Source organism: Cherax quadricarinatus, chromosome 36, assembly GCF_038502225.1.
Source record: "Cherax quadricarinatus isolate ZL_2023a chromosome 36, ASM3850222v1, whole genome shotgun sequence".
Taxonomy (NCBI): domain Eukaryota; kingdom Metazoa; phylum Arthropoda; class Malacostraca; order Decapoda; family Parastacidae; genus Cherax; species Cherax quadricarinatus.
Genome location: NC_091327.1, coordinates 21,885,178 through 21,957,266, shown reverse-complemented (window position 1 = coordinate 21,957,266; position 72,089 = coordinate 21,885,178). Strand labels below are relative to the sequence as shown.

Sequence of the window (72,089 nt, the reverse complement as noted above, 5' to 3'; positions counted from 1 at the left end):
TCCTTTCTTCTGTACTTTTTCCATTCTCTAGTGCACTTAGTTTTTGCCTCCCTACACTTTTGGGTGAACCAAGGACTCGTTTTGACCATCCCATTATTTCTGTTTCCCTTGGAAACAACCCTCTCCTCTGCCTCCTTGCATTTTGTTGTTACATAATCCATCATTTCTTTTACTGGTTTTCCTGCCAGTTCTCTCTTCCATTGAACGTCTTGTAGAAAGTTTCTCATGCCTGAGTAGTCCCCCCTTTTGTAGTTTTGCTTCTCCTGTCATATTCCTGCTACCCTCTCCATTTATAACTCAACTACGTAATTAAAGCACAGAACCACATGATCACTAGCTACAAGGGGCCTTTCATACATGATATCGTCGATGTCCGAACTACTGAAGGTGAACACAAGGTCCAGTCTTGCTGGATCATCTTTACCTTTCTCTCTGGTAGTGTCTAACATGTCTATGCATGTGGTTTTCCAGTACCACATCCATCATCTTGGCTCTCCACGTTTTGGGACCCCCATGGGGCTCCAGGTTTTCTCAGTCAATCCTTGTGATTGAAATCACCCAAAACTAGTAATTTTCCTCTACTGATGTGAGCTCTTCAGGCCACCTCGGCTAGTGTGTCTACCATTGCTCTGTTGCTCTCTTCATATTCTTCAATTGGCCTCCTGCAGTTCTGTGGCGGATTGTACATTACTGCAGTTACCACCTTATGGCCCTCGGACTGGATTTTTCCTACTATGTAGTCCCTGTCGCCCATTCCATCCATTCCTTACATTTCCTCAAATCCCCATCAGTTTTTAATGAGCAATGCAACTCCTCCGTCCCGTCTGCTCCCTCTATTTTTCCTCAGGATTTGATAACCGGGTGGAAATATTGCATCTGTTATCATCCTGGTGAGTTTCATTTCTGTGAGTGCTATTATGTCCGGGGATGTCTCCTTGATTCTTTCCTGCCACTCCTCACATTTATTTGTTATTCCTTCTGCACTTGTATTCCAAACCTTGAACTTTTTTCTAAAACTCTGGTCTAGGGGGGTATGTTGGGGTTGGTGTGTGTGTGTGTACTCACCTCACCTAATTGTGGTTGCAGGGGTCGAGACTCAGCTCCTGACCCTGCCTCTTCACTGAACACTACTAAATCCTCTCTCTCCGTTCCATGAGCTTTATCATACCTCGTCTTAAAGCTATGCATGGTTCCTGCCTCCACTCCCTCACTTGCTAGACTATTCCACTTCCTGACTACTCTGATTGAAGAAATACTTCCTAACATCCCGATGACGCATTTGAGTCTTCAACTTCCAAGTGTAACCCCTTGTTTCTGTGTCCCCTCTCTGGAATATCCTGTCTGTCCACCATGTCTATTCCACACAGTATTTTGTATGTCATTATCATGTCTCCCCTAACCCTCCAGTCCTCCAGTGTCGTCAGGCCGATTTCCATTAACCTTTCTTCGTAGGACATTCCCCTTAGCTCTGGAACTAACCTCGTCACAAACCTTTGCACTTTCTCTAATTTCTTGACATGCTTGATCAAGTGTGGGTTCCAAACAGGTGCTGCATACTCCAGTATGGGCCTGAGGTACACGGTGTACAGTGTCATGAACGATTACTTACTAAGGTATCGGAATGCTATTCTCAGGTTTGCCAGGCGCCCATATGCTGCAGCAGTTATCTGGTTGATGTGTGTTTCCAGGGACGTGCTCGGTATTATACTCACGCCAAGATCTTTCTCCTTGAGTGAGGTTTGCAGTCTTTGGCCACCTAGCCTATACTCCATCTGCGGTCTTCTTTGCCCTTCCCCGATCTTCATGACTTTTCATATGGCGGGGTTAAATTCGAGAAGCCAGTTGCTGGACCAGGTGTCCAGTCTGTCCAGGTCTCTTTTGAAGTCCTGCCTGATCTTCATCTGATTTAATTCTCCTCATTAGCTTCACATCATCTGCAAACAGGGACACTTCTGGGTATATCCCCTCCATGTCATTCACATATACCAAAACTAGCACTGGCCCTAGGACCGACCCCTGTGGGACCCCGCTAGCCACAGGTGCCCACTGTGTGATACCTCAATACATGCCATGACTCATTGTTACCTCCCTGTCAGGTATTCTCTGATCCATTGCAGTGCCCTTCCTGTTATAGGCGCCTGATCCTCTAGCTTCTGCACTAATCTCTCGTGACGAACTGTGTCGAAGGCCTTGCAGTCCAAGAAAATGCAGTCAACCCACCCCCCTCTCTCGTGTCTTACTTCTGTTACTTTATCATAAAACTCCAAAAGGTTTGTGACACAGGATTTGCGTTTATACTCTTGTTCCATTCCAGGTGCTCCATCGCTCTCCTCCTGATAATCTCCATGACTTTGCATACTATACACGTCAGTGACACTGGTCTATAATTTAGTTCTGTTTTCTGTCTACTTTTTTAAAAATGGGAACTACATTTGCTGTCTTCCATTCCTCAGGTAGTTACGCAGTTTCAAGGGATGTGTTGAAGATTGTGGTTAGTGGCACACACAGCGTTTCTGCTCCCTCTTTAAGGACCCATGGAGAGTTGTTGTCGGGTCCCATTGCCTTTGAGGTATCAAGGTCCCTTAGCAGCTTCTGTGTGTGTGTGTGTGTGTGTGTGTGTGTGTGTGTGTGTGTGTGTGTGTGTGTGTAAATATATACATATACACACCAGAGATTTGTACCTTTGTGTGTATACACCGCTGTCATCAACAATCGCCATATCCATCATCACCACCACCACCACCACTACAGCCGCCACCACCACTACAGCCGCCACCACCACTACAGCCGCCACCACCACTACAGCCGCCACCACCACTAGTAGACTCACCAGCCTTGGGTGAACAGGAATCCGCTTAAAACAACACAAAATTCTGTACAATCCTATCACGTTGGAATCTGTTGGCCAAGTTGATGCCTCCACCACCGCTGCTACCACCGCCACCACCGCTGCTACCACCGCCACCACCGCTGCTACCACCGCCACCACCACTGCTGCTACCACCGCCACCATCACCGCTACTGCCACCACCACCGCTGCTGCTACCACCACCCCTGCTACAACCATCACCACCACCGCTGCTACAACCACCACCACCGCTGCTACAACCACCACCACTGCTGCTACAACCATCACCGCCACCACCGCTGCTACAACCACCACCGCTGCTACAACCACCACCGCCGCCACCACCGCCACCACCGCTGCTACAACCACCACCACCACCACCGCTGCTAAAACCACCACCACCACCGCTGCTGCTACCACCACCTCTGCTACAACCATCACCACCACCTCTGCTACAACCATCACCACCACCTCTGCTACAACCATCACCACCACCTCTGCTACAACCATCACCACCACCGCTGCTACAACCATCACCACCACCGCTGCTACAACCACCACCACCACCACCACCACCGCTGCTACAACCACCACCACCACCACCACTGCTGCTACAACCACCACCACCACCACCACCGCTGCTACAACCACCACCACCACCACCACCGCTGCTACAACCACCACCACCACCACTGCTGCTACAACCACCACCACCACCACCGCTGCTACAACCACCACCACCACCACCGCTGCCGCCACCACCACCACCACCATCATCATCATTACTACAACTACATCCACGTCCACAACTTTCGTCAATTTCTTTCCCAATGATCGTCCTGAGACTCATTTTTTCTCAAATTTACCAAAGCGTTTTTCTGTAGTTCACAAACGCTTCATGACTCACTAGATGCAGGTTTGATCAAAGGAAAGGGAGGAGCAACTTCAAGTCCTTAAATCAAGAGTCCTTCAACAGAATCAAGCCTGAAGTCCTTTGTTTTGTTCTGTCAAAATCATCGATAAACTTGACTCGTCCTGTAGCTGACTTCATGACTCACGAAATGGCAATGGCACCATTGCAGACGATTGCATTCGTGTCATTACGATTGCGTGAGTCATGATGAGGGCCTTGAGGGGACCTGAGCTAGAGTTCGTCACAGCCACGATGGCGGGAGATTCATCTTTAAAAACTTGCATCTGTGGTCACAGTGGTGGCCTTTGCTGACCTTCCTATGGTGTATAAATACACTTAGTTGGATGACTTGTTGTAGCCAGCTGGCTCAGTAGCTAACGCGCCGGTCTGGAGTTTCATGACTCACTAGTCGCAAGTTCAACCCTCGCCCGTACCGGGGTCAGCTTACTTCATCAACAGCGCGACCAGCAGCAACCATCGTAAAGGCTTAGAATGAATGGGAGAAAATTTCCATGTATGTGCGACGTGTACGGGGTTGTCAATACTGCCTCACGTCCAATATGGCTGACAAATTGAGTCAGTAACGCGTGACGTTAAAAGTGCGTGTATCTATATACAGTGGTGTAAGTCTCGATGTGTATAATGCTAAGAGGTATTGATCTCGCTGTATATGAACTGAATAGTGTATATGTGTATGGTTGATCAGACCTTGATTCACCATGAAGCCTGGTCACAGACCGGGCCGGGGGAGTGTTGACCCCCGAAACCCTAAATCCCCGTCCGTACCGTGGTCTGAGAGGTGTATCTGGATAAATGGAAAGGTTCGTGTATCTAAATTCACCGAGAGATCCTTATGTATATACCCTGAGATTTTTACTTCAATTTCAGTTTTAGATAAAGTATTTTTGACGTAAGTGTAGAGGTATATCACGGTCTTATTGACCCAAGAAAAGTCAATAACTTTCAACACAAATGTTGCTTATCCAGCAAGACCATTACAGTGACCCTCTGAGCTTCCATGCAGAACACTCATCAATCTGTCCTAAGTGTCTCACCATTAGTCCACTTGTGTGTTGGGGTGGGAGGGAGGGCAAGGAGGTGGGAGGGAGGAGGAGGGAGGAGAGTGAGGAGGAGGAGGAGGGAGGTGAGAGGAGGAGGAGGAGGGAGGTGAGAGGAGGAGGAGGAGGAAGGTGAGAGGAGGAGGGAGATGAGGAGGGAGGGAGAGGAGGAGGAGGAGGGAGGTGAGAGGAGGAGGAGGAGGAGGAGGAGGAGGAGGAGGGGGGAGGGAAAGGAGGAGGAGGGAGGGAGAGAAGGAGGGAGAGGAGGAGGAGGAGGAGGGAAGGAGAGGAGGAGGGAAGGAGAGGAGGAGGGAGGGAGGGAGGGGGAGGGAGGGAGAGGAGGAGGAGGGAGGGAGGGGGAGGGAAGGAGAGGAGGGAGGGAAGGAGAGGAGGGAGGGAAGGAGAGGAGGGAGGGAAGGAGAGGAGGGAGGGAAGGAGAGGAGGGAGGGAAGGAGGGAGGGAGGGAGAGAGTAGGGTTGGCAACCATCAAAGTATCCGGGATGAAATACGATTAAATTAGAAGGGAAAAAAATGCATATTTTTCGCATTAAAAGAACGAAGACTATTTTAAAAACGCTCGGTCTCGTAAGAAAAAAGATAGGTTAAAAATGTAGATTAATCGAAGGTGTACTCGCCTAATTGTGACTGTAGAGGTCAAGTCTCGGCTCCTGGCCTCTCTATGAAGCGGTTTGCAGGAACTAACCGTACCATACTCACGCATACAAATACAAATTTCCAGTGCAGGTAAAACCTAACCCCCTTCATTCCCTATTTCCACACACTTCATACTTCCATTCCACACAACCTGACCCCTTTTACTCCCCCCTAATATAAACAGTAGCCTTTCACCACTGAGCTCTCCCACTCTCCCTCTACTCGACCCGACAAATATGCCCTGGTATGCTCCAGTGAGCGCGGGTATAACGAGAAACAAATATATGACTCTGCTTTTGATCCGGCCCCATGCTCGAGTGGCCGCTAAAGGCAGGATGTTTGGTCAAACATAGCGTGCACCTCTGCCGCTCTCAGCTGCTTCCCCTCGCTTCATCTGACCTTCCAGTTGACGGTCCTAGGGGGAAAGATGTGGGATTTGATTCCTGGTCTTTTAGTGGGTTCTGAGGGGAGGAGGAGGACAGGCAGAAGACAAGAGAAGCTTGTTAATGTACATGTTGACTTGTTTGCCATTGTCTGTGGGGAAACTGGGTTGAGCTACATCTCCTGGGCTCAGCCTCTCGATCTTCTATTAACTGTTGCTTTGATTATTACCTTACTGGGTTCTATTATGTGCACTACTGAATCCATTATCTGGAACCTCTCCCTCTCTGTACTTTGCTCTGCGTCCTCTCTGTTCTTACACTGAAGTTATTACAATTCCTCCTTGCCTCATTTATCACCATTTAATTTCCACCTGTATTTTGTTATCTTATGTTGAGTATTTATAAGTAACAGTTAACGTAATCCTATAGCAAAGGATTGAAGAGTAACTTTAATCCAAAGTGTCATCCTGTGTTTACATCATTCATACTTCCGTTTGTGGAATCTATCATGCTTATGGCGTCGCTTGGATTAACTGCACGTAGGTTTCCTCAGCCTTTGATTCCCCTTCAGCCACATTAGTTTGGTCCATCTTTTGTTGCCCTATAGCTGTGTGCTTCTATCAATACTCGGTAACATTTTGTATCTGATAAATATATTTCCGCAGGCTGTCTTTGGTGTCCTCATGGCTCTAGTCTGGACAATTGTGCAAATCAGATGGTCAGTTTGACTTTTTTCTTTTCTAACTCGGTGTAAGAGCGTTCACTTCACAGCTAAACGAACAGGGTTAAATTCTGAGCAGGAAAAAGCGTAGTGTGCCCTGACACCTATTGTTCCTGTTCGCGTAGCAATGTACTGATACCTAGAAGTTGGTAGGCTGTTTCGGGTCGTTATGGAGAATAAAGAATACAATTTCAATAGCTCAAAATGTCGATGAAATTCAAGCATATAGATATACAAAAATATATTTAAATATGGAAATTATGTGAATTAACGATATTACAATTTCTAACTTTTACAATGTATTTCTGCAAAAATTCACAGTGAAAGCACTATGGAAACCTTCCTGGAAAGCTACATAGATGTTGTGCATCCCATGGACTTCCTAATTGTATAGATTGTACAAGATTTGAAATATTTTAAATTGTGGGAGGGAGGAGGTGCAGTTACTGAGGTATATGATTTCTGAGCGGGGGTCCCCTCAGGGAAGGTTCCTTGATGTTGGTGAGGGGCTCTTGATTTAAGGGATTGGATCTGTGCTCCAGTTCCTCGAATTAAGCCTGAATGCCTTCCACATCCCCCCCAGGCGCTGTATAATCCTACGAGTTTAGCGCTTCCCCCTTGATTATAATAATAATCTGGGCGGGGGTGGGAGAGAGGGGCTCTCCCCGCACACCAGCAACACCCCGCACACCAGCAACACCCCGCACACCAGCAACACCCCGCACACCAGCAACACCCCGCACACCAGCAACACCCCGCACACCAGCAACACCCCGCACACCAGCAACACCCCCCACACCAGCAACGCCCCCCACACCAGCAGCTCCCCACACCAGCAGCTCCCCACACCAGCAACACAATGGTTTTCTGCCCAATTGGCTCACTGCTGGTATTAACACAAAAAGACGAACGTGTAGAGAGTACTAGGTTCAAATGCCCTGACGCGGGAAGGTTTAAATGCCCCAGGCGCAGCGGTGGTTTACATACCTCCGACGCGGCGAAGTTTAAATGTCTCACGCTGTTGGTTTAAGCATCATGGACGAAAAACTAGCACTGACACTACAGTGGGTGACCCGTGAAGGTCGGGAAACAGATGACACGATAGTGGACCACGGAAGCTGCGACCGCTTGTGCATACAACCGAGGTATCCTTGTATCACTTCAAGCGGTTCATAAACTATGGTGTGTGCAACTAAGGAAGGGGAGGGGGAGGGCACGTGTTTGCTTACTGGAGGTGGAAAAAATTCCGTAAGGGCAAAATTTGTATTTAAATGTACTTTTTTCTTTCATCGGATTTCAACAGCAACTTCCTTGATCTATCCGGATAATTCGGCATGCATGTTCTCTAGTTTGTAAGCTAGGAAGCCGTGTGTAAGACGGTTGTATTTGTAGCCGCTCCATGCAGCAGGATTCAGCGAGCTGAGGGAGACAAGTTAGTAGACTACCAGGTGACACTTATCTGAGGTCTTGATTACCCGCAAGATCAATTGCGGGTAATCAGGGGCGTTTCCAGAAGTTTCATTAGTGACAGTCTGGATAGAAGAGGGTAAGCAGACTTTTCTTGAAGCAACTTAATTATTTTTATTTATGGAGGCTTTAGGAGGGTGATGGATTTTTGGGAGGTTTCAGTTTCCCTCGCCCTCTTTCTCCTTTCGGCAGTCACTGTGGGTAATAATTGTAATATCTTGTAAAGGATCAATCAGGACTAATACAAGGGCAAGAGGTTCATCATGTATGAAGCATCCAATCTGCACGCACAGATTGCTACGAGGATTGACAAGGAGATCAGGTGAGGGTCATCTTATGAATCAGTATATTGACATTAAGAGGGACATTAAAAAGGGGATAAGAAAAGCTAAAAGAGACTATGAAATTAAAGTTGCTAGGGATTCTAAAACTAACCCAAAAAGTTTTTTCCAGGTCTTTAGAACAAAAGTTAGAGACAAGATAGGCCCCCTTAAAAATAACTATGGGCATCTTACTGACAAAGAAAATGAAATGTGCTCGATTTTTAATAATTATTTTCTCTCAGTTTTTACACAGGAAGACACTAACAATATTCCAGTAATTAATTTTTATAGTGGGCTAGAAGAAGATAAATTATGTAACATCACAGTCACTAGTGAAATGGTTGTGAAGCAGATAGACTGAAGCAAAATAAGTCGCCGGGTCCTGATGAGGTTTTTTCAAGGGTTCTTAAGAAATGCAAAATGGAACTCTGTGAGTGAACCATTAACTAATATTTTTAATTTATCTCTTCAAACAGGTGTAGTGTCTGATATGTGGAAGATGGCTAATGTAATTCCTATTTTTAAAACAGGGGACAAGTCGTTACCATCAAATTACCGCCCAATAAGCCTGACCTCAATTGTAGGCAAATTACTAGTCAATTATAGCTGAGATTATAAGAAGCCATCTCGATAAGCATAGCTTGATTAATGATACTCAGCATGGATTCACAAGAGGCCGGTCTTGTCTAACTAATTTATTAACTTTCTTTAGTAAAGCTTTTGAGGCTGTTGACCACGATAAAGAATTTGATATTATTTACTTAGATTTTAGTAAGGCTTTTGATAGAGTTCCGCACCATAGACTGTTAAAGAAAGTGGCATCTCATGGCATTGGGGGAAAAGTGCTCTCGTGGATAGAGTCATGGCTCACTGACAGGAAGCAGAGTGTCCATAAATGGGGTTAAATCTGAGTGGGGATCTGTAACAAGTGGCATTCCACAGGGATCAGTCTTGGGCCCGTTGTTTTTTATAATATATATCAATGATCTTGATGAGGGAATTACTAGTGATATGAGCAAATTCGCCGATGACACAAATAGGTAGGATAATTGATTCAAACGTAGATGTTATGGAACTTCAGGAGGATTTAAACAAACTCTATTCTTGGTCAGAAAAGTGGCAGATGCAGTTCAATGTAGATAAATGCAAGGTTCTGAAGCTTGGGAGTGCCCATAACCCTAGTACTTATAAGTTAAATGATATAGAACTTAGCCATACAGATTGCGAAAAGGACTTGGGGGTTATGGTGAGCAGCAACCTTAAACCAAGACAGCAATGCCTAAGCGTACGTAATAAGGCAAATAGATTACTGGGATTTATATCAAGAAGTGTAAGCAACAGAAGTCCAGAGGTCATGCTGCAGCTTTATACATCATTAGTAAGGCCTCACCTAGATTATGCAGCTCAGTTCTGGTCTCCATATTACAGAATGGACATAAATTCGTTAGAAAACATTCAGCGTAGGATGACTAAATTAATACATAGCATTAGAAATCTTCCTTATGAAGAAAGATTGAAGACTCTTAAGTTACATTCACTTGTTAGACGAAGAATGAGGGGAGACCTGATCGAAGTGTATAAGTGGAAGATAGGTATTAATAAAGGGGATATTAATAAGGTCTTGAGGATGTCTCTCCAAGAGAGAACCCGCAGTAATGGATTTAAATTAGATAAGTTTAGATTTAGAAAGGACATAGGAAAGTATTGGTTTGGAAATAGGGTAGTTGATGAGTGGAACAGTCTACCTATTTGGGTTATTGAGGTTATTGAGAGAGAGGGGGGAGAGAGAGAGGGGAGAGAGGGGGGGGGAGATACACAGTGTCAAGTTTGGGGATCCAGATGTGATGGAACACTGGTATTGAACAACATAGTGAGGTGAGAGAAGACTCACACTGTGACCCCCTCCACCGTAAATGACGAGAAATAGCAGCGCCTAATAAAAAAGAGCGGTGTAATTATGGATATAATTAGTTTCTATATCAGCTGAAGATAAAGGAAAGACGGAGGGAAGGAGGTACAAAAAGCAGACAAAGTACCACTCGTGCACAAAACACGAGCTGCAGTATACTGAAGTGAGGTATAAATGGTAACTCAAAAATGCTAAATATCATTGAGCAGAAGTGCACTTTCGCTGTCCCTGAGTGTTAACCGATTGTTGTGGGTTGCATCTTTGGGGACAAAAATTAACCTAATTTGCCCAAAAGGCTCTATCAGGGACTTTCTATATAATATGTCACTGATATCAGCCAGGTCAAAATTGTATCATGTACTTTCAGAAATAAAAATTTATTATTATTATTATTATTATTATTATTATTATTACAGCAGTATGGCTTAGCGCTTCTTTTTGATTATAATAATATTACAGCAGTACTGTATGACCCTTTTAATATTATTACAATATATAGTGGTAGTTGGTGACTGGGCTAGGGTAATGGGAGTGGTAGAGGCACTGCGCTAAGTGTATAATAGTTGAGTACAAGGGATTGTGAAGTATCAAGAGAAAGATATAAAGATGTTGATGATGGAAAATTATTATTGTAATCAAAATGAAGAGCTAAACTTACCAGGGTCATACAGCGCTGAAGAGTAGGAACTGATGCAGGATCTAAGGATAAATAAGGGTAGAGATAAAAGTAAAGTTAGGAGGGGCTGTGAGGAGTGCTAATGGAAGGATTATCAACGTTTGTGTAATAAATCAGTTGCTGTCAAAAAGTCGAAGAGGGAGTCTGTGTCAAAGGTGGGTCAGTGAGAGAGGAGGGAAAATAAAGTAAGGGCATTAGAGCGGTGACACTGTCAGAGGAAAACTCTGCGTGCTTGTTGATAGACAGGATAGTCCAATAGAATATGGAAACTTGAAAAAGGAACTAGACGATTCTCACAAAGTGGAACAGGACGCCTCTCCATGAGATACCCATGAGTTAGAAGTGTATCCGATGCGAAGACGAGTTTGTCTCCCAACCTCAGTATCAATACCAAGAAGGCCAGAAACCCAAACTTGGTTTGATAGAATGTAATTTGTTATGAGTCGTACCAGACCAACGTTGTTGCTAACGGTTGCGGTGGGTAGAGATTACAGCAAAATAGAGAATGGAATACCCCTATATCCTATATCCTACTCCACAACCTTGACCATTATGGTATAAGAAGCCATGCACTTGCATATTTCAAATCCTACCTTACTAATAGGTATCATTACGTCACCATTAAAGACACAACCTCATCAACACGACCACTTGATACTGGAGTGCCACAGGGAAGTGTCCTTGGTCCCCTGCTCTTCCTCTTATACATCAATTTTCTTCCCAACATATTGCAACACCTGAAACCAATTCTCTCTGCTGACGACAAGACTTGTGTCATCTCCCACCCAAGTCTTGCCACACTCAGCACCATTGTTAATGAGGAGCTACTAAAAATATCTGCTTGGACGACAGCCAATAAACTTACACTTAACACTGACAAAATCTTCTATATTATGTTCAGTAATAGAGTAGGTGCTGCACAACTTAACATTAAGATTGACAACACTCTTATTGCCAGACATAATGAGGGCAAATTCCTAGGCCTGAACCTCGACAGCAACCTGAATTTTAGCACCCATATTCAACACACAACAAAAAAAAGTATCCAAAACGGTTGGGATCCTCTCCAAGATACGTTACTATATGCCACAATCTGCCCTTCTCACACTATACTATTCACTCATCTATCCCTACCTCAACTATGCTATTTGTGCCTGGGGATCAACAGCAGCAACACACCTAAAGCCAATAATAACCCAACAAAAAGCCACAGTAAGAATAATCATGCACTCCAATCCCAGGCAACACCCCCCCCCCCTTCAAAGATCTAAATTTACTGTACAGAACATCCACACTTACTACTGTGCAACCTACATTTACAGAACCATAAATTCTATTATTAACCCTAAATTAAAACACTTTCTTCATAGTTGTGACAGGACCCACAGGCATAACACCAGGCACAAAAATTTCTGACATTCCCTGTGTCTGGCTAAACCTATACAAAAATTCAATGTACATAAAAGGACTTAAAATCTGGAACACCCTACCTGAAAACTCTAGAACTGCAGACACAACCACCACTTTCAAAACTATCGTTAGAAAACATCTTATCGCACTGACACACCCCACCATCAGCTAACTACATGAAAACCACCTATTCTCTTACTTGTATCATACACACACAAAAAACAAGCTAGACCTACTCTCGATATCTGTGATTCCCCCCAATTTACGCTCACACCCAAACGACTGTAAACATAAAATTACCTAATAAAGCTGAAGATTGAGACACTTATGCAGCATATGGGAATCTTTATTCAGGAAACGTTTCGCCACACAGTGGCTTCATCAGTCCAATACAAAGAGGAAGGCGTAAGGAGAGGAGGAGTATGAGGTAATCAGTCCCTCAGCCTGGAGTCGATGTCCATCAATCTACAAGATTGATGGACTGAACACATCGACTCCAGGCTGAGGGACTGATTACCTCATACTCCTCCTCTCCTTACGCCTTCCTCTTTGTATTGGACTGATGAAGCCACTGTGTGGCGAAACGTTTCCTGAATAAAGATTCCCATATGCTGCATAAGTGTCTCAATCTTCAACTTGTCGGTTTTTCAAACCATTCATCACACCTAATAAAGCTATTGCCTAATGAATCTTAAACCAGTCATAAGTTTGCCTGAGATACTGCAGTATAGGAGTTTTAATAGAAACTATGTATCATGCCAGGACAAAACCATTCTCATTGCTAAATTTACAAATATCAATATGCTCCATAACTTGTATCAATATACGTAGTTTGAATTAGTGGACCCTCGACCAACGATATTAATCCGTTCCTGAGAGTTCATCGTTAATCGAAATTATCGTTAGTCGAGTTAATTTTCTCCATAAGAAAAAATGGAAATCAAATTAATCCGTGCAAGACACCCAAAAGTATTGAAAAAAAAAAAATTACCATATGAAATATTAATTTTAATACATACAAACTGAAGAAGACATGTACAATTACCTTTATTGAAGATCTGGTGATGATTGAAGGGATTGGAGGAGGGGAGTGTGGATGGTGTTAGTGTTTAGAAGGGAAATCCTCTTCCATTAGGACTTGAGGTGTCAAGTCCTTTTCTGGGGTTACTTCCCTTCTTCTTTTAATGCCACTAGGACCAGCTTGAGAGTCAGGACCTCTGTCGCACAACATATCTGTCCATAGAGGCCTGTACCTCCCGTTCCTTTATGACATTCCTAAAGTGTTTCACAACATTGTCAGTGTCACAATTAAACACTTGTTCAGGTTTCAGTTTTTCACTGTCTATGTACTCCTTGAATTCCTGCACATACTTTTCAGCTGCTTTTTGGTACGAACTGGCAGCCTCACCATGCCTTATCACACTATGTATGCCATTACGATTCTTAAATCTCTCAAACCAACCTTTGCTGGCCTTGAATTCACTCACATCACCACTAGTTGCAGGCATTTTTCTAATTAAATCCTCATGCAACTTCCTAGCCTCTTCACATATGATCGCTTGAGAGATGCTATCTCCTGCTATCTGTTTTTTGTTTATCCACACCAATAACAGTCTCTCAACATCTTTTATCACTTGCGATCTCAGTTTCGAAAACATAGTTGCACCTTTGGCAAGAACAGCTTCCTTGATTGCCGTTTTCTTGGCCACAATAGTAGCGATGGTAGATTGGTGTTTTGTGTACAACCTGGCCAGCACGGAGACACACACTCCACTTTCATACTTAGCAATGATCTCTTTCTTGATTTTTTTATTATTTTATCACACTGGCCGATTCCCACCAAGGCAGGGTGGCCCGAAAAAGAAAAACTTTCACCATCATTCACTCCATCACTGTCTTGCCAGAAGGTGATGGAGTGAATGATGGTGAAAGTTTTTCTTTTTCGGGCCACCCTGCCTTGGTGGGAATCGGCCAGTGTGATAATAAAAAGCACTAAAAGCTTTCTTGGGGCCCATGGTGACTTATTTTGCAGGTGCAATCACTAAAAACACTGTGATAATATGAAATGTTCCGATTGTGTGTTTGGATGGGACCGCAGTGGCTGGCTGGCTGGCTTGTAAACACTGGCCACAAGTGGACATGTCTCGAACGGAACGAATCGTGTTGGTTGAGTTTTTTAGCGCTAGTCGAGGCAAAATTTTTGCGTTAAAATGTATCGCTAGTCGGATTTAACGTTAGACGATGCCATCGTTGGTCGAGGGTCCACTGTACGTATTCTTAATCTGCCCGAAATACCTAGTCATGATAGGCATGATAGTGGTCCTCTCTGTAATTAATATTTTATAATATGTAAACCACACATTGTAACCAATATTTTATAATATGTAAACTCCACATTGTAATCTTTATAGAGAATAAACTTTGATTGATTGATTGATATATGAAACTGGTAGGTCATGTACTGCAGATCGCACAGCAGAGTCTGCCTGTTCATTGCTCAGAACATCAACATGACCAGGGACCCAATAGAAAACAATTTCTTTATTTTTGCTAGTAATACGACATAACCAAAGTTGTACACACAGAACTTGGGGATGAGGTGAATCAGTTTTTTAATAGTTTGCAAAGCACTAAAAGAGTCTGAGATGACTACAAACTTTAAAGTAGGCATGGATGCAATGCAGATAATTGCAATGAGAATGGCTTGCAATTCAGCTGTAAAAAAGGCTAGCAGAGTCTAATAAATGACCTCGCACTACATTGTCAGGAAACACTACTACCAACCCAACACCATTAGAGGATTTAGAACCATCAGTGTACACTGCAACAGCATGAAAATGAGATTGGAAGTGATTAAGAAAAAGAGAGCGAGAAGCAACTGTAAGAATTTGGGCTTTCACGCACAGCAGTCAGGAAAAACACACTAACTGTCGGAACTTCCCAAGGGGGAAGTGAAAATTAGATGCTAAATGAACATATAATGGGGGCAACTGAAGAGAAGACGAGCGATTGAAAACGAAGAGAAAAGGGATGGAGTAAACTGGGGCGTAAACAAATGATGAACTTCTGCTAATGTTCATTACTAGTATCCTATATGTAGAAGGATCATGAAGGTCATGAGAGCGGACAAAATAGTGGAAGCGATGAGCATCACGACGATCATTCAAGGATGGGTCAGTTGCTTCTGCATAGAAGCTCTCGACAGATGAGGAGTAAAAAGGCCTCTACACATAAACGTAATCCCTGATGATGGATGGGATCTAGTTTAGAAGAGTTGCAGGAGAGGCCGCAGAATATATCGTCACCATAATCAAGCTTCAATAAAATTAGGGCTGAATACAGTCAAAGGGGGGTTTGACAATCTGCGCCCATGAAAGATAAGCAAGGGTTTTAAGGAGATTCAGCCAGCTATGGCAAATTGCTTTCAGGGAGGTAATGTGAGGTTTCCAAGACAACTGGCGATCAAACAGCAGACCGAGAATTATTATTATTATTATAATCAAAAAGAAGCGCTAAGCCACAAGGGCTATACAGCAGCAGACCGAGAAATCTGAACATATCGTATTTGAGGATTCGTGAGCCATACAGGTACAATGGAGTATTAGGGATGATTGAACATCTAGTGAAAGTAATTGTTTGCGTTTTAGCACTAGAAAATTTAAACCCATGAGTAGTGGCCCAGTGGGAAACACTGTTCACAGCATTCTGGAGTGAAACTGCTACTAAGCGACAGTCAGCAACTAGTAGCAGTAGATGGGCAGATCTGAGATTCGTCATACTGTAGAGGGAGAAGCCAGAAGCATGATCAAAGAAATGTGGAGGTCGGATGTACCAAAGGAGTCAGGTGAAACCTCAGCACCTGGAGCTGGTGACAAAACTGCACCAGCAGAAAGTACAAGGGCATTAGAAAGGTCCAAATAATGGTCAAATAATGAGATAGGGTTGGAACAGGGTGTGGTAGCAGAAAGGGGCCCGGGAGGAGCTTGGTCATGTACTTGCGACTCCATGGCCGTGTCACTTCTTTCTTTTTGTTTTTTTTAGAAAACAAAAGACAAAAGGAAAGAAAAAAAGCGAATGAAAAAAAGGGGAAACATGGAGGGATAGCTCCTAGGAGCAATGAAAGGGCTGTAAATCCCCTTCTGCACCTAAGAGGACCCGAGTACCATGAGTAATGCAGATGCGGCATGGAACCCGTGCCATACCCTACTCTTCATGCCGGTAAACCAGCAAGCTGGGATAGCAACCTCACATCTACTGAGCCACCTCGGTGGACAAAAGAGAGGGTGGCCGGATGCCTGCCACAAAGCATACCTCCTTCGACCACCACCACCTGGAATCCGACAGGCAGCTTCCACAAATACACCCGTCGCCCAAAAGACACCCAAAGCTCCCCCCCCCCCCCCCCCCCCGAGAACTGGAGTGGAAATGGGACATCTTCAGTTGATCCAGATTCCACGGCAAACTACACCACTACCAAGGACATCAACAGAATGAGTTGGACCACAGTACCCTTCCCCCTACCTAGGAACTAGAGTGCCTGAGGGAAGAACCCCAAAGGTTGAAAATAGGAAGAGGATAGAGATGGATAGGGAGGGGAGGGATGTGGAGAATAGGGAATTTGAGGGGGATTAGGTTCAGTCTGAGGAAAGACCAAAAGGTCCAATTCCTCAAACCAATAGCCTCTACCACGATGAAGAGATCCCTTAAGAGGTGATGATGGAAGAGTATTGAAAATCAGTTTAGCAGTATGTTTGTGAATTTTGAACTTGGCTTTTTGATGAGTATCACTATGGCTTTTAGTGTTTCTACAGACAGTGAATAGAGATGACAGAGAAAGATAAAGGCAAAGAGAGAGTAGAGATATTGGCAATAAATGGTATAAAATACCGACACTATGGAAACATAAACACATATGCAGTTTAATGTGATCCTTTATTGACAACGTTTCGTCCACACAGTGGGCTTTTTCAAGTCACAAACAGATCTACCTGGGGTGGAAGGTATGGGAGTATTTATAGTCAGGTTCAGAATGTTGAGGTCAGGTGGAGAATGCTGCATCTGATGATCCACTGGGTGGGGTTGTAGAGTCTTGGGTAGCTTGGCACGGGTATTGGACAAGTTGTGAGTAGACCTTCTGCAGTGTTCTATGTTCTTATGTGGGATAGCGATGAAGAAGTTTCTTGGCAAGTGGTTCAACTATGTTATAGAAGCCATTGTTCTGGTTGAAATTGTTGGTTATAGAGATAAGCGATGATTCCAGGATTCTTCGATATTGAGTGTTGTCTTCTGTGGCGATAAGTCTTGAGTGTCTGTAGTTAATTAAATGGTTGTGTGAATTGCGATATTGTACACAGGCATTCCTTGTATCGTCAGTCCTGCTTGCGTATTGGTGTTCTGAAATACGTGTTTGGAGGTCTCTTGATGTTTCGCCCACTGCCGAGAAGAGATGCATGGTCCTCCCCACCAACTCCATTGCCAAACATGTTTCCAACATATTTTCCAATACATCATTCCAAGTATCTACCTCCACAACCACGGCCATCAAGGACATCACCAGTAGTAGACAGGACAAGCTTCCATCCTCTGCAGGGGTATACATAATCCCTTGTAATGACTGCAACAAATTATAGGTGGACGAAACATCAAGAGACCTCCAAACACGTATTTCAGAACACCAATACGCAAGCAGGACTGACGATACAAGGAATGCCTGTGTACAACATCGCAATTCACACAACCATTTAATTACAGAAACTCGAGACTTATCGCCACAGAAGACAACACTCAATATCGAAGAATCCTGGAATCATCGCTTATCTCTATAACCAACAATTTCAACCAGAACAATGGCTTCTATAACATAGTTGAACCACTTGCCAAGAAACTTCTTCATCGCTATCCCACATAAGAGCATAGAACACTGCGGAAGGTCTACTCACAACTTATCCAATACCCCTGCCAAGCTACCCAAGACTATATAACCCCACCCAGTGGATCATCAGATGCAGCATTCTCCACCTGACCTCAACATTCTGAACCTGACTATAAATACTCCCGTACCTTCCACCCCAGGTAGATCTGTTTGTGACTTGAAAAAGCCCACTGTGTGGGCAAAATGTTGTCAATAAAGGATCACATTAAACTGCATATGTGTTTGTTTCCAGAGATATTGGCAGCTGCCAAGAAGTGATTGAGAAAGATCAGTTTTCTCTTCAAGGGATTTAGTATTTGTATTATAATAAAAAAGAAGTGCTATACCCACTACTTCCATACAGCTCTGCAGGGCAAAGGGTTATGCTGAATCATAGGATAGCAAGGGTAGAGAGGATAACAGAGGTAGTTAGAAAGGGCTGGAGTTCTATTAAATCAAAGCTTAACTTCTTGTATCCAAAACTAGTAGGGGATGGACATGGGATTGCATTTATTTGTCTAGTTGAGAAGTCATAATTGGAGAAAATGAGGTCTTGAGGTTGTATTTTTAAGTTTTGAAGTTGTTGCACAGTTGCAGCTGGAGGAGACTGCTTAGGTGGTGTGTTCCTGTGAGCGCACGCAGGGAATGTGAAAGTTGAAGTTTAATATTAGCATCACCTGTTTGTTGAGGTCTTTGGGCAGGTGGCAGAAAGCATCATGGGAAGGCCAGGTTTATGATAAAGTTGGAGGAGTCAGAGTTACTAGAAAATTTTATTGATGAAAGGTTTTTCCTAGGCTGCAGGCTTTAGTTGGATACAGAGATAAATCACACTCTTGGAGACACCAACATTAGTAAAAGATGAGGTAGAGAGGTGGTCTGATGTAATCATGCCATCACTCCAGGTGCAAGATCAGTCTCTTAGTGATGGACTGATCATCTTGCACTTAGGGTGATGAACTGATTATTTATCACTCTCCACTTCAACTACCTGCTTTATCTTCCACCAATGTTGATGTCTCCAGGATTCTAATCATCTTCAGTATTGTATATCATGCTTAATATGATATAGAGATGAGATTATTTTGCTATGATTGCAACATAAATTGTCAATCCTTTAACCAACACACTGTATTGTTCACTGATTCTGAATCAACTGGGCAGTTTAGTGCTTCTTTTTGATTATAATAATAATAATAATCTGAATCGACTAACCCAGCACATTTTGTTCTGTATTTCTCAAGTCCATTAAATCAAGTACCATTAAATAGAGGGCTTTCTGGCAGTTTCACTACCAGCTTCCAATAACTGATTTAGATAAATAAGAGGTTTATAAAACAGTGATGATATCAAGCTTTATTATAGAGCTACAACATGCAGAGCACTGCTTATGTCTGCTGCATGAGATTCTGTGATTGAGTGTGCCATGCTGGTGCTACTAACACCCAGCACAACTTGCAAGGACAGCATCAACATGAGATTATTTTGCTCATGAATACAAAAAAAAACATATTTTATATGCAAAAATTACTGATTTTCACACACTAGAAACCCGTACAGTTTAGTAAAATATATCTGTAATACTCGTTCAGTAATTAATATAATTAGAGACTGATCACATTTTGATACAAGTTTTAAAATGTTAACCAATATCACAAATGGAGTGAGTTACCTCCTGATAGTTTAACATAACTTCATTGAGGTAATAGTGAATAATATTGTTCCCCAGGCTCAATATTTTTATAGCTGCCATATCAACTATAAAAATAATTAGAAACCTTATACGTATTAATGATCTACTCAGAACCCTTAATGAACTGTAAAAAAAAAAGTTACAATAATTTACAAACTTCAAGGCCGTTACTCTTATCAAAACCTTTACAAGCAAACAATGGTTACAAAAATAAAATTATGAATGACTCTTGAGAGCCTCACACTTTTGGATTTTCAGTGATATCTAATACTTATTAAAATACATTTATTAAAATTCTGTAAAAGAATTCACAGGAAAAAAAAAAGGAATTGGTAAATAACATCTCATAACCTGCTGGAACAATAAACAGCACACTATGAAGGGAGGCTAAGTGTGTGTGTGTGTGTGTGTGTGTGTGTGTGTGTGTGTGTGTGAACTTATACAAAATACTAAACTTTTCTTTTTTATCAATACGTACATAAAAAACTTTTCTTCGACTCATTTCTATATAAAGAAATCACTTTCCTAAACTATGAAAACATTATTAGACCTCATATTGTATACAGACAAAATTGTTAGATCTGTTTTACTGTATATTACATAAATTTCAAATGTAATGAGATACATAAATCGCAAAACCATGATCAACCTTGCAGATTGTGTGAAATATGGTGCATATCTCTTGCATGAAAAATTTCCTGTCACACATGCAGATCAAACACATTCTAATATGTACTGCATTGTCTTTGCATTATTGTCTATCATTAGTGATATTTGCAGTTAGCTTTGAACTTAAAGGTCAATACTGTGTGTGTATTTCATAAATCTCTCAGTGCCTGTCTCATAATGACTACTGAACCAGTCAGGTACATAAATGATGATCCTCCCTATCAGAGGCAACATCATGGGAGATTACTTACTGTAGCCACAAGTAAAGGACAAAGGCAGGCTATGAAAAAGGTAAATACGAACCTATGCTTTTAATTATAATTCTAAACAAAAATAAGACATTATGAAGTCCTTGATTAATTTGACCATTAACCAAATTATAATTATTTATTTATCAATTAGTATCAGCATAGGACTTTCCTTCATAAATACACAATGGCCCACACGCATTTCCACCAAATAAAAAAGATTTAAAATGTTTTACTGAATTGAACATAGTTAAAAAAATTACTGAATTAAACATAACAATAATTGTTTTATTTTTAATTAACTTTTTTGTAATTATTAAATACTGTGAATACTGACTCTAGCAATCAATAACAAATATATGACTCTATACTACTATACACTCGATAAAAGTTACATACCAAATTATTGAAATTCTATTTATGTAAAATTACAGTAATTTAAGTATGTAGAAGCATGTATCGTTGCTCACTTCTCAACTCTAATAAAATGTCTAATTTAGTGCAATTCAAAATTCAATGGCAAAGAAATTTTTTTTTTTTTTTTTTTTTTTTTTTTTTTTTTTTGCAGGCACCAATTGTAATTTTACTACTGTATACTGAATATACTGTGTTTAATAATAAGTCCACTGTTATTTTAAATATATAAAAGATACAATGTATTAAAACATTACTTAACATATGACACTATGCAGAAAATATTTTTATTACAGGATATAAAGAAAAAAAAATAGGCAAACTTCCTAACAGTAATACAGAAAAGACCTATGTGCAGTGAAAGCTTTTATCGTATAGTTTTATTACATGTAGACCTTCCTTTGTCATATTTTACTGTGTAGAGCTTCATTAAGCCACCGACTTGGTAAAGCTCTACACAGAGCAAAACATTGTCAGGAAAGCTTGCACCACACCTGTCTTCAATTTTAATACAGTATAACGAACAGTTAAAATTCACCTTATTTTTGACAATATGGCAACATATGTAAAAATATTACCTGGTCATTGATGATCAAATTCTATTGCAAAACATGTGCTCACTAATTCATAATTTTGTCAAAACAAAGTGCAAGAAATTCTTCACACTGAATTATAATCTCCTAAAATTAAAAAAAAAAAAATCTCAATCATTAAAAATTATTTACATTTAGAGAGTTAACCCAAAATAAATTTGGGCAATGAACTCGCAAACTGTAGAGCTACCCAAGAAAGAAGGAATCCTTTACTGAACATAATTCTTGCCAGTGGCATGTATATTATATCCTTATACTCAGGGCCTGCCATGACAGATCTGCCACAAGAAGTATTTTATTGCAAACAATAGCTTTTTTTGGTCATTATCCTGGTGGGAAAAGGCTTATGTAGTAAAAGCAAAAAAATATTAAGATTTCAAGATAAAACATAATTATACAAATTAAGTACACAAGATAATATGTAATGTACTTTTACACAGTGCACTGTAATTTGTTATGGCACCAATATATAAAATATATTATGCTGTATAATGCAGAAAATTCAGTGTGTGGAAATTAGGAGAAGGTGTGGAGTTAATAAAAGTATTAGTCAGAGGGCTGAAGAGTGGTTGTTGAGGTGGTTTGGTCATTTAGAGATAATGGATCAAAGTAGAATGACAGAGCATATAAATCTGTAGGGAAAGGAAGGCGGGGTAGGGGTCATCCTCGAAAAGGTTAGAGGGAGGGGGTGAAGGAGGTTTTGTGGGCGAGGGGCTTGGACTTCCAGCAAGCATGTGTGAGCGTGTTAGACAGGACTGAATGGAGATGAATGGTATTTGGGACCTGATGAGCTGTTGGAGTGTGAGCAGGGTAATATTTAGTGAAGGGATTCGAGGAAACTGGTTATTTTTATATAGCCATACTTGAGTCCTGGAAATGGGAAGTACAATGCCTGCACTTTAAAGGAGGGGTTTGGGATATTGGCAGTTTGGAGGGATATGTTGTGTATCTTTATACATATATGCTTCTAAATTGTTGCATTCTGAGCACCTCTGCAAAAACAGTGATTATGTGTGAGTGAGGTGAAAGTGTTGAATGATGATGAAAGTATTTTCTTTTTGGGGATTTTTTTTTTTTGGGTCACCCTGCCTCGGTGGGAGACGGCCGACTTGTTAAAAAAAAAAAAGTATATAATGTACCATACCATAGCATTTTCAACAGGTATTGCACAATTAACACTATGCACATAGGATGATTATTTTGTGTGTAGTAGTAGTGTAACAAATTTAGACAAGACTTGACAATCTGTAACCATACAATCTAACTCACGACTGGGTTCTAACATGAATTTCGTCAATTTACGCAGTTCATTTACATTCCCATAGTTGATTTTCTTCTCTATTATAAAATGGGCTTTCACCCAGTGACTTCCAGAATGTTAAAATGAAAAAGAGCTTTATTAGACACTGAACATTTTTTGCTGGATATCAGTTTTGTAAAGCCAGAAAGCATGATTGCAGAGGAACATAGAAGATTTAGGAAGAATAGGGAATATTTAGACAGTGTTCACACTAAAACATGCAAGACAACTATACATAAATAAGGGTAAGGAAGTGCTGTTGCATTTATGGATTTAGAAGACACAAGACAGGGTGGATAGAAATGTATTAAGTAGTATATTGCTAAAAGCAGTAAATAATTTTAATGTGGATAGTCAGTTTAAGAGTATGCAGACAAGACAGTTATTTTCCAACAAAAGTAGGCATTAAGCAGCGATGTGTGGTATCACCATAGTTTAATGTATTTATAGATGAGGGTTGCAAAAAAGGTGAAGGTTAGGGTGTAAGAGAGGTGTGGGATCTGATACAAAATGAGAATTGTTAGTTGTTATTTACTAATGCACTTTTTTGGGGAGAGATAATGAAGAGAAGTTGCAAAAGTTGGTGGATGAGTTTCAAAATAAGTGTAAAGAAGGAAATTTAAAGTGAACACAGAAAAAAAAAACAAAGCGAAGAAAGTTAAGTCTAGGCAATTAAAGATTGGCAGGTAGAATGTATTTAAATATCTGATAGTGGACATGTCAGCAGAGGAGTTTGGGAGATGGTGAACCACAGAACAGAAGAGGGAGGGAAGAGGGGGGAAGGTAGATATAGTGTAAAAAAAATAACAAAAATGCCTATGGAGGCAAAATGAGAACAGTGGTGCCAAAACCTTTATATTTGCTTCAGGCATAGGTTTTAAGCTTTTCAGTGAGGATTCAACAGCATTGTTATGTTTGAGACTAATGAGTTGTGTAAATATAATGCAGTAGGGGTTGTCAAGGGAGGCTTGGCCATTTAAAGAGGAAGTAAAATAAGATGACCAAGAGGGGTGTATAAATCTGGGGTGGAAGGATGATTAGGAGTCAAGAAAGGTATGGGAGGGGTGTTAAAGGCCTAACACTAAAAGCTTGAGCATCCAACAGGCTTGTCTAAATGTTAGATTGGAGTTTATCTGGAGTTATCTGGAGAGAGTTCCGGGGGTCAACGCCCCCGCGGCCCGGTCTGTGACCAGGCCTTTTTAGGTCAGTGTCCCAGGATGCGACCCACACCAGTCGACTAACACCCAGGTACCCATTTTACTGATGGGGAACATAGACAACAGGTGGAAAGAAACACGTCCAATGTTTCTACTCTGGCTGGGAATCGAACCCAGGCCCTCGCCGTGTGAAGCGAGAGCGTTAACCACCAGGCCATGCAAATGAAATGTGAGCAATGTAATGTTCATGAAGGATTTAGGGAAAACCAGTCAGCCAGACTAGTCCTGAAGGTGAGAAGTGCAGTGCCTACACTTTGAAGGTGGGGTGGGTTTATAGCAGTTCAGAGGGTTATTTGGAATGTGATGTCTGTGCACTTCTGGCAAAACAGTTATTGAATGATGGTGAATGGTTCTTCTATAGGGTTACCTACCTTGGTGGGAGATAACCAGTGGTGAAAAAAATTGAACTGGTTCCTGTGAGCTCATAATTTGCAAGAGCTAAGATGCTCATGTGACACAAAATACACCACATAGCACTTCATATGAACCCCTATATGAATTATTTGTACACAGGTTATCTCCAGTTATCTGCAAAGCATACATAAGGCCCAGTAAGGGTCTTACCCTATAAAAAAAGTTCTCAATTGACTTATTTTAATGTAAAACACAAATCGCCCAGAGTAACCTGGTATTATAGTATTTAAGTGAATTATAGCTTGAAAAAGTTGCTAACTGGATACACCATAAAAGGTGTGCCCTGGTTCCTCAATTTACACAGGCTATGATCTCATGTAAAATGAAAACTATTAATTTAAACTGCATTCAGCAGCGCTGTATAGCCCTTGTGGCTTAGCGCTTCTTTTTGATTATAATAATAATAAACTGCATTCAAGTGCCTACCAAGTACAAATAAATATGACTGACATAAATTAAATATCATTTGTAAAAGCATTCATGGGCTTCAGTTTTCACATTATAATATTCAGTGACCATAATCTTATTGATGTGCAAATGCCAGATTGTGTCAAGGAGCTATCCCAATTCTAGATCCTACCCATCATCTACTCCATCCCCAATATGACTCAGTGGCTATTGTGAAGGCAGTGTTACTATACAGTCTCTAGACTTAAGTAATGCTAACAGCTCAAGGTATGGCTGCATTTCTAGAGCACAGCTTTTCTACTTTAAAATGTATAAAAACTTCATCTTTAAAAATCCTCAAGACTAAGAAAAACCGTGCAGCTTAATGTCTCTAGCAACTGAGAAAGACTTTAAAAGGGGCCTTCAGAGCAAGTCAGATATAAGTCATTGATTATTTAACTCTAAACCCAAATAGTCTTGAACTTGCAAAAAACATTAACCTGCTCTTTGCATTTGTTACACTTAATGAATCCATAAAAATTAAGTACAGTTTTAGCTCCATTACAGGGCTAAACCCTTCTATATGCTTACCCTTTAATTGTCTTCATGACATGCAGCTGGTTATACATATACATGTGGAAGCCTGCCTTCTCTCTTCCATTTGTTGGATATGGTAAAGAAAGAGCCAGCTACTGTATATGTATGTAGTCATACATGTATGTGTATATAAATGTGTAGTCCTAGATAGTAAGCTGGTAGACAGCAACCGCCCTGGGAGGTACTACCGTCCTGCCAAGTGAGTGTAAAACGAAAGCCTGTAATTGTTTTAAGTGATGGTAGGATTGCTGGTATCTTTTTTTCTGTCTCGTAAACATGCAAGATTTCAGGTACATCTTGCTACTTCTACTTACACTTAGGTCACACTACACATACATGTACAAGCATATATATACACACCCCTCTGGGTTTTCTTCTATTTTCTTTCTAGTTCTTGTTCTTGTTTATTTCCTCTTATCTCCATGGGGAAGTGGAACAGAATTCTTCCTCCATAAGTCATGCATGTTGTAAGAGGCGAGTAAAATGCCGGGAGCAAGGGGCTAGTAACCCCTTCTCCCGTATAAATTACTAAATTTAAAAAGAGAAACTTTCGTTTTTTCTTTTTGGGCCACCCTGCCTTGGTGGGATACAGCCAGTTTGTTGAAAAACAAAAAAAAAAAAATGTGTAGTCCATCTTTTAACCTTTGCAACAAAAAGTATGCTCTAAGGTAGTGAAATACACCCCATGCTGTCAGATGTGAGCCACCCATTTTTAGTATTTTGTTAATGCTGGTTATACATAAACATATACTGTAGTAAAAAAAATGCTGCCAAAGCTAACCAAGAATAATAAATGTAAAATGTATTAAATTTCACAGAAATAAACAGCATTTCAGCAAAAAGTTGCACAATCTAATTGGAGAATAGATTGATGCATGACTAGTGAGCATGTGGGTGGACTGGAACATGGCATTGCCAAATCTCCACACTATGCTTTATAAACCACTTGCCATCTTATCTCATAGATACATGGGTGAAATGCTTGGTCCACTATACTCTTATTTGCCATCAGGAAACCATGCTTATAATTTCATAATTGTGGAATGGTGAGAAGAGATTAAGTGACATCATGACTCCATAAACGTATTACTAGCAGCAGTACACAGGTTTAAAGAATTTACACTGTTACAACATGGAAAGCCTCAGTGAGTAGGATTTTGAGATAAGTACAGATAAAAGTTTGTTGCTAAGATATACAAATGCAACTGTGAGAAATTTTGTATGATAAGCTAGAAAGTTTTAAAATAGTCTTTAGATACATGGATGGGAATATACTAAAAAAGTCATTACATACATGTTGCCAAAATTGGAATAAGCAGTGATGTGGTGGTGTCTATATAAAATAAAAAAAAATGGGTAAAACAAAACAAAACAAAAAAAAAAATCCAAAAACTACCAAAGAGCTATAAAAATGAGTTAAGGATGACTACAAATACTGAACTTACCCTCATTGATTGATGAGAGAAAATAAGGAGACATGGTAAATATATATACAATCATAAAAGATAAAAAAAGGAAACATTATTTCTTAGCACTATCAACAGGGTACACAAGAGGCTATAACTGTACTACACAAAAAGTGCCAAATGAATACTACAATTTTTTCACAAATAGCATAAGAATGTTGGATTGGAATATACAGGTAAGTCACAGAACCTACAACCACTTGAAACTTAAAACAATCATAAAACAAATTAAACTGAAGATAGGACACACAAAGTAAAGCTCTATTCTTGTAGCTACAAATAGGTAATCATTCATAGTGATTAAAGAAATCATTCATTATTTCTCTCCTCAGCAATATAATCTGACACGTAAAGACATAAGTGCAAGAAATTCACTTGTTATAAGAGTACCCCAACACAATCTCAAAACATTTACTTTTAAAGGATAAAAATCATAATACTGTGGCTGGAACAGCTCAGAAGTAACTAAAATTTTGGAAAGGAAACCAAAGACAATGTTTTGGACCAAAATGTCTAAAGCTTCCTTCCAAAACTGTGTATTAATTGTAAATTTACTCGTTTTAAAATTGTTAACCATATGCAGATTTTTCGAGGAATGACTAAGCTGTTGTATCTGAGCACCTCTGCAAAGACAGTGATTATGTATGAGTGATGGTGAAAGTATTAACTGATGAAAGTTTTTTCTTTCCTTCTGGGTTTTTTTTTTTTTTCTGGGTCACCCTGCCTTGGTGGGAAACGACTGACGTTTAAAAAACAAAATGTAATTTTTTCAAATTTTCAATCAGGGCAGAAAGTGATGAGTGCGAATTTAATGTAATGATCTGTTCTGGTTTTAATTCACAGTAATCACACTGGAATACAGAATAATTATAATTTTCTCTGAGTTACTATTCACTACAATTATTCTATATCATTGTAAATGAAATAAAAGTACTTCCTCGATAATTCAGAATTCCTCGAGCCAAAAAGTTTACAGTTTGTGGAATTATCTGGATTATATGAACAATCGTGTATATTATTATCATCATCATCAATTTAAGTTTTAAACCCAAAAGGGTCACAATCATGTACAGTATCACAAATACAGCCTCTCCTCACTGAGCGATGTACTCATTTACCAACGATTCGGACTTACAACGGGCTCTCTGAGCTGTATGCAAACCTAAATAATGTACAGTGGACCCTCGGCATTCGATACTAATCCATTCCTGAGAGCTATCGAATGTCAAATATATCGAAAGTCGAATTAATTTTCCCCATAAGAAATAATGGAAATCAAAGTAATCCGTGCAAGACACACAAAAGTATGAAAAAAAAAAAATTACCACATGAAATATTAAGTTTAATGCGATAGAAAAATTACAATAACAACAATAACAATAGATTAATAACAATAGAATAATTGACACTAATAAAGATCTGGTGATGATTGATGGGATGGGAGGAGGGGAGTGTGTGGATGGTGTTAGTGTTTAGAAGGGAAATCCCCTTACATTAGGACTTGAACTGGCAGCCTCACCATGCCTTACCACACTGTGTATGCCACTACGATTCTTAAATCTTTCAAACCAACCTTTGCTGGCCTTAAATTCACTCACATCACCACTAGTTGCAGGCAATTTCTTTACCAAATCGTCATGCACTCCGACACATGCGCTCCACTTTCGTACTTTGCAATAATCTTTCTTCATTTCAATAGTCATTAGCACCTTTTTTCTCGAAGGGTTGCCACTAGAAGCTTTCTTGGGGCCCATGGCTACTTATTTTGCAGAAACAAGCACCAAAAACAGTGATAATATGGATAATATGGAATGTACCGAATGTATCCTTAGATGCGCGCACACTGGCTGGCTTGTAAACACTGGCACACACGGTGCAGTTCAGGCCACACGTGGACACGTCTCGTACGAATCGTATCGAATGTTGGGTTTTCCATCGAATGTTGAGGCGAAACTTTTGTGTTAAAATGCATCAAATGTCGGATTTATCGAATGTCAATACCATCGAATGTCGGGGGTCCACTGTATTTTAAAGCGATTTCCTCTATTCTGTTTATTGTTATATACAGTACACTACGTACTGTATAAACATTTAAAAATATACCACAAATGTTATAAATGGTGCAAAGGTGACATTAAAACAATATCAAAGATAGTTGACACAAACCCACTACCATTATAGTATGCTCCTCACTTAGCAACAAATTCGTTTACCGATGTGGTCTTAAGAATGGAACTCCGTCGTTAAGTGAGGAGAGGCTGTACTCGTGTACTATAGGTTGAAGTGTACATTAACAGGTTTGAGTTTAGCAGTTATAGAATGCAATGTGTACGTTCTCAATTGTGATGAGTGGTAGCAGTAATATTAGGGTATAATTCCTCCTCATATGAATTTTACAACTGTCACAAAAATTAAAAAATGAGTAATTTTTTTTATTTAGCACTTTCTCCAAACACCAAAAGAATTTTACTGTTTTAATGCAAAATCGTAAAGTATGGATGAAGCTTATTTTAAAGCATGCTTTAACTTCTCTAACACCAGCAAGTGACTTCTGAATGCTTTTTGAATGCCATTATAATGGTAAAAAAGGAAATTCTAGAGATGTGACCAATACTTGTCATAGGCTTTATTTATTAACAGATAGTCCCAGTAACATGCTCATTTTGGTATTAAATGCTAAGTTTCAAACTATGGAGAACTATGGTAATTTCTAGGAGGAATGTATAGAAATCCAAATTATCGAGGTCATACGATAATGTGCCAACTGCAATAACATTAACCTTCAAAAAGTCAATTCATCTTTTTTGTTTGATATAAACTGTAAGTGAACATTTTGGTATTTTAAAATCCTATATTTGTATAGATACTTTTAAAAGCAAAAAAGTACAGTACTGTACATACCAAACCTTTAATATATTTTGTTACAGTACAAATGCCAATGTTTATATGTGAAAAACACTTAAAACCAGTGAATTAACTATGTGCATGCCTACTAGCAAAGACCATGAATATTGGACCCTCTTATGACATTAAAATCACAGTCTTTGCCAAAACAAAAACAAAATATGTTAAGATAACATAGCATGACTGTATGAGCTGGGTTATACAAACAACTTATAACAGAGTAAGCTTTTTATTAGACAAAGTTTTACTCAACTGAGCTTATTCAAGCTGTGAAAAAACCCCCACTTGTGAGCAAAACATTGTTTAACAAAAGCCTGCTCTATTTTTGTATTTCCCTACTTTTTGGCATTTTGCCTTCAAACAACTGTACAGCTCAGGGACTGGAAGAGTTGCGAAAAGCCAAACAATTAAGAGTATGGACATCTAGATATATGCACTGCATGTCTCTCAGTATACATTCACTGAGTCTACTTTAATCCCTATTTTAGGGACTAAAGTAGTGGACATTTACAAGGTATTCACTGTGTGCACCTTTACCCAATACAGGCGAGTCCCACTTTACAGGCTTCCTTTTCAGAGTTTTGCTAATGCAGCAGTTTTCAGTTATACCCATTCTTCATTTATTCAATGCTGCATGACTCTTGTTGGTATACTGCTTTATTATTTGATTATAATAATAATAATTCATTTATTCAAACTTCCTACAATAAATATATTAACCACTCGCTATAAGCTAAGGACGAAAATATTTTGAGATAAGTAATGTGTGTACTGTATGTGCCTTTTTTGGCCTAGCTCTATTGTTCACTTAATATATGAGTGTATTTGCTTTACAGCAGTAGCCTGGAACCTAACCTGCTGTACAAGTGGGGCCTACCTGTAACTATACCAACTAAGCATCTCAAGACTGTACCTACCAAGCATCTCAAGCTGGCAAGCAGTTGGCTTACTTGGAAAGATTTGCATTCTACTTAATGTGACACATTGAACTACATTTCTAAAACTTTCAATACACTCATCCATACATTCATTATTATATAAGAGGCCTGAGAAAATGTAATTTTCTCTACGGAATATGCAGTGCTGCATCTCAATAGCTAATGTCTTAGTAAAATCATTACTCATCTTGTGCCGTAGTTTACACATGTGTCCCTATAACATTACTGTTTTCTTTACAGCTTATATCAGATTTTATATGGTCTATATTATGATGAAGCATCAAAGTGTGATGGACACTTGTCAGTGAATTGACGAATTTGACACTTAGAGACACAGTGTAGACTGTGCATTTTGATCTCCAGCTGAAATCTTCAGTAGTGACTTCTGGAGATCTCAAATGGAGATCAAAATATATAGTCTTTCTACCCTGTGTTTGTCTCCATGAGTTTCCTCAATTAATCCATATTTTAAGAGGAAATAACTTGTCAAACTTCCTAGTTAAAAACACACCAACAACCAAAGCCCTTTAATCCCCTTACTAAATATTGTAGCCTTTAAAATTAACCCATTATTAAAAAGTTGTTATACTTTCAAATTTTCCGCTAAATCTATAAAGACTAACACCCTCGATCACAGCCATCTCGACTTCAAACCAAAAATATCACAGTCAATACTGCCATTATATTATATATATATATTTTTATATATATATATATATATATATATATATATATATATATATATATATATATTATATATATATATAGGTGGCAACAACAAGTAAGAGGGAAGTGAAAGTGTATAAACTAAGGGAGGAGGAAGTTCGGGTGAGATATAAGCGACTATTGGCAGAAAGGTGGGCTAGTGCAAAGATGAGTAGTGGGGGGGTTGAAGAGGGTTGGAATAGTTTTAAAAATGCAGTATTAGAATGTGGGGCAGAAGTTTGTGGTTATAGGAGGGTGGGGGCAGGAGGAAAGAGGAGTGATTGGTGGAATGATGAAGTAAAGGGTGTGATAAAAGAGAAAAAGGTAGCTTATGAGAGGTTTTTACAAAGCAGAAGTGTTATAAGAAGAGCAGAGTATATGGAGAGTAAAAGAAAGGTAAAGAGAGTGGTGAGAGAGTGCAAAAGGAGAGCAGATGATAGAGTGGGAGAGGCACTGTCAAGAAATTTTAATGAAAATAAGAAAAAATTTTGGAGTGAGTTAAACAAGTTAAGAAAGCCTAGGGAAAATATGGATTTGTCAGTTAAAAACAGAGTAGGGGAGTTAGTAGATGGGGAGATGGAGGTATTGGGTAGATGGCGAGAATATTTTGAGGAACTTTTAAATGTTAAGGAAGAAACAGAGGCAGTAATTTCATGCACTGGTCAGGGAGGTATACCATCTTTTAGGAGTGATGAAGAGCAGAATGTAAGTGTGGGGGAGGTACGTGAGGCATTACGTAAAATGAAAGGGGGTAAAGCAGCTGGAACTGATGGGATCATGACAGAAATGTTAAAAGCAGGGGGGGATATAGTGTTGGAGTGGTTGGTACTTTTGTTTAATAAATGTATGAAAGAGGGGAAGGTACCTAGGGATTGGCAGAGAGCATGTATAGTCCCTTTATATAAAGGGAAAGGGGACAAAAGAGACTGTAAAAATTATAGAGGAATAAGCTTACTGAGTATACCAGGAAAAGTGTACGGTAGGGTTATAATTGAAAGAATTAGAGGTAAGACAGAATGTAGGATTGCGGATGAGCAAGGAGGTTTTAGAGTGGGTAGGGGATGTGTAGATCAGGTGTTTACATTGAAGCATATATGTGAACAGTATTTAGATAAAGATAGGGAAGTTTTTATTGCATTTATGGATTTAGAAAAGGCATATGATAGAGTGGATAGAGGAGCAATGTGGCAGATGTTGCAAGTATATGGAATAGGTGGTAAGTTATTAAATGCTGTAAAGAGTTTTTATGAGGATAGTGAGGCTCAGGTTAGGGTGTGTAGAAGAGAGGGAGACTACTTCCCGGTAAAAGTAGGTCTTAGACAGGGATGTGTAATGTCACCATGGTTGTTTAATATATTTATAGATGGGGTTGTAAAGGAAGTAAATGCTAGGGTGTTTGGGAGAGGGGTGGGATTAAATTATGGGGAATCAAATTCAAAATGGGAATTGACACAGTTACTTTTTGCTGATGATACTGTGCTTATGGGAGATTCTAAAGAAAAATTGCAAAGGTTAGTGGATGAGTTTGGGAATGTGTGTAAAGGTAGAAAGTTGAAAGTGAACATAGAAAAGAGTAAGGTGATGAGGGTGTCAAATGATTTAGATAAAGAAAAATTGGATATCAAATTGGGGAGGAGGAGTATGGAAGAAGTGAATGTTTTCAGATACTTGGGAGTTGACGTGTCGGCGGATGGATTTATGAAGGATGAGGTTAATCATAGAATTGATGAGGGAAAAAAGGTGAGTGGTGCGTTGAGGTATATGTGGAGTCAAAAAACGTTATCTATGGAGGCAAAGAAGGGAATGTATGAAAGTATAGTAGTACCAACACTCTTATATGGGTGTGAAGCTTGGGTGGTAAATGCAGCAGCGAGGAGACGGTTGGAGGCAGCGGAGATGTCCTGTTTAAGGGCAATGTGTGGTGTAAATATTATGCAGAAAATTCGGAGTGTGGAAATTAGGAGAAGGTGTGGAGTTAATAAAAGTATTAGTCAGAGGGCAGAAGAGGGGTTGTTGAGGTGGTTTGGTCATTTAGAGAGAATGGATCACAGTAGAATGACATGGAAAGCATATAAATCTATAGGGGAAGGAAGGCGGGGTAGGGGTCGTCCTCGAAAGGGTTGGAGAGAGGGGGTAAAGGAGGTTTTGTGGGTAAGGGGCTTGGACTTCCAGCAAGCGTGCGTGAGCGTGTTAGATAGGAGTGAATGGAGACGAATGGTACTTGGGACCTGACGATCTGTTGGAGTGTGAGCAGGGTAATATTTAGTGAAGGGATTCAGGGAAACCGGTTATTTTCATATAGTCGGACTTGAGTCCTGGAAATGGGAAGTACAATGCCTGCACTTTAAAGGAGGGGTTTGGGATATTGGCAGTTTGGAGGGATATGTTGTGTATCTTTATATGTTTATGCTTCTAGACTGTTGTATTCTGAGCACCTCTGCAAAAACAGTGATAATGTGCGAGTGTGGTGAAAGTGTTGAATGATGATGAAAGTATTTTCTTTTTGGGGATTTTCTTTCTTTTTTGGGTCACCCTGCCTCGGTGGGAGACGGCCGACTTGTTGAAAAAAAAAAAAAAAAAAAAAAAAATATATATATATGGATTTGTCAGTTAAAAATAGGAGAGGAGAGTTATTAAATGGAGAGTTAGAGGTATTGGGAAGATGGAAGGAATATTTTGAGGAATTGTTAAATGTTGATGAAGATAGGGAAGCTGTGATTTCGTGTATAGGGCAAGGAGGAATAACATCTTGTAGGAGTGAGGAAGAGCCAGTTGTGAGTGTGGGGGAAGTTCGTGAGGCAGTAGGTAAAATGAAAGGGGGTAAGGCAGCCGGGATTGATGGGATAAAGATAGAAATGTTAAAAGCAGGTGGGGATATAGTTTTGGAGTGGTTGGTGCAATTGTTTAATAAATGTATGGAAGAGGGTAAGGTACCTAGGGATTGGCAGAGAGCATGCATAGTTCCTTTGTATAAAGGCAAAGGGGATAAAAGAGAGTGCAAAAATTATAGGGGGATAAGTCTGTTGAGTGTACCTGGTAAAGTGTATGGTAGAGTTATAATTGAAAGAATTAAGAGTAAGACGGAGAATAGGATAGCAGATGAACAAGGAGGCTTTAGGAAAGGTAGGGGGTGTGTGGACCAGGTGTTTACAGTGAAACATATAAGTGAACAGTATTTAGATAAGGCTAAAGAGGTCTTTGTGGCATTTATGGATTTGGAAAAGGCGTATGACAGGGTGGATAGGGGGGCAATGTGGCAGATGTTGCAAGTGTATGGTGTAGGAGGTAGGTTACTGAAAGCAGTGAAGAGTTTTTACGAGGATAGTGAGGCTCAAGTTAGAGTATGTAGGAAAGAGGGAAATTTTTTCCCAGTAAAAGTAGGCCTTAGACAAGGATGTGTGATGTCACCGTGGTTGTTTAATATATTTATAGATGGGGTTGTAAGAGAAGTAAATGCGAGGGTCTTGGCAAGAGGCGTGGAGTTAAAAGATAAAGAATCACACACAAAGTGGGAGTTGTCACAGCTGCTCTTTGCTGATGACACTGTGCTCTTGGGAGATTCTGAAGAGAAGTTGCAGAGATTGGTGGATGAATTTGGTAGGGTGTGCAAAAGAAGAAAATTAAAGGTGAATACAGGAAAGAGTAAGGTTATGAGGATAACAAAAAGATTAGGTGATGAAAGATTGAATATCAGATTGGAGGGAGAGAGTATGGAGGAGGTGAACGTATTCAGATATTTGGGAGTGGACGTGTCAGCGGATGGGTCTATGAAAGATGAGGTGAATCATAGAATTGATGAGGGAAAAAGAGTGAGTGGTGCACTTAGGAGTCTGTGGAGACAAAGAACTTTGTCCTTGGAGGCAAAGAGGGGAATGTATGAGAGTATAGTTTTACCAACGCTCTTATATGGGTGTGAAGCGTGGGTGATGAATGTTGCAGCGAGGAGAAGGCTGGAGGCAGTGGAGATGTCATGTCTGAGGGCAATGTGTGGTGTGAATATAATGCAGAGAATTCGTAGTTTGGAAGTTAGGAGGAGGTGCGGGATTACCAAAACTGTTGTCCAGAGGGCTGAGGAAGGGTTGTTGAGGTGGTTCGGACATGTAGAGAGAATGGAGCGAAACAGAATGACTTCAAGAGTGTATCAGTCTGTAGTGGAAGGAAGGCGGGGTAGGGGTCGGCCTAGGAAGGGTTGGAGGGAGGGGGTAAAGGAGGTTTTGTGTGCGAGGGGCTTGGACTTCCAGCAGGCATGCTTGAGCGTGTTTGATAGGAGTGAATGGAGACAAATGGTTTTTAATACTTGACGTGCTGTTGGAGTGTGAGCAAAGTAACATTTATGAAGGGATTCAGGGAAACCGGCAGGCCGGACTTGAGTCCTGGAGATGGGAAGTACAGTGCCTGCACTCTGAAGGAGGGGTGTTAATGTTGCAGTTTAAAAACTGTAGTGTAAAGCACCCTTCTGGCAAGACAGTGATGGAGTGAATGATGGTGAAAGTTTTTCTTTTTCGGGCCACCCTGCCTTGGTGGGAATCGGCCGGTGTGATAATAAAAAATAAAAATATATATATATATAGATATATATATATATATATATATATATATATATAGATATATATATATATATATATATATATATATATATATATATATATATATATATATATATATATAGATATATATATATATATATTATAGGTAGTAGGTTGGTAGACAGCAACCACCCAGGGAGGTACTACCGTCCTGCCAAGTGAGTGTAAAACGAAAGCCTGTAATTGTTTTACATGATGGTAGGATTGCTGGTGTCCTTTTTTCTGTCTCATGAACATGCAAGATTTCAGGTACGTCTTGCTACTTCTACTTACACTTAGGTCACACTACACATACATGTACAAGCACATATATACACACCCCTCTGGGTTTTCTTCTATTTTCTTTCTAGTTCTTATTCTTGTTTATTTCCTCTTATCTCCATGGGGAAGTGGAACAGAGTTCTTCCTCCGTAAGCCATGCGTGTTGTAAGAGGCAACTAAAATGCCGGGAGCAAGGGGCTAGTAACCTCTTCTCCTGTATATATTACTAAATGTAAAAGGAGAAACTTTCGTTTTTCCTTTTGGGCCACCCCGCCTCGGTGGGATACGGCCGGTGTGTTGAAAGAAAGAAAGAATATATATATATAGGTAGTAGGTTGGTAGACAGCAACCGCCCAGGGAGGTACTACCGTCCTGCCAAGTGAGTGTAAAACGAAAGCCTGTAATTGTTTTACATGATGGTAGGATTGCTGGTGTCCTTTTTTCTGTCTCATGAACATGCAAGATTTCAGGTACGTCTTGCTACTTCTACTTACACTTAGGTCACACTACACATACATGTACAAGCACATATATACACACCCCTCTGGGTTTTCTTCTATTTTCTTTCTAGTTCTTATTCTTGTTTATTTCCTCTTATCTCCATGGGGAAGTGGAACAGAATTCTTCCTCCGTAAGCCATGCGTGTTGTAAGAGGCAACTAAAATGCCGGGAGCAAGGGGCTAGTAACCTCTTCTCCTGTATATATTACTAAATGTAAAAGGAGAAACTTTCGTTTTTCCTTTTGGGCCACCCCGCCTCGGTGGGATACGGCCGGTGTGTTGAAAGAAAGAAGATATATATATATATATATATATATATATATATCTTTCTTTCTTTCAACACACCGGCCGTATCCCACCGAGGCGGGGTGGCCCAAAAGGAAAAACGAAAGTTTCTCCTTTTACATTTAGTAATATATACAGGAGAAGAGGTTACTAGCCCCTTGATATATATATATATATATATATATACACACACACACACACAACAATATAAGGCTTGCTGCTACATGAATTTTGGAGATTTAACAAAAACAAAAAATCTTAAGATTTCTCTGTAAATGCTTGATATTAGACATACAAGACAAAAAAAAATTCACAATACACAAATAACCCGCACATAAAAGAGAGAAGCTTATGACGAGCCGCACATAAAAGAGCTTCTCTCTTTTATGTGCGGGTTATTTGTGTATCGTTCCAGTCACGGTATTGTGCCTTTTTGTTATTTAAAAAAAAAATTGTCAGAACCAGTGCAGTAAATACAATTAGGCATTCAGATAACCTTGTTTGTCTTCAGTGATCTCCTTTTGTGTTATACTGGAAGACTAAAAAGTAAGTTTTTGGTTTCCAATAATTTGCTAAATCCCATTTAAAATTCAAAAGAACCAGCAACAAAGTGAACCTTCCTTAGCAATCTTCCTTTACTTACATGTTTAATTCCATTATTTGATCATTTTACACTAAAATTATTCCCTTTTTAATGCTATTCATTACAAATACAGAGACTAATTAGTTATCACAGAGAAAAAAATGTGCAGCATATTATTTTTAAGCGAGTAATAAAGCACCTAACTAATTTGAGCTTGCATTTCTCTTTCGAATCAAGATTATTATGTCACACTATACCCAAAGTTATACTCTGATAATAGTTTAATACCAAACTTCTGTAAAGGGAAGAGCATTGGTTTATGTACTTCTTCCATACCCACTAAATCCCCAACTACTGAACTTCATTTAGGTGCAACACAAGACTAAGAATACCTTCTGGCACTCATTCTAAACATGTCTAGCAACAGGAAGAGTACCCTTAATATACATCACAACAAACAAAAAAAGAGTATCCACAGTGTATAGCATATTAGATAGAAATGGTACCCAAAGCTAGCAGCACACTGGACAGAACATGTATACTAACAAGAAACAATATACTGGACAGAAAGGTTACCCAAAATCAAGTGTACATCATGAAAAAAAGGTACCCTTTGGAAGTAGTACACTTGACACTAAACCTTTAAAGAAGCATGTCAATACACAATATACAATACACAATACAGTTATTTAAGCATGTCAATATATCTGTATAGATATGCTTCCTTTAAGGAATAAATGTAATCCTATATTATAATTACAATATTGCTGTATTATAATAAAATTTATCTAAATTTACAGTAGCATATTATGAAGTACTGAATACTGCTAAAAAAAAAGGTTCTCAAAAAATCAGATATTGTTATGACTTGAAAATAAAGAAATTTCAGTGAAGAGTATTCCACTTGACTTAGAGATTTTAATGATTAAGTTCCATGCTGATATCTTGAGATCTGTGAGAAACATTAAGTTATATTGAAATTCATGTAAAATTAGTTACTATAGCCTTAAACAACTATTACAAATTTATGAACACTAAGCTTATTTAACAAATGAATAAAGTCATCAGAAGATTTTCATGTTTCACAGAAATTAGTGACATGGTCAGAACATTGGATATAGCAAAAGATGTGTACACAGACCTTTTCTTTATGCAATCAAGATATTTGAAAAAGAGACATGGACAAAATGGCTTTAAATTTGGGCACTAACTGGCCAAACATAAAAAAAAAATAAATGTAATGAAATTTAATAAAATACTAGGTGCCTACAATAAAAAGAGCATCTCCTATGCACTGATTCCACATAGTAATAGCTGAGAAGAGAATCAGTGTTAAATAATACAAAGTCATAAATTAAGATTTAAAGCTGTTATAAACATGCATTGTCAGTAGCTTGTGTTTGAAGATTGATAAAAGGGTCACACTAATCATGCCATGACCTCAGGCTCTACAAATTAGTACAAAGCCCACATTAAGCCATGACCTCAGATTTCTACAGATAAAATGAGATATAACTGTTGAATTATTAAGAGAAACACTAATAGCCAAACCACAAATTCATGCTCAGCCCATTAGTACGAAGCCATCATCAACTTTCGTGCCATGCAGATTTACATCTCCGTGTCAATAGAGTTATAATGCAGATGGTTTGTCCGTGCAGCATCCAAAGAGTCACTATTTGTATCCAGCCCAGAGTCATTAAGAGGGTTCCTCTGTTTGATAGCTCTATTAAAGGATTATAAGAATTAGGACTTGCTTAGAAAAATGGAACAGACAAAAATTTCTACAGATAAAAAGATTTCTACAGATAGAATATAAGTGACTATTATTATAATCTTCAGTTAAAATAGAACAATTACAAGATAAAAAGCATCTCGTCATTACGTGTTCTTTCCTTTATCCAGGAGCTTTATCAAGCCGTAACGGCTTGATAAAGCTCCTGGAGAGCAAAACATTGCCACAATAAAATGTCACATTAGTTGCACTAGTGTCCTTTTACTTAACATAATGTTGAGTAGCAATAATGTTGAAAGATAAGTTATGGCAGGAAAAGAGGGAATATAAATGTATAAATTCAAGGATTATGTGGAGTAAAATAAGGGATTGATGTGAAGTGGGTTATAATAAGTGTTTATGCACCTGGAGAAGAGAGAAGTGTAGAGGAGAGAGAGAGAGATTTTGGGAAATGTTGAGTGAGTGCATGGGGAGTTTTGAACCAAGTGTGAGAATACTTGTGGTTGGAGATTTCAATGCTAAAGTGGGCAAAAATGTTGTGGAGGGAGTAGTAGGTAAATTTGGGGTGCCAGGGGTAAATGAAAATGGGGAGCCTTTAACTGAGCTATATGTAGAAAGAGGTTTGGTAATAATACATATTTTATGAAAAAGATGATAAATAAGTATACAAGGAATGATATAACACATAATGAAAGTAGTTTGTTAGATTATGTGTTAGTGGATAAAAGGTTGATGGGTAAGCTTCAGGATGTACGTTTATAGAGGGGCAACTGATATATTGGATCATTATTTAGTTGTAGCTACAGTTAAAGTAAGAGGTGGATGGAACAAAAGGAAAATGGCAACAAGAGAGGTGAAAGTGCATAAACTAAGGGAGTATGAAGTTAGGGTGAGATATAAGCAACTATTGGCAGAAAGATAGGCTAGTGCAAGTAGGAGTTGTTGGAGGGTTGAAGAGGGTTGGAATAGTTTTAAAAATGCAGTATTAGAATGTGGGGCAGAAGTTTGTGGCTATAGGAGGAAAGAAGAGTGATTGGTGGAATGATGAAGTAAAGAGAAAAAGGTAGCTTATGAGAGGTTTTTACAAAGCAGAAGTGTTATAAGAAGAGCAGAGTATATGGAGAGTAAAAGAGAGGTGAAGAGAATGGTGAGAAAATGCAAAAGGAGAGCAGATGATAATAAAATGTATGAAAGAGGGGAAGGTACCTAGAGACTGGCAGAGAGCTTGTACAGTACCTTTATATAAAGGGAAGGGAGACAAAAAAGATTGTAAAAATTACAGGGGAATAAGTTTACCGAGTATACCAGGAAAAGTGTACGGTAGGGTTATTAATGAAAGAATTAGAGGTAAGACAGAGAGTTAGATTTTGGATGAGCAAGGAGGCTTTAGAGTGGTTAGGGAATATGTAGATCAAGTGTTTACATTGAAGCATATATGTGAACAGTACAGTATTTAGATAAAGGTAGGGAAGTTTTCATTGCATTTATGGATTTAGAAAAGGCATAGGATAGAGTGGATAGGGAAGAAATGCAGATGTTGCAAGTACATGTATATAAAATAGGTAATAAGTTACTAAATGCTGTAAAGAGTTTTTATGAGGATAGTGAGGCTCAGATTAGGGTGTGTAGAAGAGAGGGAGATTACTTCCCAGTAAAAGTAGGTCTTAGACAGGGATGTGTAATGTCACCATGGATGTTTAATATATTTATAGATGAGGTTGTAAAAGAAGTAAATGTTAGGATGTTGGGGAGAGGGGTGGGATTAAATTATGGGGAATCAAACACAAAATGGGAGTTGACACAGTTACTTTTGCTGATGATACTGTGCTTATGGGAGATTCTAAAGAAAAGTTGCAAAGGTTAGGGGACGAGTTTGGGAGGGTGTGTAAGGGTTGAAAGTGAAAATAGATAAGAGTAAGGTGATGAGGGTATCAAATGATTTAGATAAAGAAAAATTGGATATCACATTAGAGAGAGGAAGCATGGAAGAAGTGAATGTTTTCAGATATTTGGGAGTTGACGTGTCAGCAGATGGGTTTATGAAGGATGAGGTTAACCATAAAGCTGATGAAGGAAAAAAGGCGAGTGGTGCATTGAGGTATGTATGTCTTCTTTCAACACACCGGCCGTATCCCACCGAGGCGGGGTGACCCAAAAGGAAAAACGCAAGTTTCTCCTTTTACATTTAGTAATATATATAGGAGAAGAGGTTACTAGCCCCTTGCTCCCGGCATTTTAGTCGCCTCTTACAACACGCATGGCTTACGGAAGAAGAATTCTGTTCCACTTCCCCATGGAGATAAGAGGAAATAAACAAGAACAAGAACTAGAAAGAAAATAGCAGAAAACCCACAGGGGTGTGTATATATATGCTTGTACATGTATGTGTAGTGTGACCTAAGTGTAAGTAGAAGTAGCAAGTGGTATGTATGTGTAAAGACAAAAAACATTTTTTATGGAGGCAAAGAAGGGAATGTATGAAAGTATAGTGGTACCAACTCTCTTATATGGGCATGAAGCTTGGGTTGTAAATGATGCAGCGAGGAGGTGGTTGGAGGCAGAGGAGATGTCCTATCTAAGGGCAATGTGTGGTGTAAATATTATGCAGAAAATTTTGAGTGTAGAAATTAGGAGAAGGTGTGGAGTTAATAAAAGTATTAATCAGAGGGCTGAAGAGGGGATGTTGAGGTGGTTTGGTCATTTAGAGAGAATGGATCAAAGCAGAATGACATGGAGAGCGTATAAAACTGTAGGGGAAAGAAGGCAGGGTAGGGGTCATCCTCGAAAAGGTTGGGGGAAGGGGGTAAAGGAGGTTTTGTGGGTGAGGGGCTTGGACTTCCAGTGTGTGTGAGCGTGTTAGATAGGAGTGAATGGAGACGAATGGTTTTTGGGAACTGACGAGCTGTTGGAGTGTGAGCAAGGTAATATTTAGTGAAGGAATTCAGAGAAACTGGTTATTTTTATATAGCTGGACTTGAGTACTGGAAATGGGAAGTCCAATGCCTGCACTTTAACCCGTAATCAGTCCAAACGTACATATATGTTACCTACCGTAGTGCCCCAACTTTTTTGAGAAAAAAAAATAGTTTGTTTTTAATAGGAAAAAAGAGCATATGGTACCCAGGCATCCCCAATTAATTTAATATGGCGCACAGTGAGTGTGCACACCCATTCTCTCATATCTAGGTGACTCAGGCTTATCATGGCAATGATAAATGTATGACCAATAAAACGTATATATACGTCTGGGGCACTAGCGGTAAAAACGTATAGTATATACATTTGGACCGTTTACGGGTTAAAGGAGGGGTTTGGGATATTGGCAGTTTGGAGGGATGTTATAAATCTTCATATATGCTTCTAAACTGTTGTATCTGGGTGCCTCTGCAAAAACGGTGAATATGTATGAGTGAGGTGAAAGTGTTCAATGATGATGAAAGTATTTTCTTTTTGGGGATTTTCTTTCTTTTTGGGTCACCCTGCCTTGGCGGGAGACAGCCGACTTGTTAAAAAAAAATTGTTGATAATTCTAACAACATTAATACAATTAAAATGGTGTCCTGACAGAAGATGAAAAAATAAACTTTATTTATAGTATGTATATATATTAGTATGTATATATATTAGTAGTAGGTTGGTAGACAGCAACCATCCAGGGAGGTACTACCGTCCTGCCAAGTGAATGTAAAACAAAAGCCTGTAATTGTTTTACATGATGGTAGAAGTGCTGGTGTCTTTTGTCTGTCTCATAAATATGCAAGATTACAGGTATGTCTTGCTACTTCTACTTACACTTAGGTCACACTACACATACATGTACACGTTTATTTATACACACTCATCTGAGTTTTCTTTGATTTTATCTTAATAGTTCTTGGTCTTATTACTTTTCCTTTTATATCCATGGGGAAGTGGAATAAGAATCTTTCCTCCGTAAGCCATGCGTGTTGTAAAAGTCAACTAAAATGCCGGGAACAATGGGCTAGTAACCCCTTTTCCTGTAAAGATTACTAAAAAGAATAATAATAAGAAAATTGTCAAAGTGGGAAGTCTGAATGTGCGTGGATGTTGTGCAAATGATAAGAAAGAGATGATTGTGGATGTTATGAATGAGAAGAAGCTGGATGTCCTGGCTTTAAGTGAAACGAAGCTGAAGGGGGTGGGAGAGTTTCAATGGAGAGGAATAAATGGGATTAGGTCAGGGGTTTGAAATAGAGTTAGAGCTAAAGAAGGAGTAGCAATAATGTTGAAGGATAAGCTATGGCAGGAAAAGAGGGACTATAAATGTATTAACTCAAGGATTATGTGGAGTAAAATAAAGATTGGATGTGAAAAGTGGGTTATAGTAAGCGTGTATGCACCTGGAGAAGAAAGAAGTGTAGAGGAGAGAGAGATATTTTGGGAAATGTTGAGTGAATCGTGGGGAGTTTTGAATCAAGTGTGAGAGTAATGGTGGTTGGGGATTTCAATGTTAAAGTGGGTAAAAATGTTATGGAGGGAGTAGTAGGTAAATTTGGGGTGCCATGGGGAGCCTTTAATTGAGCTATGTGTAGAAAGAGATTTGGTAATAAGTAATACATATTTTATGAAAAAGAGGATAAATAAATATACAAGGTATGATGTAGCACGTAATGAAAGTAGTTTGTTAGATTATGTATTGGTGGATAAAAGGTTGATGGGTAGGCTCCAGGATGTACATGTTTATAGAGGGGCAACTGATATATCGGATCATTATTTAGTTGTAGCTACAGTTAGAGTAAGAGGTAGATGGGAAAAGAGGAAGGTGGCAACAACAAGTAAGAGGGAGGTGAAAGTGTATAAACTAAGGGAGGAGGAAGTTCGGGGGAGATATAAGCGACTGTTGGCAGAAAGGTGAGCTAGTGCAAAGATGAGTAGTGTGGGGGGGGGGGGTTGAAGAGGGTTGGAATAGTTTTAAAAATGCAGTATTAGAATGTGGGGCAGAAGTTTGTGGTTATAGGAGGGTGGGGGCAGGTGGAAAGAGGAGTGATTGGTGGAATGATGAAGTAAAGGGTGTGATAAAAGAGAAAAAGTTAGCTTATGAGAGGTTTTTACAAAGCAGAAGTGTTATAAGAAAAGCAGAGTATATGGACAGTAAAAGAAAGGTGAAGAGAGTGGTGAGAGAGTGCAAAAGGAGAGCAGATGATAGAGTGGGAGAGGCACTGTCAAGAAATTTTAATGAAAATAAGAACAAATTTTGGAGTGAGTTAAACAAGTTAAGAAAGCCTAGGGAAAGTATGGATTTGTCAGTTAAAACAGAGTAGGGGAGTTAGTAGATGGGGAGAGGGAGGTATTAGGTAGATGGCGAGAAAATTTTGAGGAACTTTTAAATGTTGAGGAAGAAAGGGAGGTGGTAATTTCATGCACTGGTCAGGGAGGTATACCATCTTTTAGGAGTGAAGAAGAGCAGAATGTAAGTGTGGGGGAGGTACGTGAGGCATTACGTAGAATGAAAGGGGGTGTAAGTGTGGGGGAGGTACGTGAGGCATTACGTAGAATGAAAGGGGGTAAAGCAGCTGGAACTGATGGGATCATGACAGAAATGTTAAAAGCAGGGGGGGATATAGTGTTGGAGTGGTTGGTACTTTTGTTTAATAAATGTATGAAAGAGGGGAAGGTACCTAGGGATTGGCAGAGAGCATGTATAGTCCCTTTATATAAAGGGAAAGGGGACAAAAGAGATTGTAAAAATTATAGAGGAATAAGTTTATTGAGTATACCAGGAAAAGTGTATGGTAGGGTTATAATTGAAAGAATTAGAGGTAAGACAGAATGTAGGATTGCGGATGAGCAAGGAGGTTTCAGAGTGGGTAGGGGACGTGTAGATCAAGTGTTTACATTAAAGCATATATGTGAACAGTATTTAGATAAAGGTAGGGAAGTTTTTATTGCATTTATGGATTTAGAAAAGGCATATGATAGAGTGGATAGAGGAGCAATGTGGCAGATGTTGCAAGTATATGGAATAGGTGGTAAGTTACTAAATGCTGTAAAGAGTTTTTATGAGGATAGTGAGGCTCAGGTTAGGGTGTGTAGAAGAGAGGGAGACTACTTCCTGGTAAAAGTAGGTCTTAGACAGGGATGTGTAATGTCACCATGGTTGTTTAATATATTTATAGATGGGGTTGTAAAAGAAGTAAATGCTAGGGTGTTCGGGAGAGGGGTGGGATTAAATTATGGGGAATCAAATTCAAAATGGGAATTAACACAGTTACTTTTTGCTGATGATACTGTGCTTATGGGAGATTCTAGAGAAAAATTACAAAGGTTAGTGGATGAGTTTGGGAATGTGTGTAAAGGTAGAAAGTTGAAAGTGAACATAGAAAAGAGTAAGGTGATGAGGGTATCAAATGATTTAGATAAAGAAAAATTGGATATCAAATTGGGGAGGAGGAGTATGGAAGAAGTAAATGTTTTCAGATACTTGGGAGTTGACGTGTCGGCGGATGGATTTATGAAGGATGAGGTTAATCATAGAATTGATGAGGGAAAAAAGGTGAGTGGTGCATTGAGGTATATGTGGAGTCAAAAAACGTTATCTTGGAGGCAAAGAAGGGAAAGTATGAAAGTATAGTAGTACCAACACTATTATATGGGTGTGAAGCTTGGGTGGTAAATGCAGCAGCGAGGAGACGGTTGGAGGCAGTGGAGATGTCCTGTCTAAGGGCAATGTGTGGTGTAAATATTATGCAGAAAATTCGGAGTGTGGAAATTAGGAAAAGTTGTGGAGTTAATAAAAGTATTAGTCAGAGGGCAGAAGAGGGGTTGTTGAGGTGGTTTGGTCATGTAGAGAGAATGGATCGAAGTAGAATGACATGGAAAGCATATAAATCTATAGGGGAAGGAAGACGAGGTAGGGGTCGTCCTCGAAAGGGTTGGAGAGAGGGGGTAAAGGAGGTTTTGTGGGCAAGGGGCTTGGACTTCCAGCAAGCGTGCGTGAGCGTGTTAGATAGGAGTGAATGGAGACAAATGGTACTTGGGACCTGACGATCTGTTGGTGTGTGAGCAGGGTAATATTTAGTGAAGGGATTCAGAGAAACCGGTTATTTTCATATAGTCGGACTTGAGTCCTGGAAATGGGAAGTACAATGCCTGCACTTTAAAGGAGGGGTTTGGGATATTGGCAGTTTGGAGGGATATGTTGTGTATCTTTATACGTATATGCTTCTAAACTGTTGTATTCTGAGCACCTCTGCAAAAACAGTGATTATGTGTGAGTGTGGTGAAAGTGTTGAATGATGATGAAAGCATTTTCTTTTTGGGGATTTTCTTTCTTTTTTGGGTCACCCTGCCTCGGTGGGAGATGGCCAACTTGTTAAAAAAAAAAAAAAAAAAAATGTATATATATTGGAAGGACTCATTTCTTCTGGCCCTTCCTTGATGCAGACACACACACCAGCTTTTTAACAGAATCTAACCTATTGAAACTAACCTTACTCTTGCACTCTTCCCTACCCCCTCACTCACTCCTACCCTTTGCACATCCCTCTCTATAGTACTGTATGACCCTTTCAGATTTAGTGCTTAACTTGATTATATCATTATTATTGTGGTTTCTTCTGGAATGAAAGTGGCAATAACATATTTTCCACATAAATATTGTATAAACCAGTGATAACTTTGTCTTCAGTAATTGAAAGACTGAATTTGATAGTATGTGCATATAGAGTCAATACTATGCTAATACTGTAATAGTCCTAATATATGTTTATTGTATCATCGTAACTTTCAGGAACTTACCATACCTGGAGAAGAACTTTTAGAATTTGACAAGAAAAGAATTGTGGAGGAATCAACCCATGCATCTTCCTCATGTGAGGCAGTCACTTCTAATGTAACAGTGAGGCCAAGATATCTAGTAAAAGATCTAGTTAGGATTATTGTAATACTGGGTGATGCAGTGGTAAAGTATTTACCACACACACTAGGGATGTGCATAGGTCAACTGCCACACAATTCCACTCTCCTCATTTTCTTAAAGTTCCTCTCCAGGTATGGTCATTTCATGAAAATCAATGATATAGTAATCACAGGTATTAACATCAGTAAACACCACTACTAAATTATAACTTAAATACAGACTAAGGTAAATAGTTACTGTTAATAGCCCATAAGTATGGTAAAGTATATGTGGGAACTCCTTTTATTCCAGAACAAATCTTTGGAGAAATGTCACACTTGTGATGCCTTCAACCCTTTAAAACACTTACAATACAGACTCAAGCAAGTGTTGAGGTGTGTACATAGCTTGCCACTGACATTAATAAAATTATTCCTACAGAAGTAACAATACTGCACTCTGAACATCCATGGGCATAGGAAAGTATTTCCTTCAAACCACTATCCAAAACACACAATGACTCCATACTCAGCCTAACTTGTACCTCACAAGGACTCTTTCCTGACAGTCAAACTGGGAGTATTCATTAATACATTCTGGGGCAAATAAGACTAACAGGCACAGCAATCTACAATATTAATAAGAAATTTGCCAGCAATATATAGAAATTTTTACTACTACATTGATCTGCAAGCTTTGCATGCAGTGGTGGAATGCAAAGATCTATATTATACACTACTTTATAATAAATATGCAAAAATCCATGCATGTATCTTTGATCAAGGCAGAATAGTAAATCATATGTGAACAGAAATAGCTAAATGAAATAATTACAGCATATACAGTAGACCCCCGGTTAACGATATTTTTTCACTCCAGAAGTATGTTCAAGTGCCAGTACTGACCGAATTTGTTCCCATAAGGAATATTGTGAAGTAGATTAGTCCATTTCAGACCCCCAAACATACACGTACAAACGCACTTGCATAAATACACTTACATAATTGGTCGCATTCGGAAGTGATCGTTATGCGGGGGACACTGTACTATATGTTAATACAGTCAAAGTTTACTATGGTGAATAGACCCTACCTATCATTCCATGGAATTTCTATTCCCATTTTTTTTTTTTTTTTTTTTTTTTGTACTCCAGTTCAGAAAATAATGAAATCTGGGAGCAGAGCTCATGAGTCACAGATATCCCGACTCAGTTACACACAACGAGCAACTGGACATAAAACAAAATTGACAGATGAGTTTATGAATGAAAAACCTGGAATATTGAGTGAAGAACTATACTGTACAGCAGAGTGCTTCTCACCTATTTAGATTTGTCGTGTCATCTCCAACACTGAGCTGATATGTTGCTGTACTCAGATGCTGGGATATGAACTGTGTAAAAGGGAAATGCAAAATATTAATAATTTAATGAGTTATATTTTGTAATTATTCAAAGTAAAATACAGTGCAATATACATGGTGATATAAAATATTCATCAAATTCATTTTCTATGTCAAAAACTAAAACACTGATTTTTTTTAAATATTTCTAAAAAGTAATATTCATTATATTTATATTCTAGACAAATACTTCTAAAACACTTTTAGAACCATTCTCACATATACCGTATTTTGTGGCTTATAAGACGCGGCTTATAAGACTTGTTTTAGTTTTAATGGCTTGGCATCAGACATAAATGGGAGAGCTACAGCCTACCCCACACCCCAAACTTATAGCTCCTGTCACTGACCTTCAGTTTATAGGACGCAGGGTGGTTTTTGGAGATATTTTATGGAAAAGAAAATGTGTCTAATAAGCCGTGAAATACGGTATATATATACAGTGCATAAAATGCTGTGAAAAGGAATGGGTTTTTCATAACAATACATTTTGAAGAACTAAAAATATTTTCTCTGTACCTCAGGAATTATCACTCTTCAATTTTAACCCTAATAACAGTTTAAACCTACTATTTTTCACTAGTCTCAGACATCTTACTATTTCCACTCAGTTTTGGACCTCCTACAGCATTCCCTTCTCTACCAGATTCTCAAATGGCAGAGGATGCTGAATTGGAAGTGTCCCAGCAATTTGGACCCACTGTTACAAATCATAGTAGCTGGCATATAAAAAGTGGCAGTCTTCAGGGTTCATCAAACCAAGTCAAGGAAAATATCTTTCATTCTTTGAAACCTACTATTCTATCTTCAGGTAAACCTCTCAGGAATCCTACTAGCAAACTCTCCCTTCAACATACAGTCAGCTCTCTCAAAAAGCTCCTCTATACAGTGTGATTTTTCAAAATGTAATTGAAAAATGCATCCAAAATTGAATAGCACATAAAATAATGGCCTTTGAACATGCTGTTCAATTTTGCATGTACTTTCTCAACTGCATTTACATAAAAATGCACTTTGCTAAAAACTGCACAAAAACTAAACAGGTGAATCTTATAAGAGAACTTACTGTACCATAATCTAACAAACTTTAGAAATACAGAACAATATTTACTGGGTCAAATGATTTGGAAACCATGGATGAAGTCCCTGTTTAAAGAACTGTCCACTATTGCTCCAAACATGTCTAAACAATCTCATCTCCATCTACCACAAATGACACTATTGACCAACTGCTTCCCTCTATTATATGAGGCAGCTGTAACTGCTTTATCCCAAAACTTATTAACATGGAATTTCACCATAATGAAGTTAACTGTATAAAAAAATCCTCCTTAAAGGTCTGTCTAGTTCTTAAGTATTCTTTAAACATTAGGATTATTTTCCCCAAAATGCATCTGCATACTAGTAGCTTTCTTTTGCAGATAACAATGTTTAATTACATGTAAATTACATTATCTTTGTACCGCATAAAAAGTAAAAACAAATCTGAATTTGAACTGAATTTGATTTCTGGTAGTTCAAACAGGACTTTTTCTGCAGAAAGAACCCAAGCCCAGAGCCAAGCCTCATTATTACTCAATAAATCTCACATGACAAGAACAGGGAAGAGCAGCACTGAACACACCACCTCAGTATTAATGTAGATTAAAATTATTTTTTAAGCTTAAATTCACACAGAGCAACATAATTTTGTGATTCGAAATAAATTTCAACCATTGTCAGGCATGCTGGTGAGTGATGGATTATAGGAAATGAGAGAGAGCAAAGATCAGAAATGTGTGCACTGAAGGAAGCTGTTGGCAGAGACTTTATTAATTTATTCTATATTTAAATAGAATCCAACATTAATATACTCTTTGAGTACCAGTACAGTACTTGATGTGTAATTTTGCCATTGTTGTATAAAACAGAACCAGCAAGAGTGAATAAAAACAGTACAAGGTAGCTGATGGAAGGGACAACAAGATACCATGACTCCATCCAAAAGAAAAAAAAAATAAATTTTAACACACTGGCTGTCTCCCACCAAGTGGGAGATCTGACACTTAAATCATAGAAAACATTGTGCACATTTTAATCCAAAATGAGCGGTGGGGATGTTGCAGTTCAGAGAATAATTTGAACTGTGATGTTATCACATTTCTGGTAAGAGTTACTGAAGGAAAGATGATGAATACATTTCTTTTTCAAGTCACCTTACCATGGTGGGAGATAGCCAGTGTGTCCAAACAGTCCTAATCTAACTTCTGCCACACTATCATAAATTATGTTATAATTATCCATCCCCATACTGCCTACTGTGATCATCTTCTTTCAGCAAACCAGCCATATTCCACTGAAGCAGGGTGACCCAAAAAGAAAAACAAAAGAAAAACAAAAGTTTTTCTTTTTAACTTTAGTAATGTATACAGGAGAAGGGGTTACTAGCCCCTTGTTCCCAGCTCCCAGCATGTTAGTTGCCTCTTATGACATGCATGTCTTACAGAGAAAGAATTCTGTTTCACTTTCCCATGTGATATGTCTATTAAAATTTAATTCTACAATTTTTGTGCATATTGGCCCCACCTCTTTATTGGTTGTTACTAGGTTCACTTTCTCCTGGTTTTTGAGTCTTATTGTACCTCTTCTTAAAGCTACCTTCGAAAAGATATACCTTTGAAGAGTTTCGAGAGTTTATCTACTCACTGAGCCTGGCTCGTCTGGTGCTTGCCTGGTCAACCAGGCTGTTGCTGCTGGAGGCCTGCTGCCCCACATATCCATCACAGCCTGGTTGATCTGGCACCTGGTGAAGATACTTGTCCAGTTTCCTCTTGAAGGCTTCTACACTTGCTCCAACAGTGTTTCGGATATTTTCTGGTAAGATGTTGAAAAGTCTGGGACCCCAGATGTTGATACAGTGTTCCCTTATTGTCCCCATCGCACCCCTGCTCCTCACTGGGTTTATTTTACACTTCCTCTCATATCTCTCACTCCAGTATGTTGTTATGGCAGTGTGCAGATTTGGGACCAAGCCCTGGAGTACCTTCCAGGTATATATTATCATGTACCTCTCTCTCCTCCGCTCCAATGAGTACATGTTCAAGACTTACAGGCATTCCCAGTAGTGTAGGTGCTTTACTGGCTCAATGTGAGCCGTAAATGATCTCTGTATTTGTTCCAGCCAATATTTCTCCTGCCTTGAACAGGGCTGTCAGCACTGAGCGATATTCTAAGTGAGGGAGCAATAGTGATTTGAAGAGTGTCACCATCGGCATTATTTCCCTTGTTTTGAAAGTTCTCAATACCCACCCCATTATCTTCCTGGCTGTCGTGATCTTTGTCTTGTTATGGTCTTTAAAAGAAAGGTCCTCTGACATAATTATTCCTAGGTCTTTTAAGTGTTCCTTACGTTCTATTTGGTGACCCTCCTGAGTTTTGTATATAGTGCTCCTTTTGAGTTCTTCATTCTTTCCATACCTAAGCAGCTGGAACTTATCACCATTGAATGTTATGTTGTTCTCCACTGCCCACTGGAAAACCCTGTTTATGTCTTCCTGTACTTTTTCCTCTACCGTACTGACTTTCATGCTTATTTTAGTGTCATCTGCAAATGATGATACAAAAGTGTGCCGGGTGTTTTTGTCTATGTCTGCTATGAGGATGAGGAACAGCAGAGGTGCCAGGGCAGTGCCTTGGGGCACAGAGCTTTTGACCTCGCTGATGCTGAATTTTACCCTGTTCACTACTACACTTTGTGTTCTGTGTTAGGAAACCGAAAACCCATCTGCCTACCTTTCCCGTAATGCCCATGGCCTTCATTTTGTGCGCTATCACTCCATGATCACATCTGTCAAACGCCTTTGCAAAATCTGTGTAAATCACATCTGCGTTTTGGTCATCTTTAGTGCCTCTGTAATTCTGTCATAATGGTTCAGCAGCTGTGACAGACATGATCATCCTACTCTAAAACCATGCTGGTTCAGGTTATGTTGGTTGTGCTGGTCCATGAAATTTGTAACCTGCCGTCTCATCACTCTTTTGAAGATTTTTATGATGTGAGAGGTTAAGGTTACTGGTCTGTAATTTTTAGCTAGTGGTCTACTACCTCCCTTATGCAAAGGAGCTATGTCTGCACTCTTTAAGGCCTCCGGTATTTCACCTAGATCTAAGCTCTTTCTCCAAAGAATACTGAGTGCTCGTGCTAGTGGTACTTTGCACTTCTTTATAAATAGAGCATTCCATGAATCTGGTCCAGATGCTGAGTGAGTGGGCATGTTTTCCATTTCTTTTTCAAAATCAATGGGATTTGTACTAATGTCAGTTAGTTGGTCTGTGCGGCCTTCTTTTCACATCCAACCCTTATTTTACTCCACATAATCCTTGAATTTATACATTTACATTCCCTCTTTTCCTGCCATAACTTATCCATCAACATTATTGCTACTCCTTCTTTAGCTCTAACTCTATTTGAAACCCCTGACCAAATCTCATTTATTTCTCCCCACTGAAACTCTCCCACCCCCTCCAGCTTTGTTTCACTTAAAGCCAGAACATCCAGCTTCTTCTCATTCATAACATCCATAGTCATCTTTCTTATTATTCACACAACATCCACGCACATTTAAACATCCCACTTTGACGGTTTTCTTCTTTTTCTTTTTAGTAGGCTACACGGGAAAAGTAATTATACTAGCCCATTGTTCACAGTATTTGAGTTGACTTTTACAACATGCATGTAAGCTTAAGGAGGAAAGATTCTTATTCCACTTCCCCATGGATATAAAAGGAAAAGTAATAAGAACAAGAACTATTAAGATAAAATCAAAGAAAACTCAGATGAATATCTTCTTCTTTCAACGTACCAGCCGTATCCCACTGAGGTGGGGTGGCCCAAAAGAAAAAACTGAAGTTTCTCCTTTTAAATTTAGTAATATATACAGGAGAAGGGGTTACTAGCCCCTTGCTCCCGGCATTTTAGTCGCCTCTTACAACACGCATGGCTTACAGAGGAAGAATTCTGTTCCACTTCCCCATGGAGATAAGAGGAAATAAACAAGAACAAGAATTAGAAAGAAAATAGAAGAAAACCCAGAGGGGTGTGTATATATATGCTTGTACATGTATGTTTAGTGTGACCTAAGTGTAAGTAGAAGCAGCAAGACGTACCTGAAATCTTGCATGTTTATGAGACAGAGAAAATACACCAGCAATCCTACCATCATGTAAAACAAATACAGGCTTTCTTTTTACACTCACTTGGTAGGACGGTAGTACCTCCCCGAATGGTTGCTGTCTACCAACCTACTAATACTAATCTTTCTTTCAAATTTGTTGGCTACTTGTGAATTTTTCCAGTCACATTACTGTGACTTTTGGTTGTCAAACTTCATTTGTATAAAGTTATTTGTCTGCCTACTTAACCCCTTGACTGTTGCAACCCCAAATAGTGGTGTCTCCTGGTGATGTAAAATTTCCCAAAAAAAAAAAAAAAAAATTATTTTTTCTTGGGAAATGATAGAGAATCTTTTCCCAATTGTAATAACACCAAAAGAATGAAATTTGATGGAAAACTGACGGAATTACACTCTCGCGAAGTTAGCGACCTCGGCGATATTTACGAATTGGCAATTTTGCCCACTTTGAGCCCTATTTTCGGCTAATTCCATTGTTTCTTTAGAACTCCATTTTTTCTGTCGACTGAATATAAGAAACTGCCCATTTGCCAATTTCAACTACCCAATAACATGGTCAGAAATTTGCAATTTGGCCGATTTCATGAAAATTTAAAAATATGACAATTTCAAAATAGGGTCCAGAATGAACAATGCAGACATTCCTGGCTCTAAAATAAAATTACTTTTGTTCATCAGTCATGTCTCTAGGCCCCTCTGATATTACTCTTGCTTTCTATTTTGAATTTTTATTCAAACAAAAAATAGAAGATTTACTGTTATGCAGACTACTGCAATATTGTAATAATTGTATAAATAATGTCAACCCATTCATGACTGCATATTAGAATGGCTACCTGGACATTTATTGGAAAATGACATCATTTGTTTACTTTTGAACATTCGCAAAAATCAAACATTTCCCCTACTTTGAGCTCCATTTCAAGGTTCTTTTCATAATAAAACCAATCAAAATCACCTCTATTTCTATAATATGTCTTCCATTCTATCAAATGAGACCAAGAAAACGAGAATACAACCATAAATACTATACGAAAATAGACCACAAAGTAGGCATAACGGTAGGAGTTTTTTTTTCTCATTATGCACTGCATGCTGCAGGATTTTTTTTATATGGTGCACACTTATCACACAGACCCATTCTCTCACATGTGGGCCTACCAGCTTTCTCCTGCTTAATTTGAAGCTGTTAGACTTTATGAGTATATATACGTCAAAAACGGTGGCTCGTAAGATGTATATATACGACCAAAACAGTCAAAGGATTAAGCAAATGCAAATCTAAATTACTGAATATGAATTAGTTTTTATTATCATGCAGAAGATTTTAAGTCATCAAACTACAGTACTTCATGTTAAACAAAACTAGCATACACAAAGTAAGCTTAGGAACAAAGACATACCCTTCGAAGCTTGGTTGCAAGGTAGGACTAATATCATCCATGTCCATGAGTCCAGAAAGCTTGAAACAACAGTGAGATTTTGAGAACATTTAAATATAAATTAGAATTAGAAATCCAACAGATATAGAATATATTAAGTACAGGCCAAGCAATCCAAAGCATTTATATAAGAGCAGCCCAAAGATTTTCAGCATTGTCTATTGATGTTGTTCAATATTTCAATATTGATTAATATTAAAAAATCTAAAATTTATATGCCACCGAGTAATGATTACTTGAATGAAAATAATTTTAGAGAACTGCTGCATCAAAAATAATATTGAAATAATTTAGAAAGTATTTTCCAAAGAGGCAAATTAGACACACATCACTGAAATTACATGCAAAAAGAAAGATAGCAATGAATTCACCAGTGACTGGAACAACACTGTTGAGGTGCTCCAATCAGTTGTGTGGTTCCTCAGAAGAGGGACCACACAGCTGAACTTGGTGCCCAGTAAAGAAACAATATTTACATTATTATGTCAATTTACAAAGGCTAGTATCTGAAAAACAATGCTTTTCTCAGGTGCCATAAGTTAATTATTGAAGCCGTCATGGTGGACACAAGCAATACTGGATGTGACAATGTGCTCATACAAAGGATGCAGCAAACACTCAGATCCCCCAACCTTTAATACATTAATATTTAGAACAGTATGATAATATACTCTCTATGTTTTGCCACATCAACAATATCCTGTCAAGGTAGGGTAACCCAAAGAAGGAAACATTTAGAAAAAGGGAGACAAGTGTGGAATAATGCAATCCTTTACGAGGGCTTTATCAAGTCACTTGACAAATGTTTCTTACTGCATCTGTGAGTCTTTTTCCATCATATCAGTATATTATACCATTACTTCCTAAGAAAACTCTCATTATGTCTGACCATTTTTCTTATCTGAACTCCACATGTCAACTAACTTGTTCTGCATTCATTATTATTTTTCTTCATATTTTTTTTAAATGCCTGTTGCTAACTTTCCTATCAAAATTTTTCACATGGGAAAAACTTGCACTGCAGTTTTGTCTGATATACTGTACCTAATATTATCCACTGGAAATCATACATTGTATAGAGTAGAGAAATAAATTTATTGACAGTATTTATTCTTCATGCTTTAAGAAGTACGTATTAGGAAACGCTTAACCCTTTGGCTGTCGCAAGCCCCTTTCTGAAACTGTCATTCTATGTTGCCAAATTTTTGGAAAAAACAAAATTATTTTTTCTTATGAAATGACAGAGAATCTTTTCCCGATGGTAATGACACCAAAAGTATGAAATTTGGTCGAAAACTCACAAAATTACGCTCCCGCAAAGTTAGCGGTCTCAGCGACATATACGCATCGGCGATTTCGCCGACTTTGAGCCCTGTTTTTGCCCAATTCTGTTGTTCCAGTTGACCAAACTCATAGCTATTTCTTTAGAACTCCATTTTTTCTATCAACTGAATATAAGAAACTGCCCATTTACCAATTTGAACTACCCAATAAAGTGGTCAGAAATTGGCAATTTGGCCAATTTCATGCAAATTAAAAAAAGATGCCAATTTCAAAATAGGGTCTAAAATAAACAATGTAGACATTCTTGGCACTAAAATAACATAGCCTCTGTTCATTAATCACGTCTCTAGGCCCCTCTTACATTACTATTGCATTATATTTTGATTTTTTATTCATACAAAAAATACAAAATTTACTGTTATGCAGACTACTGCATTATTGTAAAAATGGTATAAATAATATCAGTGCACTAGTGAAAGAATATTAGACTCCCCAGTTGACGTGTATTGGACGTGTGGTGTGATTTGCTTACTCTTGAACATTGTTAAAAATCGAAGATTTCCACTACTTTGAGCTCAATTTCAAGGTCGTTTTCATCGTGAAACTAATCAAAATCATCTATATTTCTACAACATGTTTTCCATTTCATCAAGTGAGACCATGAAAACAAGAATACAATGATAAATACTATACGAAAATACACCTCAAAGTCGGCATTTTAATCCAAAAAAACGTTCATTTTTTTTTCTCATTATGCACTGCGTGCTGCAGGATTTTTTTATGTGGTGCACACTGACCACACAGACCCATTCTCTCACATGTGGGCCTACCAGCTTTCTCCTGCTTGATTTGAAGCCGCTAGAATTATTGAGTATATATACAGTGGACCCTCGACCAACGATGGCATCGATTAACAATAAATCCGACTAGCGATACATTTTAACACAAAATTTTTGCCTCGACTAGCGCTAAAAAACTCGACCAACACTATCGTTCCATCTGAGACGCGTCCACTTCTGGCCAGTGTTTACAAGCCAGCCAGCCACCGCGGTCGCTTCTAGTCATACAATCGGAACATTTCATATTATCACAGCCTTTTTAGTGATTGCACCTGCAAAATAAGTCACCATGGGCCCCAAGAAAGCTTCTAGTGCCAACTCTACAGCAAAAAGGGTGAGAATTACTGTGGATATGAAGAAAGAGATCATTGCTAAGTATGAAAGTGGAGTGCGTGTCTCCGAGCTGGCCAGGTTGTACACAAAACCCCAATCAACCATCGCTACTATTGTGGCCAAGAAAACGGCAATCAAGGAAGCTGTTCTTGCCAAAGGTGCAACTATGTTTTCGAAACTGAGATCGCAAGTACTCGAAGATGTTGAGAGACCGTTATTGGTGTGGATAAACGAAAAACAGATAGCAGGAGATAGCATCTCTCAAGCGATCATATGTGAAAAGGCTAGGAAGTTGCATGACAATTTAATTAAAAAAATGCCAGCAACTAGTGGTGATGTGAGTGAATTTAAGGCCAGCAAAGGTTGGTTTGAGAGATTTAAAGGGAAGGGAAGTAACCCCGTAAAAGGACTTGACACCTCAAGTCCTAATGGAAGGGGATTCCCCTTCTAAACACTAAGACCATCAACACTCTCTCCTCCTCCCATCCCATCAATCATCACCAGATCTTCAATAAAGGAAAGTGTCATGTAACTGTGCATATCTTCTTCAGTTTGTGTGTATTAAAATTAATATTTCATGTGGTAAAAACAATTTTTTTTTTTCATACTTTGGGGTGTCCTACACGGATTAATTTGATTTCCATTATTTCTTATGGGGAAAATTAACTTGACTAACGATAATTTTGACTAACGATGAGCTCTCAGGAACGGATTAATAGCGTTAGTCGAGGGTCCACCGCACATCCAAAACACTGGCTCGTAAGACGTATACATATATACAGTGGACCCCGCATAACGATTACCTCCGAATGCGACCAATTATGTAAGTGTATTTATGTAAGTGCGTTTGTACGTGTATGTTTGGGGGTCTGAAATGGACTAATCTACTTCACAATATTTCTTATGGGAACAAATTCAGTAAGTACTGGCACCTGAACATACTTCTGGAGTGAAAAAATGTCGTTAACCGGGGGTCCACTGTACAACCAAAACAGTCAAAGGGTTAAAAAATCTTGTACAAATAACTGATCTGTGAATCACATACATTAGTTTACATCATTCTTACCTTTTTCTCTCATTTAAATTCTAATGTGACCACCTGCAGTATAATATAAAACTACACTGACCATTATATGAGGCAATACATACCAGAAAAGAAATGTGGTATTCAAACAATGGAGAAAGAGAGCAGGTGTTGGAGATCAGAGCTATGAAGCCCAAGTTACCATACTTTCAATTGAGATAAGAGCAACTAACAAGAGCAACTAATGAGAGCAAGAGCAACTAATGAGATGAGAGCAACTAATGAGATAAAAGTAACTAATGAGAGCAAGAGCAACTAATGAGATAAGAGCAGCTAATGAGAGAAAGAATAATCAATGAGACATATTACTGTTGTGTTTTGCCTCCAAGAACTTAATCAAGTTCCTGAAGAACTTGGATACTGACTTGATAAACCTCCTGAAGAGTCTGGGTATTGACTTCATGAAGCTCTTGGCAAGAGAAACATATCCATAATACACACTGTCCAGGTCCTTTTACCTAGTATAATCAAAGTAAGTGCTAAACCCAAAAGGGTCTTTAAATCAATAAAAACATGAAGTCGATGCCTTTACATCTTCATGAGCAGCACATGCATAAGCAGCCACTTACTTCAGTAAGTTCTACTCAGCCTCTAGCACTACAGATTACCATGCTATTTAATAAACAACTTTTCTCTTTCTTTCAAAAATATCTCCCATCTTCTCACCTCTGTTCTATCAAATGTCATGTAATCAAAATTTTATTTTAAATTATTAATGATTACTGTACTGCATATATTTGGACATTGATTTTTGGACATTGTTTTGGTATTAAATTATGGTACTCACCCCAATAATAATTTTATTTTACATAATTATTCACCAGAGTAAATAAATATCTAAAGGAACATGTCTGCAGATGAGATGGGTGTAACATGGTGATACAAACGATAAACTTTATCGTGAGCAGATACAGTGTCATGTAATGGAAACAGAAGAAAACAAAAATCAGACCTCATGAAGAATATAGATTACAGCAAGTGAGACAATATTCTAGACACAGGAGGGAGCGTCATTTGAACTGTGATGGAATCTGCATACTTCTTGCAAGACAGATAATGAAAGAACAGTGAATATGGTTTCTTCTTTGGGTTATGCCACTGTGGTAGGAAATGGCCAATGTGGTTAAAAAAAAATTCTATTCATAACATACTTTTGTCCAATATTAAAATGTGCAGCTGTAGTATAGTTACCACACCCAAAAATCACAAAGATAACAAAAAAAAAAATCCATAGACAGGATACAATACAGTACCAAGAGCTTATGGAGATCACTTACAAAAAAAATCTTGAAACACTGAAAATTTCTTCATAGATAAATCAGATTTAAAGAGAAAACATGATAATCATACATGAGGACATTAAGCATTTTAAAAATAGACAAAGTTAAGATAATGATTTTAACACCAACAAAGAAAACACAAAGACAAAAATTATATATTAGAAAAAACATGGGAAGAGGATATATACTAAAATCCATAGCTTCACAAATTATAAAAAAATAATTAAAAAAATAAACATCCAAAGATTGGACACCAAGAGTAAAATGTTTTGGGTCTGAGAAAGACCTCCCTAGCATGGGCCAGTAGTCCTAATGAAATCCTCCACAATTCTTATTATATTAGCACTGCTCTGTTCCTGTAACTACAAACAGAAAATCACAAATGGTTAAACCTACAACCTCAAAAATCTTTGAATCTCATGTTAATTCAATATCAACCACCATAAAAAACAATGAACACTGCCTCTGGTACTTACCGGTAAGCTGCAACAGAAGTGAAAACCAAATGCTACCACGAGGAACAACGTCAGGTAGACGATGAGACTAAAGTAAAGGATCGCGCACACACACACCAGAAGGTAAGCCCACCATTGCCCATTGAGAATTGTGCCCAAGAAATCTATCACGAACCATATATTAATACCGATCACTACCAGTGACAAGAGGGAAGCTATAATATTGGTGAATCTGAAATAAAAAATTTACATCAACTTGCATTTCACTGAAACAATAATAAATTTGTTATAGCACAACTATTGTTTATTAGCTAAAACAGTATTTGAGCATTAAATAAGAACTACTATTGTTTATAAGCTAAAACAGTATATGAACATTAAAAAAGAACAAAAGAAAAAACACAAAATGACATGAGCCATTCCAAGTGATTTTCCTTAGACATAAAACAGCAAGCAGAAATAAAACAACATACAATCCATTTTTAAAATCTCCCATGATACGTTGTGATGAGGTAAATGTCAGAGTTGGTATGAGAGCGAAGGGCAGCTGAAGTGACATAACAGCATTCAGAAGGTCGTTCATCCCAGTAAGGTCGGTGATGTTCTGCAAACACATTAAGCACAACCTTTATTTTTCAATAACAAACCAGTTACCTAGTTGCAAAGTCATTCTTGTTACATTTACAATTCAATAGTGATTGAAAGATGAACTGCATTTGGTATTCACTCCAAAATGCCCAATCAATTCCCACACTTAGGTAAAAATCCTCCTACTCCCTTATAACCTTTCATTGACATTGTAAACAAAACTGTAAAAATTACGTAGTACTTTAAGGTATTCTATATAGGAAATTATAGGAGATTTACAAAAATAAATAGCACCAAACATTAAGTAAACTTTCTAAAAGTAATAATTCACATAAACATAATGTTCTTTCTTTCAACACACCAGCTGTATCCCACCTAGGTGGGGTGGCCCAAAAGGAAAAACAAAAGTTTCTCCTTGTACATTTAGTAATATGTATATACAGGAGAAGGGGTTACTAGCCCCTTGCTCCTGGCATTTTAGTCGCCTCTTACAACACGCATGGCTTACAGAGGAAGAATTCTGTTCCACTACCCCATGGAGGTAAGAGGAAATAAACAAGGACAAGAACTAGAAAGAAAACCCAGAGGGGTGTGTATATATATCCTTGTATATGTATGTGTAGTGTGACCTAAGTGTAAGTAGAAGTAGCAAGACGTACCTGAAATCTTGCATGTTTATGAGACAGAAAAATGGACACCAGCAATCCTATCATCATGTAAAACAATTACAGGCTTTCGTTTTACACTCACTTGGCAGGACGGTAGTACCTCCCTGGGCGGTTGCTGTCTACCAACCTACTACCTAGGAAACATACTGTTATATATCAAATATGCTGGGCTGTAATAATCACCTGATAAAATGCAATAAAGAAAGTTGGAGTAATGGCAATAGTACGTGTGAGAAGAACTCGTTGCCAGCGTTTCCACCGGAGGTTCAGGAAGCCCTATGAGAGAGAGAGAGAGAATATTCAAATTATCTTTGATAACACAGGAGAAATTTTTGGAAAAGGTTTAGTGTATATCTAACATTTGCATACAGCTAAAAATCTCGTATTCCAAACTGGTACAATAATACATGTAATTCCCATTAAATTATTATTATTATATTACAGAGGACCCTCGGTTATTGGCCATAATCCGTTTCAGAAGGTCGGCCTAAATCTGAAAAGGCCGAAAACCAAAATAATATTTACTATAAGAACTAATGTAAATACAATTAATCCATTCCAGACACCTAAAAATATTAACAAAAAAATACATATTTTAAAGATTAACTATAGTTTTACATACATAAAGCAATGAGAACTAAATAAAATGACTAATGAAATGGATAAATGGACATTTAACATCACTTTTACCTTTACTGAAAATTCTTGTTGGCGTTAATATCAATTCAATGGCTTATTTATCTGTCACAATTCATCTAATATGACATAAACAATATTAATAACATAGAAATATGATATATACTCTAGAACGAATAAAATATGTCATTACGTATGTGACTAGTCGTGGTGATGTTGTTGTTGTTGTTAGGTTTATCAGGGCCACTGACACCATAAGCCGTATAGTAGTGGTGATGGTGGTGGTGGCAGCAGTGACAGCAGTTGCCACCACCACTAAACACACTACTAGTCACACTGAAACACCACTAGTTACACCACTAGTCACAATGAAACAATGTACGTACGTAATTTATAAATAAGAAATATTGTATAAAAACATAATAGAGAACATAAAAAAATAAAGTGGTTATTGTGGAGAATGTAAAAAAATAAAGTGGTTATTGAGATGCTGGCAGAGGTTTAGGGTGGTGGAAGATAAGAAGAGCAGTATATGTTGTCAGTGGCCCTATAAACCTCCAACAACATTGGAGGAGTTAGTTAATGTCCTTTTTCTATCACTTAATTGCTTAACTTACTTGCTACACTGTTAATGCTACACTTTATCGCTGGTTGGCACTTTACCTTTATCGACTCCTGCTGCTTTAGTATCATACATATTGTAGAATTATTGAAGAAAGCAAATTCTCCCCTCTCTTTCAGCCCTTTACCAAAGGGCTGGCACTAGGAACTTTGGGTCCATGGTGGCTTATTTTGCAGTTGCACTCAATAAACAACCACAAAAAACAATGGATTATAAAGAAATGTTTGGATGAATGCGCGGAGTGTTGCTCACTCACCAAGAGAGACGGCCAGACTGACTCACGCACATGGCGGGCGGATGCGTCCAATACGGCCAATTTCCGAGTTGCCGGCCGAAATCCAAGATAGAATTTTGGCCAAAAAAGCTACCAAAATCTGATTTGGCCAATATCACAAAATATTACCTTGCTCACACTCCAACAGCTCAAGTCCCAAAAGCCATTTGTCTCCTTCAGAGTGCAGGTAATATACTCCCCACCCAACCCCCAAAACTCAAGTCTGGCTAACCAATTCACCCAAGTTCCTTCAGGTCATACAGCACATCACAACCCAAATACTACTTGTCTTCACTCTGATCACACACACTCAAACATGCTCACACACATTCACACATGCCTGCTGGATGCTCTAACCCACTCATCCAACACCTTCTTCACACTATGCAATGGGAACATGCAAATTAAAGATAACCTTGGATATAACAAATTTAATTAAATAAAATTCCACATTTGAAGAACTAGACTTCTTACCTCCATTGCAAACTGTCCAACATATGTTCCAGTCATGGTTGAGCTCTGACCAGCAGCCAAAATTCCTACAGCCCAGATATACATACATGCTGCCCCGAATGTGCACCCAAGGAACACCCCAGCCTTATAGATATCAGCAACTACTGGATCATTATTTTCCTGTAACATAATTAGGTAGATTTAAAACATACAAAATGTACTGGAAATAAAGTACATGTATAACAAAAAATTTTAACTAAAAAATCACAAGATATGCTTCACTCAAAAAAATGCTAGACTTCAATTTTTTTTGGTGACTATCAAGTAAGAAAACAGGTGGAATCTGATGAAATTGTAAGTAATAAACATGTTTTAGATTGTAGAATGCTCTCTTGAGGCTATAAAAAATTATCTTCAGCTTCATTGGGTAGCTAGATTTTTCTTATTTTTTTTAAACTTGCTGGCTGTCTCCAACTGAGGAAGGGTTACCCCCCAAAAAAGAAACACTTTCACCATCATTCACACTGTCACTGTCTTTGCAGAGGCATGCAGATAAGACAGTCCAGATGTCACTCTAAACAGCAAATATCCCAAAACTCCTCCTTTAAAGTGCAAGCACTGTACTTCCCACCTCCAGGGCTCAAGTCCAGCTAACCTGTTTTCCTGTATCCCTTCACAAAATATTACCTGGCTCACTCTCCAACAACTCATCAAATCCCAAAAACCATACATCTCCACTCACCCCTAAAACACTCACACAGTCCTGCTCTATGTCCAAGTCCCTTGCACACAAAACCTCTTTTACCCCCTCCCTCCATCCTTTCCTAGGACAACCTCTACCCCTCCTTCCCTCCACTACATATTCATACATCCTCAAAGTCATCCTATTTTGCTTCATCCTCTCTAAATGACCAAACCACCTCAACAAACCCTCCTTAGCCCTCTTGAATAATACTTTTAGTGCTTCACACCCATATAAGTGTTGGTACCACTATATTCTCATACATTCCCTTCTTTGCCTCCATGGATAACGTTGTCTCCACAGATACCTCAATGCATCACCCACCTTTTTTCCGTCATCAATTCTATGGTTTAGCTCATCCGTCATAAACCTGTCCCATTTAAACTACAAGTTATGGTGAATAAAATGCAGAGAATAATACATTTGAGTCTCATTGAGCTAAGTTTATCTTATATGGAAGAGGATGTTTCAGAAAAGTACTCTTGAATTAAATTTATTTTTTTTCCATAGAGCCCCATTATAAAATTAAAATGTGATTCCAGTTGAAAATTAATGCAAACAAAAATATTGCAGTTATTTGTAGAAGTGTCAAGGTCCCACCTACTTTGCTGTCATGATGAACCAGTCTACACAATTAATGAAGAGATCTTATACATGAAGATATTCTGTTAAAGTCATAAGTAGTAGTGGGTTGGTAGACAGGAGCAAGGGGCTAGTAACCCCTTCCCCTGTATACATTACTAAATTTAAAAGGAGAAACTTTCAGTTTTCTTTATGGGCCACCCTGCCTCAGTGGGATATAGCCAGTTTGTTGAAAGACAGAAGAAACATGCAAGGTTTCAGGTACATCTTGCTACTTCTACTTACACTTAGATCACACTATACATGCATGCACAAGCATATATATATATATACATTTTTTTTTTAACATGTTGGCTTTTTCCCACTGAGGCATGGTGACCAAAAAAGAAAGAAAAACCCAAAGAGGGTTTTCTTCTATTTTCTTACTAGTTCTTGGTCTTGTCTATCTCCTATCTCCATGGAGAAGTGGAACAGAATTCTTCCTCTAAAAGTCATGCGTGTTGTAAGAGGCGGCTAAAATGCCGGGAGCAAGGGACAAGTAACCCCTTCTCCTATATACATTACTAAATTTAAAAAGAGAAACTTTCGTTTTTCTATTTAGGTTACCCTGCCTTGGTGGGATATGGCCAGTTTGTTAAAAAAAAAAAAAACTGTATAAGTGTCATTTTGCTTAGGAAACAAAGATACATTCATGAACAATACGAATGTATCTTCGTTTAGTAACTTCTTGTAGTGACGCTTACTAACATTGTGACAGAAATACAAACTTCCACATTACTTGACTGATTTTTATGAAAATATATGAGGCAAGCCAGCCCACATACACCAAATAATTATATATAAAAAAAAAATCAATGCATCTGATATAAAAACAAGCACAAAAAATAGAGTACAAAATAAATACTTGATACCAACTTATTAAAATTATAAAAATCACCATTTTCAATTATTTTTTCCCAAACATATACACCTACCATCCGACTTACGACCTGCTCGACTTATGACCACTCGACTTACGACCGTGTTTTTTTTGCCAAATTTCTGGGAAATAAACAACTATTTGTGTTGTACACAGTGTTTATCCTAAACCTTACAGTATAAAATACAGTACTAACAGCATAAAAAGTAAAGTAAAACAATAAAATAAAGTCATTACAAAAATGTGATGTTGATATTCAGTAGTAAAGTTCGACTTACGACCATTTCGACTTACGGCTGGTTTCTCGGAACCGAACTCGGTTGTAAGTCGGATGGTAGGTGTACATAAAAAGAAATGTATGAAGTCAAAAAAATGAAAAAAAAAATAAATCTTAAATACTATTAATTATGATAGTGTATTTTGTACTACATGTACTTCTGTAATCATATTCATTTCATGTTGATTGACATATCTTATACTTACAGTCCATAAAAAGTTGGATTTAATAAGAAATGTATACTGGAATTCTTTTCCCTGGGATGCATCTCCAATTCCAACAATGGTGTTTATGGGAAAATGATGTCCACTTAGTGTAAAAATTGCCCAGCAACCAATTTCTATGGAAGACATCCTTGTCACTAAATGGGGGTTACTATGAAGTCAAATTTTATTTGCAAGAGAGAGAAAGGTACCAAGAAGAAAACCTGTTATTTCTCCTTTTGCAGGTCACCCTGCTATGATGGGAGACGACTGATGTTGCAAACAAAAAAAAAAAAGCTACCAAAGAAATGGGTATAGCGAGGCATTGTTTTTTTATCTCAGTAGAGAATGCCAGAACAGTAATGAAGACCAAGTTTTTTAGCACTGCAAAATTGAATATGCCATCCGTCACAGTGAGACTTGAAGAACTGATCCTTCAATGTACTTACTGGGAATATTTTACCATGGGTGTTGTTAGCAGCTACACATCTGTCATACTGAAAATAAGTAAAAACTATTGGTAATGAAGTTCAATGACATCCAAAGCAATATTTCTTGAAAATATAAATCCAAAATACGGAGTGAATTTAAGCACAGCTATACATCTTGGTGCTACACTGTACAACCTAGAAAAAGATTAGTGAACAATATGTGCATACTATGGACTCTGCATTAGTACTATACTTAATAAAACTGTCGTCTTTTTTGGAAAACTAGAACATAGAACGTATGCTGTATTTATGCCAAAAGGTTTAGTTTTATGGAAAAATAATTATCAGTGACCAGTGGTAGGCACAGTTCTGCTAATCCTTAAACTGCTAATTAGCAGAATTAACTTTTTGTTTAGTGGATTACAGTTTCCGCTAACTTCGGAAACCATAAGTGGAACAAATTAGCTTCCGCTAAATAAAGTTTTGCTAACTTAAGAGTCCGCTAAAAAAAATTCACACGTTGTTGGTAGTCAGAAAGCCATCCTTTTCCAAGACGCACATGTTTGTTTCTGTTTGTTGTGGGCATTTCTCCAACAGTTAGTCAGGCATACTACTGGCTGACTATATGTAAATGTGACTTGTCAATGCAGCAGCAGCAGCAGCAGCATCTGAGCAGCACTGTTATAGTCTTACAGTGTCAGCGATCACCGAGGTGTGTTGTCACTTATCGTTATGAACAAGGGATATGTTTCTGTTCTGCCTGAGGGTGTTGTTGAGGAATCTGCAGCAGCTGTGGTTAAAGCAGAGGCCACTCAACCCTCTATTCATCTGCAACATGCTACCGCTGCATGTAGTGGAATCCCCCACCTTTGTCAGCCTCATCAAGATGCTGAACCCCAGCAAGACGCCAAAGTCCCGCCGCACCCTGGGCAGGAGGATTTTGGTCAGCCATAAACAGCTGGAAGAGTATCTTATAAGATATTTATGAGTTATAAGCACTTATTAAACTAATACTACAGTATAGCTTTTTTTTATATTTTCCTAATTTTCATGGGTATTGCAAGTTATGACAGTTTAGAAGTACAGTAACTTTCCCAGTGTTGTAAAGTAACAAAGTAAAACTACCTGAGTTCTGTACTTGAATAACTTTTCTTGGTGTTTACTTTTCAAAAATTACTGATGATGTAATGAAGATGGCAGGCCCGGTGGCCTGGTGGCTAAAGCTCTCGCTTCACACACGGAGGGCCCGGATTCGATTCCCGGCGGGTGGAAACATTTTGACACATTTCCTTACACCTGTTATCCTGTTTACCTAGCAGCAAATAGGTACCTGGGTGTTAGTTGACTGGTGTGGGTCGCATCATAGGGGACAAGATTGAGGACCCCAATGGAAATAAGTTAGACAGTCCTCGTTGACGCACTGACATTCTTGGGTTATCCTGGGTGGCTAACCCTCCAGGGTTAAAATCCGAAGAAAATCTTATCTTATCTATCTCTTATCATTATCAGATTGTAGTGAAGTAATAACAGACTTCAGTATTTAAGTAAAAGTAGTGAGCAATTTCAGTACTTTTTAAAAAGTAAATACCGAATCTGAATTCATGAGAAAAAGTTAGTGGTTAGCATTTAGCGTTAGCTTCCACTAATTTTCTCGGCCATTAGGCAGTTTAGCATGAGTGGAGCTAATTTTTAGTTAGCGGATAAGCGGTTAGCAAAACTAACTTTTCGGTTAGCTGTGCCCACAACTATCAGTGACCCATGTGGATAGTCCACAAAATACATCCATTTGTATCTACAATGGTTGATTTGATTATATGACGTCCTTACTTCTGTCAGTGACTGGCACCATGTTATTCTGGCAAAGGTTACATGGCATTCATCTGCTAGCACATGACATTATAGTAGGGCATTAATTCAGTAGCAATATTAATTTGACAGGAAAATAGGTAATATCCTGTTTCTACTGTGCTTTAACTATGAGATTTCTTTAACGTATAATTATCTTTAATGTAAAGAGAACTTTAACCTAAATTTTTATGGATTGAAGAAAAAGTATGTGGATCCATCAAAGGTGTCTGAGGATAAGATCAATCCAGCCAACATATGGCAGTTCATTTCTGAAGGGAAAAGCATTTTGCCTATACCTGTACTGTGGAAAATACTTATATCATAACTAACAATCTCTACCAAAGAATTTGTGCAACTGACCAATTTATGATTACAGTATATCCTTTAACTGTGAGCACAGTGACAGGCAAAACTGATACATGCTATCAATGGAATGTAATACAGTATACTTAGTAAAATAACACTATGGCTACAATATAAAATTTAATAAACAGGAACTAATAAAACTGTGACTCCTTGACCTGATAACCTCATAGCAAAAAAAAGTTGCCATCAGAAACAGAATAATGTGTAGACAATTTGCGGCCTCACCACTTCTTGATTGGTGACTCCATACATTCCCTTGGCAAACACTGCTACTACAAATACATTAATGATAAACGAACACAGGAGAGCAATGCAGGCTTCAATGAAGAAGTATCTGTTGGCTTCCTTCACATCATCTTTCTTTTTGCGGTCCACATCTCGAGACTGAAAGGAGCGAAATATTTCAATAGTAAAAAATTTCAGTATACAGCCTTTGCTTACAGATATATATATAAGAAGACAACAGTAGTGAGAAAATATTTACAAAGATTAAAGAAATATGAATATATTTTATGGTAAATAATGTTATGTCTTATGTCAATAAAGAAAAATAATTTTTTAAACAGTAAACCCATTTAAAATATCAAAGACTCGATAGCTTGCAATGTTATAACAAACAATTTGGAATAAGATATGAAGCAGGAATAGCATATATAACAGACAATGGGATATTATCAATTGACATCTGAGCAGCACATGCTAAATTAAAATTTACTCACCTAAACAAGAAGCCTAGACAAAACATATACAACATTCAATATTATGCAGGAGTCCATGCCAAGTACATGTTACCTTCTACATTGCTCACTAGTAATGTTAGGGTAATTGTATCTATCAATCTATAATGTTTATAAGGTGAACAAGATTTCTACATATGAGCATCTGCTGCAACTTTTTTTCAGGCATGAATAATAAGCTGTTCCATGATGAGGAAGAGGCAAAGAAATTAGTAAGCATGAAAGTTGATATCAGTATAGTTGATTTCTCTAACCACTGGACAGATCCAAGACAAAGCACTTCCCCTTCTCTTACCTCTTTCCCTGCAAGGTACCCATAATCCCTCAGCAACTAAATATAGTGATATGCAAAGAGAACCTTTACAATATCAGATTATCTATAACAAGTTTATCCTATAAATTATAAAAAAACTGCAGAAACTGAATAATTCAAACTGTACCTGAAATGTTCACTCGCTACAAAATTTAACTATAATATTTTCTACACTTTGATCTGAAACTTTTAAACTATGTCTTATTATTAAATCATAAAAGGAAACCAAAATATTTTGGCACCAAAAAATGCTCATCATACCTTTACAAGAGCAGAATGTAGGTAGAGGTTATGAGGCATTATGACAGCTCCCACAATGCCTACTGCCTTGAGTAGGGCACTAATGTCACACTTGGAACAGCCAGGGACAAACAAGCCTTTCAGTACCTGTAGCTGATCTGGCTTGGCAACCCCATACTCATAGCCAAACGTAACAGCCATTACAAGAATGAGAAAGCCAAAGAAGGCTTCCAGCTTGCGTAGGCCATAGCGATCCAGGGCTAAAAACGTGAAGGTGTCTGCAATGGTGATCAGCACTCCACCCCACAGAGGAATTCTGTTGAAACAAAAAAGAGTATATTAGTTTTATCTTAACCTATATAGACAAAAATTACACCAAGTACATAAATTTCTAAAATTAATGAAGTGCATGAAGATAACAAAGACCAAGAAAATGATATGTGTATTGATGATTATTTGCAGATTTAGCACTTAACATGAATATAATAACAAATACAGTATTAATGCTTACATTAATATAAACATGACAGTAAAACTTTGATTTAACAAATTAATAGAGAGGAGTGGATGGATGGTAATGATGACTGTGGTAGAGAGATGAAACTGTTTTGCCGTGATTGTAACAATAAAAGACAATTCTATACGTAACTATCAGGTGCCGTTTCCAAATCAGCTCCCTTCAAGGGAGGTTCTTTGAAGCCAGTGAATGGCTCTTGATCCAAAGGAATTGAACATGCTCTCCACTAAGGCACAAAGCCTCAACAATCAGAACTGGCGTACTTAACCCCAAAAAATGCATCAATAAAATTCTTGACTTTGTCCTTTGCTACCAATCTGACACAACCATCGCTGCCGACGCATCACCTTCATCCACTTCATTACATATTTAGTAACATTCAGTAATCATTATTTATTTTAAAACACTAAAAAATACATGTAGCAGGTATCCAAGAACAATTTAGCAGACTATTTCATATCTGATGAGTTTTTTTTTTTTTTTTAACAAGTCGGCCGTCTCCCACCGAGGCAGGGTGACCCTCCTTTAAAGTGCAGGCATTGTACTTCCCATTTCCAGGACTCAAGTCCGACTATATGAAAATAACTGGTTTCCCTGAATCCCTTCACTAAATATTACCCTGCTCACACTCCAACAGATTGTCAGGTCCCAAGTACCATTCGTCTCCATTCACTCCTATCTATCACACTCACGCGCGCTTGTTGAAAGTCCAAGCCCCTCGCCCACAAAACCTCCTTTACCCCCTCTCTCCAACCCTTTCG

At 38.5% G+C, this 72,089-nt stretch overlaps 1 protein-coding gene across 2 annotated transcripts; it reads right to left on the bottom strand.

Annotated features, from left to right (window-relative positions):
• Positions 1 to 37,638: 37,638 nt before the first annotated feature.
• Mvl (solute carrier family member malvolio) lies at positions 37,639 to 71,127 on the bottom strand (the record flags this gene model as incomplete). 2 transcript variants are annotated; one of them, XM_070091568.1, is given in 9 exon segments in its annotated part: positions 37,639 to 39,756; positions 48,945 to 49,015; positions 60,934 to 61,144; positions 61,386 to 61,516; positions 62,352 to 62,444; positions 64,175 to 64,333; positions 67,326 to 67,373; positions 69,747 to 69,905; positions 70,833 to 71,127. In XM_070091568.1, coding segments are annotated over 9 exon segments (1,282 nt in total), but the record flags the coding sequence as incomplete, so codon positions are not given.
• Between the last annotated feature and the right edge of the window lie 962 nt (positions 71,128 to 72,089).